Source organism: Triturus cristatus, chromosome 4_1 (assembly GCF_964204655.1).
Source record: "Triturus cristatus chromosome 4_1, aTriCri1.1, whole genome shotgun sequence".
In the NCBI taxonomy this organism is placed as follows: domain Eukaryota; kingdom Metazoa; phylum Chordata; class Amphibia; order Caudata; family Salamandridae; genus Triturus; species Triturus cristatus.
The window spans coordinates 1,340,733,729-1,340,805,817 of record NC_140585.1 but is presented as its reverse complement, the minus strand read 5'-3'; positions in this window follow the sequence as shown (position 1 = coordinate 1,340,805,817).

Sequence of the window (72,089 nt, the reverse complement as noted above, 5' to 3'; positions counted from 1 at the left end):
TCTATTGGTTAATTTCGAATTTTCCTTCTGAAAATCTACTTATTATTCCGTGCCACATACAGGTCACAAGTTCAACCTATTTTATCACCACACTTTCTAGAACCTTCTACGACACCTGCAAGTTAAAAGTTCATAACTTTTTTTTTTAACCTAACGAGTCAATGGCACGTGCACGTTAAAAGTTTACAATAGGGGTCAGTAGTTTATCAGCTTTATTCCCAACTCCAGCAGCCCCTCACCTTACGCCCCCAGCACCATCAGACCCGTAGGAGTCAGTGCTTTCCACTTTCCAAATACCAAATTATTTTCATACACACAAATTTCCCTTCGCACTCCCTATATAACACCCCCTAAGCACCATACACAAATTACAATGTTCAAAACAAAAGTTCCTCCAAGTAGCTATAACTACATGCTGTCACTACTTGCACAGATGTGGCACAGTGGCCAGAGCACATGACTTCACAGCATATGACACACAGTTTGGGCTCATGCTTTCATCCCCGAGTCCGGCAGCAGCTCAGCTTAGCAGCATGAGACTCTACACACTACCTCACATATTTTCCGTACCCCAGAACTTCCAGACCAGTACGGGTCAGTAGTTCATCCTAGTAGTTATAAACACATGCTGACAATACTTCCACAGCTGTACTGCAGCGGCCACGGCACATGACTTCACAGCATAAGACACACAATTTAGACTCACGCTCTAATCCCTGAGTCCCGCACCACCTCACCGTAGCAGCATCACACTCTAGGCAATACCTCACTTAATTTTCGTAGCCTAGCATTTTCACACCGGTAGGTATGATTAGTTCACTTCGCACCCCCTCTATAGCACACCCTAAACACCCCACAGAGGTTACAGTGCTCCTACCCTCCTATTACCCACTTTTTTCACCCTTTTTTCCCCTCACTCGCTTCAACAGAATAACAAAATGGCGGCCAACACTTCCTCCTTCCATGAGACTCTAGACAATACCTCACATATTTTCCGTACCCAGGACTTTCACACCACTACAGGTCAGTAGTTCATCCTAGTAGGTATAAACACATGCTGATACTACTTCCACAACTGTACTGCAGCGGCCAGGGCACATGACTTCACAGCATAAGACACACAGTGTGGGCTCACGCTTTAATCCTCGAGTCGCGCACAAGCTCACCTTAGAAACATCACACACTAGCCAATACCTCACTTAATTTTCGTAGCCTAGAACTTTCACACCGGTAGGTATGATTAGTTCACTTTGCACCCCCTCTATAGCATATCCTAAACACCCCACAAAGGTTACAGTGCTCCTACCCTCCTCTTTCCCACATTTTTTGCCCTTTTTCCCCCTTACTTGCTTCAACGGAATCACAAAATGGCGGCCAACACTTCCTAGTTGCAAGCGCTCGCAGCCAATCAGCAGCAAGCTCGTGCTCGTAACGCCTCAGCCAATCAGATGGCAGAATTCCCAAATATTGATATCTGTAAGTTTTGATATTTTTCAAAAACTACTGAACGGATTTACACCAAATAAACAAAAGCGTGCTTTCTAGACCAAGACCCTTCTCTCTGCCAAATTTGGGGTAATTCCGTTCATCCGTTCGACCTGTAGCCTTGTCTAAAGTTTCCTATGGAAATTAACATTGACCTCCTTTTTTCTTAGCCCCCCGTGACGAATCACCCCCAAACTTTCAACATAGGAGCAGATCTCAACAAAGAATTAGTTTTGAAAATATCACAAAGATTCATCAATCGGTGCCAAAGTTATTGCGAATAGAATGTTGCCATTTTCCTATAGTAACTAGGTCCGAACTATACCTACCTACTGGCAACCGCCAGTAGGTAAAATATATATATATATATATATATATATATATATATATATATATATATATATATGTATATCACTGAAAAAACCATAGGTTTCAGGGGTGTTATAGTTAGCTGGACTTTTCACTTGTACAAAACCATTGAAATTCCCCCGTTATAGTTAGTTCAGCTACTATAACTCGCGCGCCCGCAATGCACTGCTGATGACGTCACATATTACATCACTCATGACATGGTCAGTGACATCACTCATGTTTTTTTCAGTGAATTTCCGAGGTTTTTTAAATGCTAATTCCTAACTATAACGTGCCTGAAACCTATGGTTTTTTCTGTGAATTTCAAAGGTTTTTTAAATGCTAATTTCTAACTATGCCTACATAGATAGGACATGTGAAGAAAGAATAAAAAATGCACAGAAAGAAAAAAAAGAAGTGCAGAAGGAAGCAACAGAAGTCCTCAAAGACGAAGAAAAGTGCAGGAAGAAGGATAACGTGCAGAAAGAACAAAAAGAAGAGCAGAAAGAAGCCTTGTTGCAAAATCATCCTGTACCCTCAACTTTTTCAGACGGATTCTTGTGGTAACTGAGTCTGGCTAACCAGTCCTAGAGCCAGTGCTATGTTAAAAGACACTTAGAATACAGTGAAAACACTTACATACACTAGGGAACATTATGCGTTGGGGTCTCCCTGTGATTAGCATGACCTCCTCTGTAAGCCCCTAGTATATAATAGGGCAGGGGGATTAAAACTACCTCTTAAAACAGGCCACAGGGTGTTTTTGCACACGTTAACTCAGGCCCCGTCCCCTCCCTTCACCACTGTATAAACACGCCCTGTGTCCGTTTTTAGCTGGGAGATTAAGTTCATTTGAATCCTGGGGGTCCCTAGGGTCCAACTAGCCCACTAGGTACCTCCAGTAAGTGCCACAGAGCTGCGTTGCAGAAAGGTGTAAAAAGTGGCACGGCCTGGACCACCTCTCTGCAATGCAGCTCAGTGGCGCTTACTGGAAGCACTTGGTGGGCTAGTTAGCCCCCAGGGGCCCTCAGTATTAAAGGGAAATTATATCCCCAATTTAAAATGTGCCATAGTGCGTGTTTGCACACGTCACCTCAGGCCCCGTCCCCTCCCTTCACCACTGTGTAAACGCGCCCTGTGGCTGTTCTAAGTTGAGAGATTAAGTCCCCTTGAATCCTAAGGGTCCCTAGGGTCAAACTAGACCACTAGGTACCTCCAGTAAGCGCCACAGAGCTGCGTTGCAGAGAGGTGTAAAAAGGGGCTTGGCCTCAGAACACCTGTCTGCAGCACAGCTCCCTGGCGCATACTGGAGATGCCTGTTGGGCTAGTTGGCCCTCAGGGACCCTCAGTATTGAAGAGGAATTTATTCCCCAACTTACAACTCACCAGGGGGCGCGTTTGCAGAGTGCTGCAAGGAGGGGGCATGGCCTCCGGCACGATGCCAGTCTTTTATTTATTTTAAGTTTTTTAAGAAGGGGGGCTGTGTGGTTCCCCTTCTTCTTCTAATTTATTGCCTTGTTGACCCCAATCCCCAGGGCCGGCCACTGTTTTTTATTATTTTTAAAAAATATATATTTATAGACACACCTAGGACATGCTGGACAAACCGTACGTACCTATCACCATGACGATTTGCGTGATATTCATTAAAAGGCGACTATGCATACAATGAATCCACGTGGAATGTATTTACACCACTAGTGAAGCTCTGACATTTGTCTGATGCCCTACCGTGCCTAATCCCGGTAGACACCCTTGTCGTTTATTTATACAAACATGGGTAGCTATTGACGGGCACATTTGATACACATGCACACCAAGTCATTCAAAGGGGATTCGACAAAAATTAGACCAAAACTATGCAAGAAACCCCCCTCACGGTTAATAAAACACACATCCACTGCCGGATGTGTAATACTTTTTATTTTACTCTCTGGAAAGGGGACGAACATCACTTGAGAGTCACAGCACGCTCCTGGCAGAGCACAATGCTGTGTTACACCCACCATTGCCTGCTGAGTGCCACACACCTCTGTGTTGTATTCCACTAGCTAGTGCATATGCTATGACACTCTCTAGCCCATGTGCACTGTAACACCACCCCGTGAACATGTCATGCCACACTTGTCTTCGCACGGGTTATATTGCCCCATCTAACGTGCCTTCCTCGATGCCTATGTTATAACGCACAGTGCTATGCCATACATATTACAATCTGGGATCCATATCTTTGTCACAGTGCATATGCAACGTTACACTCCCCAGCACCTATTTTATATTACAACTTTAGAGACTAGTTAGGTTACACAACACTGCCCTGTGCATTTTACACTCCAAGGCGCATATCGCATAGCACGCGCTAGTGCCTGTGCTATCTCGCGCTCTCCAATAAATCTGTAATTGCGCACAATGTATTGCATATTATATTTCACGCCCGGTTCATCTTATATCACACTTTTTGGTGCATAGTTTATACCATACACTATATCTAGTTTTCATTTTCAATCGTGCTCTCAGGACTATGTTCTATATAACACTGTGTTCACCTACCCTTTTCACGGGCATTACATTTTGCGATAGGGGGTGGAGGGTCAGGGGGTGTTTCTGCCAAGTGAGCCCGGAGTCACAGTCACAAACGTCCTCTTCTTCCTGAATAAAAGTGAGATTATGCTGCTAACTTGTTCATATTTTAAGTAGTTCGCACAGACACACGTTTTAAAAACAATAAAGTTCCTAATATCCGCCTTCTCTGAATAGTTTGCTTGCTCACCCGTCCCCCTCCTCCCTATCCTCTGTTGTGTGAATCCATGGACTAGCCTCCTCCCTCCTGCCATGCATGGTCTGATGTGCTGCCGCTGCCCTCAATTTAGTATGATGTACCAGTCCACTCCTCCTGCCCTCCATTGCCCAATTCTATGCCCCATCATTGACCTCCTGCTTAAACTCTGTGCTTAGCTTGCTGCCCCTATTCTCCTTCCCCCTGCCCTTCGATGTCTTTGTGCATGCCCCTGCTCCATCCTTTTTGCCCACCATGTTCCATGGATCTGCCACTCCTATCTACTCTGAGTGTTCTGTTGAGCTGCCACTCCCCTCCCACCTGCCTAGCATTGTCAGATGACTGTAACCTGTCCCTGCCACCTCCACCCTGCCTGTCCACATGCCGTGCCCCTATCCTCTTCCTCCTGTCCTACATGGTCCATTGTACTGCCACATCCTTCTACCCACCCTGGTCTGTTGTGCTGCAACTGCTCCTCCTGCCTGCCCCGTGTGGTCTGTTGTGAGGCCCCTTCCCCTGAACTTTCTTGTCTGTGCACAGGTCCTGACCCTCCCTTCTATCCTCCATCGTCCTTTGTGCATGCCCCTGCACCCTCCTTCTTGCCCATCATAGCCATTGTGCTGCCACTAACCCTCCCACTTGCCATGCATGGTCTTCTGTGCTGCCATGGACCCTCCCACCTTCCCTGTGTGGTCAGTTAGCTGCCCCTGACCCCCTCCCACCTTCCCTCCATGGTCTGTGTGTATGCCTTCACAGTCTCACTGTTGCTCTTCATGGTGTGTCTTGCTTCTAGTGCCCATCCTGCCTGACCTCCATGGCTATCTTGCTGCTCCTGCCCTGCCCCCTTGCCCCCAGCCCTCTGTTTACATGTGCAGACCCCTACTCTCTCCCTCCTGGCTTGTCTGTTCCATTGTAATGCCCCTGATCCGTCCCTCCTGCCCTTTATGGTCTGTTATGCTGCAGCTTTCTCTCCTGCCTGTCCATTATGGTCAGCTAGCTACCATTGCCTCTTGTCCCTCTGTTCTCTGTTGTCCATGTGCATGGTCCTGTCCCCTCCCTCTTGCTTTCTATGGATTGTTGTGCTGCACTCCCGTCCCGCATGCTCTGTGTGGTGTATTGTGCTGCTGCAAACCCTGATGCCTGCCCTGCAGGGTCAGTTTGGTGCACCTCTCCATGTCCCTCCTGTCCTCTGTTATCCAAGTCCATGTCCCTACCCCATTTCCTTCCATGATCCAATGTACCATACTTGCGAACATTTTGAACTTGGTAAGAGGGAGATTTTGGAAAAAAACTGGGGTATTGATTTTTCCCTTTGAGTTACATTGAAAAAGAGGAGATTGTAGACAGAAGACAGATCAAATAAAGCCCATTTGAGCTTAAAAACATTGGACGTTTCCTGGCTGAATCGGGTCTGTTGGCATGTATGGTTGTACTACCATTGCCTCTTCCTTCTGCCCACAATGGTCTATTACATTGCCACAGCCTCTCTTGCAAGTCCTGTATTGTTGGTTTGTTGCCCCTGCCCCCCTTTCCACTGCCCTCCATAGTCTGTTGTGCTGCCACGGCCCTTCCTGCCTGCTCAGTGTGGTTAAATTGTTGCCTTTGCACCCTCCTACCTGCCTTCAATTTTCAGAGTCCGTGCCCCTGGCCTCTGCCTCTCAACAGTATCCTAATGAACAACTAGATTGCTAACATTCTATATTTATTACAAAAGTGTGGAACGCCTGACGTCATCTTGATGTAATCAAAACTGTAATACCTAGAGCATTTCCTTTAGAAATTACATATATGAGAGGGTCTTATTGGCATCAAAATTATGGTTAGTGCTCTAAAAGACTAAAATAAGGACATATTTTTGAGTTTTCAAATAGCGACAAAGCACTTTTAAATTATTTGTTATCTTTATGTTTTTTTATCCAGTTGACCACTTGATTAAATGTTGCACTTAGGGGAGAGGATGTGGTGTTACTTCCAGAACTGCAGACTTTGCAACTGGGGAACCAGGTTGGAGTTTCTGCTTCAGCTCGACATTCTGTGATTCTGGTCAAATCACTTAGTCTCCCCATGTCTACAACCAAAATGAATTTGTTCTTGTGTGATGTAACGAATGCTCATGTAAAGCACTCCAATACCTGACAAGTCTGCACTATATAACACTGCAAAAACACAAAATAATAAGTGTTTTGCACACTTCTGTCATTGGGCTATATTTGGGCTACATCTGGGTGATTTTGGGCTACATTTGGGCTCTTTTGTCTACGGTGGCCATCTCGGGAGATTTATTTGTTATGATGTTTCCTAATTTCCTCATGTACTGCAGTCTCCTCAGTAGGAAATGCTTTCAGTTTTTTACTTTGATTCCATCATGAAGGTATTCAGATATGTCACACATTTGCCATAAATTCTGAATGTTAGCACTCTAGTTGCTCATTAGATCACTGTAGTAAAACTACTGTTCACCATGGAAGTCTGCTCCTGGTATTAAAAGTGCATGTTTCAGTCTGCATGTCAGAATTTTTTAATGAAATAGAAGAGGATTTGAGAAGTCACTCAAAATGTGCCTTCATTTTCTTTCTTCAGCATTAATCATAATTTCTATGGCAAAATGAACCCCCTCATTGTGTTCCTTTTTAAATTAAATGTTTTAAGTGTTACCAGTTTATTCCAATCAAGATGGCTTCAGGTGTGCCATACTTTTGTCATAATGAAGACAGTAAGAGCTCTAGTTGTTTTTAAGAACACTCTGGGACATTCTGTCATTGGGCTATACTTGGGCTACATCTGGGTGATATTTGGGCTACATTTGGGCTCTTTTGTCTCCAGGGGCCATCTTGGGAGATTTATTTGTTATGAAGTTTCCTAATTTCCTCATGTACTGCAGTCTCCTCAGTAGGAAATACTTTCAGTTTTTTACTTTGATTCCATCAAGAAGGCATTCAGATGTGTCACACATTTGCCATAAATTCAGAATGTTAGCACTCTTTTTGCTCATTAGATCACTGTAGTAAAGCTACTGCTCACCAGGGAAAACTGCTGCTGGTATTGAAAGTGCATGTTTCAGTCTGCATGTCAGAATTCTTTAATGAAATAGAAGAGGATTTGAGCAGTCACTCAAAATGCACCCTAATTTTTCTTTCTGCAGCACTAATCATACTTTTTATGGAAAAATTAACCCCCTCATTTTGTTCCTTTTTAAATTAAATGTTTTAAGAGTTACCACTTTAATCCAAGCAAGATGGCTTCAGGTGTGCCATACGTTTATCATAAGTAGGACTGTTAGCGCTCTAGCTGTTCTTTGAAACACTCTGGGAAGCTGCAGTAGAACACAAAGGAATCAACTGACAGTCTCTGCCCTTGTTGGATGTACATGTTTTACTGAGAATGTCAGACTTCATTCTCACATGACTGAGAAAGATAATGTGAATTTACAGAAAATAAGCTCTCAGTTTAGCTTATAGATCACCTTCCAAACCTCTGTGGGAAAAGCATGAGAAAATATTTTTCTCTCAGTCATGATATCCCAGCAGAAGGCTTTTTCACATGGTGAAATCACCTTAGAACATACCACAATTCCTAAAATGAGTATGGTACCATCAACAAATGATTTATAATGTAACTAAATTCTTAAAACCTTCTATTAACTGCAATGCTTTTTAATGAGGTGATATCATGTATATTGGTCCCAAGATGGCTGCCAACACTTCTTGGATGAAGTGCTGACAGCCAATCAGATCTCAGGATGAGATGTGTGGTTAGGCTCCGCCCACATATGTATATGATTTTACTTTTGATTTTCTCAGGAACTACTGAACAGATTGACACCAGACCTGCAAAAGGCACTTCCCTGACCGGAGGACTACCTCTCTGCCAAATTTCAAGTAATTCTGTTCAGCCGTTCGGGCTGTACCTTCGACTAAAGGTCCTATGGAAAAATGCATAGGGAAAATGCGTTTTGGGACCCCCCTTTTTTCTTGGCCCCCGCTTGACGAATCACCCCGAGACTTTCAGGGTAGGAGCGGAGCGGAGCGCCCCATTAGTTTTGAAAATTTTGCGAGGATTCGTCAACCGGCGCCAAAGTTATTCAAAATAGTATTTTGAGATTTCCTATGGAAACTAGGTTGTAACTATAACTATCTACTGGCGACCGCCAGTAGATAATATATATATATATATATATATATATATATATATATATATATATTCACTGAAAAAACCATAGGTTTAACACATGTTATAGTTAGTGGAAATTTTACTGATAAAAAACCAATGAAATTGCCCCGTTATAGTTAGCGCAGGCAACTATAACTCACGCGACCACAATCCTCTGCTGATGCTAATACTGTATTTAGACACTTATTTGCCCATGTCTTCTTCCATACATTTTTAGCTATACATATATTACAAATATTTTTTTTTCATAAAGACACATATGTCATCAGCAGAGGATTGCGGTCGCGTGAGTTATAGTTGCCTGCGCTAACTATAACGGGGCAATTTCATTGGTTTTTTATCAGTAAAATTTCCACTAACTATAACATGTGTGAAACCTATGGTTTTTTCAGTGAATTTGCAAGGTTTTTTAAATGCTAATTCCTAACTATAACGTGTGTGAAACCTATGGTTTTTTCAGTGAATTAGTACGGTTTTTTAAATGCTAAGTTTTTTTCCCTTATAATAAGCCCTGTACATTTGGTGGCCTACGGCCACCAAAAGCACAGGGGGTGGGGTAAGTGTGGATAGTGTTTTTTTCCATTGTAATAAGCCCAGCACATTTGGTGGCCTTCGGCCACCAAAAGCACAGGGGGTGGGGTAAGTGTGGATAGTGTTTTTTTTATTTTTATTTTTTTACCGTACGCTTACCGTAAGCGTACGGTAAGCGTACCCCGCGAAATTGCCGAAAAAAAAATAAAACCGTTTTTGCACTTGGGGGATGTTTGGGGACTCCCTCAACATGACTATGTGGGAGGGAGTTGTCAAAACAGCCCCTTTACATGTTTTTGGGCTTCCGATTTTAAAAATCTCTCTCAGTGCGAGAGACAAAATGGCGGCCGCCGCTTCCTGGTTTCGGCCGATTCGAATGTTTACTAAGATCTAAGAGCCAATCAGAATCGCGCTCGCGCACGCCACCGTACGCTTACTGTAAGCGTACGGTAAGCGTACCGTAAGCTGGCTCAGATATATATATTGATTTAAAGGCTATTTTCTCAGAATCTACTGAACAGATTTACACCAAACCTACAAAAGGCACTTCCTTGACCTAGGGACTACCTCTCTGCCAAATTTTGAGTAATTCTGTTCAGCCATTCGGGCTGTAGCTCGTTCTAAAGGTCCTATGGAAAAATGCATGGGAAAAACGCGTTTTGGGACCCCCCTTTTATCTCAGCCCCCGCTTGACGAATCTCCCCGAGACTTTCAGGGTAGGAGCGGAGCGTAGCGCCCCACCTATTTTGAGAAATTCGCGAGGATTCGTCGACCGGCGCCAAAGTTATTCAAAATAGAATGTTGAGGTTTTCCTATGGAAACGTGGTCCTAACTATAACTACCTACTGGCTATCGCCAGTAGGTAATATATATATATTTATATATATCTCGAGCACTCCACTGCTGCAGTCGCTGCCACTGGCCCTTCAATTTCAGAAGAATGGAGCACGGACCACAAGTAATGTGCATCAAATTCGTTTATTCACCCCTTGATAAGATGGCCATTATGCGTTTCGGCTCCGGAGAGCCTTGATCACAAGGCACGCTTAGAAGTCAGCTGATGATATTTATACCATTTTTTTGTTTCTTTTTTCTATTCGTGTTAAAGTGACAGTGTCTCAATGGTCATTTTCTACATAATATGCCTTGGCAAAGTTACACTGCATGCTGTATATAACAATTCATTTAACATTGTAAATATCTCTATTAGCAGCCAACATGATGTTCGTATTGTGGTTTAAATACCAGAAGCTCATTTAGAACCCCTTAGAGTGTTTTCCCCTTAGCAATATCCAGGCTATCAATTAGTAGCAGCCAACTTAGAATCTGTGCAAATTCCGCAATTTTAAATAGCAGCCACCTTAGAATATTTGCAAATTTCGCAATTTTAAATATGATGTTGGATTTAACACAATTATAAGAGATGATGAGAAGGAAAATCATTCAATGTCAGTTCAAATACTTTGTTTATTTCTGATCTTGACTTATCTATTGCTGGATGGTCATTAGATAACAAATTTACAATTGACAAAAAGATAAATACATGGATAAATAAAGTTTTCCTAATAAAACCCTATTTTAAAACCATCTATTAAAAATTATCTATAACAACACCTGGTATATTAATCCAGTATAGGTTAATCTCCTATGCATATTTATGTTCGATCATCCCAGCTAATATCATATTTCGTGCTATGCAGTAAACTTCATCGTTGCTCATGACCGCATTTCCTATTGTAGGAGAACCTATCTTACCCTGGTTTAGTGCAATAAGTGCAAATAAAATTAAAGTGCTAGTGCATCCCTCTGTCCCGTGTAAAAAGTTCCATAATGAATTATTCATAGCTTTTTTAAAAAAAGGGTGATTAAAAAATTAAGATAAAATCCTTTATCTTATTCTGACTTTTATTGACCTATCGGCTTTTCTGCTGCTAGTTATCTTTCTTATCCTTTTTTCTTCTTTTGAGCTTTGAAAAATGATTCTGTCTTGATTTGTGTGTGGAGTTCTCATTTTTCACACAAAGTGATCATCATTAGAGACAAGTGTATAAATCTTCCGTTACATTAAGGCCCATAGGGCTTTTTGAGTTAAATTCAAGGATTTAGCGTGTTTCCAGTTTACGTAGGGTTCTCCCTCTATCCCCACCTCTTCTATTGAAGGGTACACTATCAATTATGTAATATTTTAGATTTTTAGGATCTGATTGATGGTACTCTTTGAAGTGGCGGGCTACCGGGTACACAGGGTCCTGGTTCACTATTGCTCTGATATGTTGCAAAATCCTCTTATGCCCCTCCAGCTTGGTACTTCCCACATACCGAAGCCCACAGGGGCATTCGAGGACATATACAACATATTCTGTTTTACATGACAGAGCTTTTGTGATCATCTGTTCTTGTTCACTGTAAGCTGTTCTGTATGATGTGGTATTGATGGCGAGTTGACAGGCCTTACAGGATTTGCATTTGTAAAACCCCTTTCTTTGTGTCAACCAGTTACCTTTAAGTCTATTCACTGGGTAATTTTGTACCAATCTATCCTTCATGTTAGGGGATCTCCTGTTGGTAATGGAGAGCTTTGTTGGTAAAAGGTGGCCTAGTACAGGATCATTCTTCACCAATGGCCAATTTTTCCGGATGATGTGGTTAATGGTTTTATTTTGTTTGCTATATCCCACTATCATCCTGAATTCCTCTTCTGCCGGTCTTTTGGACATGGCTAGGGCATCTATGGATGTGGTTTCTTGGTTTCCTGGCCCACCTAATTTTAACAGGGTATTTCTGTTTATTGCCTGACTTTTGGATATGGCGGCATCAATACATTTTTTGGTGTATCCCCGTTCTAAGAATCTTGTCCGACTATCTAATTGGGCTATCTGGAGCTCATTTTCAGTGCTACAGATTCTTTTTAGCTGAATCATTTCTCCATAGGGGATACTTTGGATAAGATGTTTTGGGTGTAGACTTGTTGCATGCAGAACTGAATTTACTGCAGTGGGTTTCCTGTGTATTATAGTCTCCATTTTGCCCCTTTGAATGTAAACCTCAACATCTAGGAATATGACGCCCTCAGCACTGATGTTTGCGGTAAATTGTAAATTGATTTCGTTTTGGTTCCGTTTTTCAATGAACATGGTGGCTTCAGCCTTTGACCCCTGCCACACCACAAACAAATCATCAATATAGCAACACCAACATTTCACATTAAAATTGAGATTGTTTTCAAATTTTCTATGGAGGACCAGTTCTTCCCACCAGCCCATGTGCAGGCAGGCATAACTGGGGGAGAAATGGGCCCCCATGGCTACTCCCCGTAACTGTTGGTAAAGAGTGCTCTTAAATAAAAAGATGTTATCATTTAGAAAGAAATCTATCATGTCCATGAGCATTCTACTGTGTTGTTCTTGTGTGGCTGGTCTTCTTCTGGGGTAATGTTGTACCACCCTCAGACCATCTTTATGGCTGATGCTCGTATAGAGCGCCGTAATGTCCATTGTCATCAGTAGAAAATCGGGTTGCCATTGAAAATTGTGCATTTTTGCCGAAAATGTACCTGTGTCCTTTAAATATGATGGTAAAGATTGGACAAAGTCTTGGAGGAAGTGATGAATGTATTGAGATGTATTTTCTTTTAAGATGTTCTTGGCGGAAATGATAGGGCGTCCAGGTGGTTTGACCGGATTTTTATGTAGTTTGGGGATGAAGTATAGCACCGGAGTGGTGGGAGTGTTATTCCTCAGAAAAAAATATTCATATTTAGAAATCAGACCCAAACCTTTCCAAGCCATAAGCTTGTTATAGTATGTCGTATGTTGCCTTTAAGGTTGCCTGGTCTCTTCTGCGATAGCATTGGCGGTCTGTCATTTGTTCCATGGCCTCCTTGACATAGTCCTCATTGACCCAAATTACCAGATGTCCGCCTCTGTCAGCATTCCTTATTATTACTTCCTTGTTGTTTGTCAACTTTTTCATCAATTGGTGATATTCTATTTCATGTTTTTTCTTTTTGGTGTTTTGTTGGTTTTAAGATTCAGTTGTTTCAGTCCCATAGTGATTTGTTTGTGGAACAGATCAATTGAATCCCTCGGCATAATGGGAATTAATGTTGAACGAGGTTTGAACATTTTGCTTGGAACGATAGCCCTGTTATAGGTCCCTGTGGCTCAATTCTGACTGGCCTCATCCTGTGTGCCTGTAACTTGTGCTAGCACCTGGAGATCTCTCAAGAGTGGCATATCTTCCTTATTGAGGTTAAAAACAGAAGGGGAGAAAGTAAGAGGAGACATTGTTTCTGTGTCATCGTTAGATTCTCGATTTGTTGAATCTTTTAGAAGATGGTATTTTTTAAGTTTGAGTTTTCTAATTCCTTTATACACATCCATCCTTGTTGCGGCATAGTCAAATGAGCTTTCTGGACAAAACGAAAGTCCGAGGGAGAGTAATTGCAACTCCGCTCTGTTAAGGACCATGGTCGATAAGTTTGTCACTGTAATATTGCTCCCTTTGACCTGCTTTGGGTTTGTTGTTACTTGTGATTCCATTGGTGTGTTTGGTATCTCCTGGTTGGTTCGCCTTTGTTTGGCACGTCTCCTTTCTCTACGTTTGGAGGTATTGTTTTTCCTTGTTGCAGTCTTGGTCGCAACGTTTGCTTTCTCTCCTCCACTAAAAAATCTAATTCTTCTTCTAATGAGATGGCAATTGGAACGCGTCTGTTGCTGGTTTCTGCCTCTGTTTCACTTTCTATGGCTGAGCTCATTTCTGAAGTTGAGGAATCTGCTTGTTTGTTCCCTCTATCGCCGCATGATAGGCTTTTAGAGGTGGCGCTGTACTTGGATATCTTCATGTTTTCGTATTTTTGGGCAAAAGTGAAGATGCGCCCACACTCGTAATCAGCTTTGTCCCGATGATATTTGTATGTCTTGCATTCTCTTATTTTTTCCTTTTCTTTTTTTAGGCGTTGTGTCATCTCTTCTCTCAGTTTTTTATCTTCGTCACATTGTCCCATTGTGCCGATTTCCTCGTTAATGGCTTCTATCTGTTCCTGTAGTTTGAGACGATCCGACTTCGCATATTTAACCAGTAAAATGATTAGTCTTTTGGATGACTCTAGATTCGTCTCAGCCCACTCTTTCATCATTCGTGGGTCCAGTGTTTCTTAGCTAGGCGCTATTAATATTCTTAAACCGGATGGGATGCTCCCAACATCAAGGTATTGTTGGAGGGATTTGCTCTCCCACCACTTGCTCTGTTCACTTTTCATAAGCTTTTCTAAAGTTCTATATTTGTCCCGGAGATTGGTGTTTCTAGCTCCTGCTGTTGCATTCTGGACTATGTGGTTTGTTTTTGGTACGCTCATATGATTGAAAATTTCTGCCGGCGCTGCCTCATGGTCTCTTAGTGCGTCGGCTGACATACTTGGGGATTTAATCGTCTATACTTTGGACTCCCGTGAGGTTAAGCCTTCGAATTAATATGCGCCCAACTGTCCTGGGGTCAATCGCACACACCTCTACCCAGCGTTATGCGCTCGCTGGTCCTACCTTGGTTTGCTGTCAGTCCACCTCGCGTCCTCCGACTCGAGTCTGAGCTGCCCGCTTTCCCTAGGTATCCATGTCTGCGCTGCTGGGGGGCAGGACGCCGTAAATCCTCCCAGATTGTCGGAATGATGTCTGTTTCCAGATGGCGTCTTCTTTGCGAGCTGCCTGCCCAAATCGAGGGGGGGGTCCGTGTGCAACCGGAGAAGACAAAAACCGGTTTAAAATATCTCGAGCACTCCACTGCCACAGTCGCTGCCACTGGCCCTTCAATTTCGGAAAAATGGAGCACGGACCACAAGTAAGGTGCATCAAATTCGTTTATTCACCCCTTGGTAAGACGGACATTACGCGTTTCGGCTCCGGAGAGCCTTGATCACATGACACGCTTGGAGGTCAGCTGATGTTATTTATACAATTGTTTTTGATCCTTTTTTCTATTTGTGTTAAAGTGACAGTGCAAAGAATTCTTAAGCCAGTCTCAATGGTCATTTTCTACACAATATGCCTTGGCAAAGTCACACTGCTTGCTGTATATAACAATTCATTTAACATTGTAAATATCTCTTTTAGCAGCCAACATGATGTCCGTATTGTGGTTTATATATATATAATCCAAATTCTTACCGATTTCAGCGAGAAACGAGCTACCCCGATTGTGGATGCAAAATAAATTATTTATTTCGGCAATCAATCAGACACGTTTCAACCTATCCAGGTCTTGGTCACATGACCATTTTGACAAACCTCCGGGTTTTTGAGTATTCAATGAGTCCCACATGATGCAACAACATAAACAAAAGACTCAATTTGTTTTGTTCTTTTTACAGAGGATGTCATAAGCCATCAAATTAAATGTGCATGTAAACAGTTATTTAACAAAATTAAATAAAATGCGCGGGTGAAATTGAGTATGCAACAGAATCAATTTATACATTTCATACATCCATTTGGGATTCAAAGCCTTTCGGGTGGCAGATGGCTAACCTTTCACATAAATGAGTATAGTACCCTTTATAATGTCCCAAAACGTCAGCAACTTCAAGGAAATGTACAAATTCCAATCTACCTCTTCAGATTGTCACCGGTATAATTCTTCTCATAGAAAAGGAATTAATGAGGATCTCCATGCTCCAGGTAGAGTACCCCTATGTCATGTATCTATTAGACTCCAATGTAAATTATTCGCTAATCATTGTTCAAATAACTCATTTCATAATTGTATGACTTTCTTAAACATAATCAAAAAATTATTCTTACATGATTCCTTTCATCCGTGGTCCTACGTTATAACATTTCTTATAATGAGAAAAAAGTCTGTTACTTGGAACAGTTCTGGCTCTCCGTGCTTTTAACTTTCTCATTCGTGACTGTCCTCAGAGAACCATTAATTCAATGCAGAAATTCTGTTAGAGACAAAAAAGGCAAATTATGTTAACTTTCTCTAGCATACCCTGTAGGTCACTCTACATTATTTCTTGTTATGGTTTTATATCTCCTCCAATAGACTCAACCTCATGTCAACATTAGTGAAACGTGCAGTGATGTGTGTCAAAAACAAACAAATAACAATTATTACTCAAGTTCCTATTTACAGTTAAAAGAACTCCATAAACTCCTGTTCTAAAGTTCATGCAGGAAACCTTTAAACTCATAAATGTACATATAACTCCTCATCATTATTCATCCCTGCAGGGAAAACATTGCCAGCCTATAAGATGAACTTTGATTCTGTTCTACGTAAAGCTTGAATACGATTGCCACCTCTGGCGTTCTTAGGAATAGTGTCCAGCCCAAAATACTTAGAAGTGGTCCAGTCACCCCATGTGCCTCATGGAAATGTTTTGCAGTACTATAACTAAAGTCTTTATTAGTTATAGCCCACCAACGCTCTAAAATTCTTCACTGGAAAACATGTGGATCCAATGTACCACAACCCACAGGGACAGGTAATGACATAAACAAAATAATCAGTTTCACAGTGGATAATTCTTTTGATTTTCCACTGTCTATTTGTTCTCAAGAGTTTGACCTCATTCACATTTTCACTATGGCTGCAGGCTTTGCATTTTCCACATTTGTTGAATCCTCCCACCCTTTTCCAACCAGTTGGTGTTCCGTTGTGCCATGTGGCTCCTGACTAGCATTTCTTTAAGAGAATTACTTTTTCTATATGTAATAGATGGAGTTTGTCCCAATTTAACCTTAAGAATGGGATCCTGTTTTAAGATATCCCATTTTTATATATCCACATATAATTGAACACCAAAAGTTATTGCACAAAGAGGTCCTGGAGCGTTTCGGTGGATGTACTGCCTTGCTCACAACATGGTGCGCAATTCAAGAAAGTCATTTTATGCTTCATCACTCACTATGGTTGTCAAGGCAACCGAGGATCATCATAGACATAAAGAATCATGGTTATATACCAAAAATTCTAAAATGAAGTAAATTAAATGTAAAGACTATAACTCAGTCATGGAGACATACAAATTCATTATAAAGCGGTATGACTTACGTGACAAAAATAGATGAAAGTGAAAATATACTACCAAGTGGCCAGATGGAATCACTTGCACAGTCGGGATACCATATATCCAAATATTAAATCAACAACAGAAAGCAATTGGCTATTGTAATGTTATTAGTCCATAGTGGAGGGGCGACATTCAAAATTATAGATAAGACAAAGACGATTACGCTTTAATGGGCAAACGTGTCAGATGTAAAGTACACTTATTGTCCTATCACAGTTAATCTTGTCACTGATCTGGCTCAAGTGGGCCTTTTTTGCCCCTAACTGGAATTTGTAACATGCATATAGATGTTGTTTGATTACAATGCCACTGTATTCAAATCTGTTCATGTAACTATCACATATAACTGTCAAGATACCATGACAATACATTCCTAAAGAACATATATTAAAATAAAACACAAAAATAAGCAAAACGAGTGTGGAACAGTGTATACTCAATTACATCTTGCCACCCAGTTTACGAGAGAGAAACAGCGGGGATCTGCAGCTAGAGATGTACGGATAACTCTTCATTGGAGTTCAACCCATGCGGAATTTTTGTGTTCAACATAAGTATGTACCTTGATTCCAATCTCCTTGGAAGGAGCTCTCTTGTTTCCTCCCTTTTGACTTTTGGGGACAGTGTCAATGACAAAGTATACTAAGTCCATAGCATTACCTTGGTGACATTGATTGATATGTCTCTGGGTAGTTCTCAATTTTAAGTGGAAAGCAGCTCCTGTATAGAGCACCCTCAACATCAGCGACACTCTAAATTTGCTCACGTTAAATGTCTGCTTTTCTATCAGAAATTGAAAATGTTAGAAAACACTAAAATATTTTATACTTGTTGAAAACTGTTAACAAAAACGACTCTTTTCAAAGCTACCCTATAGTTTCATGATCTATGTTCTTTATATTATGTTTCCTTTCTAAGAATCGCTTGTGAGAATCTTGGAAGAGCCAGAGGAGCCCACCTTAATTGGCGGCTCTCAAGAGCCACTCTTAAGAATTTGGGAGAGCTCATGAGAGCCAGGGAGGCAATCCCTTGCATGCAGTCTGAGGGGGAAGTGGTTCCTGGTTTGCTCTTGTGAGACTTACACAAGACTGTATTTTTTATAATGGACTTTGTATTAACACTGACTATATCCTGATGTAGTATAAATAATTTATATACACCAGAATACTAACAGTACATTTAGTTTATTAAAATCCAATCCATTATATAAATGTGGGGAAAATAAATTGCTTACATTTATGAAAAGCCCCACGTTTTGTTATATTAAGTACATGTATTACTAGTAGAAAAAGTTCAATCATTATATAGTTGTTATCCTTGGTAAGCCACATAACAACAATAATTATGAACTTTAACCCCTTCGCTGCTAGGCCTCCCCCCCTCACCTCCCCCATGCTAAGTGCTATTTAGGGTTGTTTGAGCTTAGACCCATGTAACATTTAGACCACATAAGGGATCTGCGCCAAATTTGCGTCCGTTTCTTCCAACATCATTGGGATTCTAAAGGTACCCAGGATTTGTGGATTCCACTGGAGAGGATGCAGAAATTATCCAAAATACAGCTACATTTTGGAAAAATGGGAAAAAGGCGACGCAAATAAAAGCGCCTGTTTTATTTTTTACCTGCAAATGGTATCAACAGCGGGATTGTGGTACTGAAATCACCATCTTCCCAGAATTCAGTCACTGACAGACTTTTGTCAGAAAACCAACATTTTTTACACAGTTTTGGCATTTTACTGGGACAAAGCCTATTTTTGCTTTTTTTTGTGCTTTGAACCTCCTTCCAGTTTATGGTAGAAATGGGTATGGAAGCAATAATTGGATCCTGGAAAGCTATACGTTTTAGAAAAGTAGAAAAAACTCTGAACTCAGCAAGGGGTCATTTGTGTAGATCCTTCAAGGTCTATTTATAGAGACTAACAGTTGAAAATATGGAAAATTGAAAATTTGTCCTAAAAAACCAGCCATTTGTGCAAATGTTTTCACCTGTAACTTCTTCTAAGTTTGACAGATTTTTTTAAGCAATATACCAGTACATCTGCTGGACCTTACTGGTTGTGGGGATATATAGGACTAGTAGGTTCACCAAGAACCCAACGAACCCAGAGCCAATAACTGAGCAGTGTCTTGCAATGGTTTTTTATTGTGTGCCAGGTGTATAGCAATTCATTTGGGAAAATATACACAGTGAAAATCGGGATGAAAGACACCTAAGTATATCTGAAATTTGAACAAAATATAGAGTTTAGAAACAGTAGCTATTTGCACATTTCCAAAATTGTGAGTTCCCATACTAGCATGAGAATTATAGGGCATTTTTCAAAGTGACTTCTTTATAAAAACATTGTCTTTCATTTGGAAGGCAGAAATGCATCAAAAGTCAATAGATAATAACAGTTGCTCTACAATTCTGTGTTACGTTGTCTCCCTATAAAAATGGTGCCTCACTTGTGTTGGTAGGCCTAGTGCCCGCGACAGGAAACGGCTCAAAACGCAACATGGCCACACCACATTTTTACAGTGAAAACTGACCATTTTTTTTTCCAAAATGCCTAGCTGTGGATTTTGAACACTAGCTCTGCCGGCACTGAGGGAAACCTAGCAAACCTATACATTTTTAAAAACTAGACACCCAGGGGAATCCAGGATAGGTGACTTGTCTGGCTCTCTCCAGTTTCTGTTGACCAGAATCCCTTGCAAACCTCAAACTTTGTCGAAAAAACACATTTTCCTCATATTTTTGTGATGGAAAGTTCCAGAATCTTCATGGAACCACAACATTCCACCGACCCGCATTCCCCAAAGTCTTCAAATAAAAATGGTAACTCACTTGTGTGAGTAGGTCTAGTGCCCGCGATAGGAAATGGCCCAAAACGCAACGTGGACACACCAAATTTGTACAGTGAAAACTGACCCTTTTTTTGCAAAGTGCCGCACTCTAGATTTTGAACCCTAGCTCAGCCGACACCTAGGGAAACCTAGCAAACCTTTACATTTTGGAAAACTAGACAACCAGGGGAATCCATGATGGGGTGACTTATCTGGCTCGCACCAGGATCTGTTACCCAGACTCCTTTGCAAACCTCAAACTTTGAAAAACAACAACATTTTCCTCACATTTCTGTGTTGGAATGTTCTAGAATCTGCTTGCATCCACAAGATGCCACCCACGCTGCATTCCCCAAAGTTTTCCGATCCAAAATGGTACCTAATTTGTTCAGGTAGGTCTAGTACCCACAACAGAAAACGGCCAAAAATGCAACATGGACACACCACACATTTACAGTGAAAACTGACCCGTTTTTTGCAATGTGCATAGCTGTGACTTTTTTACCCTAGCTCTAGCGGCAACAAGGGAAACCTAGAAAACCTACACATTTTTGAAAACTAGACACCCAGGGAAATCCAGGATGGGGTGAGTTGTCTGGCTCTCGCTAGGATCTGTTACCCAGATTCCCTTGCAAACCTCAAACGTTGTAAACAAAACAACACATTTTCCCCCCATTTCTTTGATGGAAAGTTCTGGAATTTGCGTGGCTCCACAAAACTCCACCCACCCCGCATTCCCCAAAGTCTTACAAAAAAATGGTACCTCACTTGTGTTGGTAGGGCTAGTGCCCGTGACAGGAAACGGCTCAAAACCCAACGTGGACACACCACATTTTTACAGTGAAAACAGACTCTTTTTTTGCAAAGTGCCTAGCTGTAGATTTTGAACCCTAACTCTGCCGGCACTGAGGGAAACCTAGCAAACCTACACATTTTTGAAAATTAGACACCCAGGGAAATCCAGGATGGGGTGAGTTGTCTGTCTCTCACTAGTTTCTGTTACCCAGAATCCTTTGCAAACCTCAAACTTTCTATAAAAAACAACATTTTCTCACATTTCTGTGATGGAAAGTTCTGTAATCTGCATGCATCCACAAACTTCCACCCACCCCGCATTCCCCAAGATTTTCCGATAAAAGTGGTACCTCACTTGTGTGAGTAGGTCCAGTGCCTATGACAGGAAAGGGCCCAAAACGGAACGTGGACAAACCACATTTTTTACAGTAAAAACTGATCCTTTTTTTGCAAAGTGCCTAGCTGTGGGTTTTGAACCCTAGCCCTGCCAGCACCTAGGGAAACCTAGCAAACCTATACATTTTTGAAAACTAGACAAACAGGGAAATCCAGGAAGGGGTGAGTTGTCTGGCTCTCACTAGGATCTGTTACCCAGATTCCCTTGCAAACCTTAAACTTTGTAAAAAAACACATTTTCCTCACATTTCTGTGATGGAAAGTTCTGGAATCTGCTTGCATCCACAAAATTTCACCCATCCCACATTCCCCAAAGTTTTCCGATACAAAATGGTACCTAATTTGTTTGGGTAGATCTAGTGCCCACAGCAGGAAACGGACCAAAACGCAACGTGGACACAGCACACTTTTACAGTGAAAACTGACCCATTTTTTGCAATGTGCCTAGCTGTGAATTTTTTACCCTAGCTCTGGCTGCACCCAGGGAAACCTAGCAAACCTACACATTTTTGAAAGCTAGACACCCAGGGAAATCCAGGATAGGGTGAGTTGTCTGGCTCTCACTAGGATCTGTTACCCAGATCCCCTTGCAAATCTCAAACGTTTTAAACAAAACAACACATTTTCCCCCCATTTCTGTGATGGAAAGTTCTGGAATTTGCCTGGATCCACAAAACTCCCCCCACCCGCATTTCCCAAAGTTATACAAAAAAATGGTACGTCACTTGTGTTGGTAGGCCTAGTGCCCATGACAGGAAACGGCTCAAAACCCAACATGGACACTAAGGGTGGGCGTAGTTCGCGAAGTAGCACTTCGCAAAGCTACGCAAAGTGCAGTTCGCACTACGCGAGCTTCGCGTAGCACTTCGCGAACTGCGTAGTAACATGTTCGCACTGTGCAAGATGTTGTTTTCAATGATTGCACAGTGCGGACAAGCAACCGGCACTGTGCAATCATTGAAAATGGCATCTTGCACAGTGCGAGCTGTAGTTTTCTGCTGCTCGAGGAGATTTTTACTCGAGCGGCAGCTTTCTCAACGCGAACTGGTAGTTTCTCATCGTGAGTGGTCGCGAGCATACGCGACCCCTCGCAATGAGAAACCTGACCTCCTCGCGTTGGGAATCTCGCCGGGAGGTTTATTTTCCTTTTTTGCGATCGCCAACTTGATGTTGCTGATCGCGAACAAGGAAAAAGTCTCGCCGGGATGTCATTTTGCTTGCTCGCGGTCGCCAACTTGACATTGAGGACCGCGAGCAAGCAAAAAATGACCGCAGCACTACGCAAGACTACGCTACGCGTGTTCGCACTGTGCTACGTGCAATTCGCGTAGTGCGAAGTAGCGCGAACTTCGCAAACTTCGCGAGCGTAGCGTAGTGCTTTGCCCAGGCCTAATGGACACACCACATTTTTACTGTGAAAACTGACTCTCTTTTTGCAAAGTGCCTTGCTGTAGATTTTGAACCCTAACTCTGTCGGCACTGAGGGGAAACCTCGCAAACCTACACATTTTTGAGAACTAGACACCCAGGGGAATCCAGAATGGGGTGAGTTGTCTGGCTCTCACTAGCTTCTGTTACCCAGAATCCTTTGCAAACCTCATACATTCTATAAAAAACAAAAATTTCTCTGATAGAAAGTTCTGTAATCTGCAGGTATCCACAAAATTCCACCCACTTCCCATTCCCCAAAGTTTTCCAATAAAAGTGGTACCTCACTTTTGTGAGTAGGTCTAGTGCCCCCGACAGGAAATGGCCCAAAACGGAATGTGGACACACCACATTTTTTACAATGAAAACTGACCCTTTTTTTGCAAAGTGCCTAGCTGTGGGTTTCGAACCCTAGCTCTGACGGCACCTAGGGAAACATAGCAAACCTATACATTTTTGAAAACTAGACAACAAGGTGAATCCAGGATGGGGTGACTTGTCTGGCTCGCACCAGGATCTGTTACCCAGACTCCTTTGCAAACTTCAAACTTTGAAAAAAAAACATTTTCCTCACATTTCTGTGATGGAAAGTTCTGGAATCTGCTTGCATCCACAAAATTCTATACACCCCGCATTCCCCAAAGCTTTCCAATCTAAAATGGTACCTAATTTGTTCGGGTAGGGCTACTGCCCACACAACACAATTTTACAGTGAAAACTGACCCGTTTTTTGCAATGTGCCTAGCTGTGAATTCTTTACCCTGGCTCTGGTGCACCCAGGCAAACCTAGAAAACCTACACATTTTTGAAAGCTAGACACCCAGGGGTGAGTTGTCTGGCTCTCACTAGGATCTGTTACCCAGATTCCTTTGCAAACCTCAAACGTTGTAAAGAAACCAACATATTTTCCCCCATTTCTGTGATGGAAAGTTTTGGAATTTGCGTGGATCCACAAAACTCCACCCACCCCACATTCACCAAAGTCTTACAAAAAAATGGTACCTCACTTGTGTTGGTAGGCCTAGTGCCCGTGACAGGAAACGGTTCAAAACCCAACTTGGACACACCACATTTTTACTGTGAAAACTGACCTTTTTTTTGCAAAGTGCCTAGCTGTAGATTTTGAACCCTAACTCTGCCGGCACTGAGGGGAAACCTAGCAAACCTACACATTTTTGAAAACTATATACCCAGGGGAATCCAGGATGAGGTGACCTGTCTGGCTCTCACCAGTTTCTGTTACCCAGAATCCCTCGCAAACCTCAAACTTTGTCACACATTTTCCTCACATTTCTGTGATGGAAAGTTCTTGAATCTGCATGAATTCACAAATTTCCTACCACCCAGCATTCCCCCAGCTCTCCCAATAAAAATGGTACCTCACTTGTGTGGGTGGGTCAAATACCTGTGACAGGCAAGGGGCAGGGCCAAAAATGTATTGAGGAGACAAATTACCTATCACAAAACAACCTGGTTTTGCAAGGTGGGCCATCTTGTTTTTGGGCCCAGTCTCGGCGGCCATCTTGGGAAAACCCACACATTTCTGAAAAATAGACACCCGGGGGAGTCCACCGAGGTATGGCTTGCATGGACCCCCTGACGTTTTCCTACCCAAAGTCCCCTGAAAACCGCAAATTTAGCTGACTAAATCACATTTTTTTCAAATCCTGGAAAATGGTGGTTTTTCAAACATTTTGAATTTTGCATGGCATTGTGAGTAAAAAATAAATGTGAGGTCCATGAGAGGCACACCACCCAGCACTCCCTATTTTATTAGATTTACAGAAATAGCTAAAGTTGGGAAATTTTTCACAGAGACATTATACACCTTAGCACAGAAAGACAGATGACACAAGTATGACTGCTTATCCATCTGTTCCTCAAGTACACACACATACTTGTTGGATGTGTCACAAGGGTGAGTGTAAGGTTAAAAATGTATATTTTATTAACAAGAGATTTCACAAAAAGGAAATGTACCATGACAAGGCACCAACCTCTTTACAGGCCATTCACACATCTTTCAAACTTGACACACATGTTCACACCACCAGCTGCGGCCCCGTCACATTACGACACTCCCATCAGCAGACAATGTGAAGACAAGGTACACCCTATCAGAGAGAGACAGAAAAAACAAATATTACTTCAAAATGAATTCTTCTTTAAGTACTCACACATACTGGTTGGATTTGGCATGAGAGTGAGTGAAGGTTCAGAGTGTAAAATTCTATTAACATGAGATTTCATAAAAAGAAAATGCACTGCTAATTTTAAAAAGGTTAAGAACCTGATCCAATGACTCACAGCTCATGAGCTGCAAAGCCATGGCAAGGCATCAACCTCTTTACAGGCCATTCACAAACCTTTCATACATGGAACACAAGACTATTCACACCGCCAACTGCGTGCCCAGCACAGTACAACATTCACATCAACAGACACTGCGGTTTAAGGGCCCATCACTTTCATACACCCACATGACTGACAGCAATCACACCAGCTGGTGGTTGACATAGTGTGTGCAGTGGCATTTGACTGGCAGAGTGTGTAATGACCAGCAGGAAGTCACTACTCACACACTGCCAGCCAAATGCCAGCCTACACACACTGCCTGCCAAGTACAAGCCCACCCACAGCGCCAGCCAAGAGCCATCCCACCCATCCCACCAGCCCATGCACACTACCAGCCAAGTGCCAGTCCACACACTGCCAGACAAGACTCAGTCCACAAACATCGTCATCAATTTTTTTTCAAACAAGAAAGAAAACGCAAACCAAGTCGAACTAGACACAAAACTATAACAGCGGTAACTAAAGACATCATTCTAATGCCAACCGTAAAACTGAACAACAACAATATAAAACCATACAGACCAGGCAGTACACTATTAGACTCACGGTTGCTCCCAAATACTCTTTTGAGTGTGATACAATCTGAAACATGTGGGCACACACAGTCCAGAATTTGAAGGAAAATCAGCACAGTGCTGACGACTCTCCTTCCGCATACCTCTTTACAAACAGATTCTACATCTCTTACAGGGATTGGTTTTTTGGGCATGGGAGGAATTAAATTAGGAATGTGGTGATCTTTCAAACTAAGCAAAAACCAAAGGAAATGATGGACGGAGTGTTGAATATTGCAAGCACTCACCCCCAGTCAACTGATCGGGGTTTAATCCATCACCGTTCTTTAGCCCACTCTGCCACCCCAGTTCAGACATGGCCATATGCAAATCAGTCTGACCCTGTGCCTCCTGGGAACAGTCCAGCCCGAACTGCCAAGCCATGTCTTCCCTGGACCGGAAACAAGCTTCCTAAGACCAGTTTCTGGCATTTCAGCCGTCTTCAGCCAGGCATGCTTGAATCCAGTGGCAAAGTGAGCAAGGGACTCACGTCTGAGCATACCCTGCCAACTTATGGTGAACAAAGCAAAAACCAAAGGAAATGATGGACGGAGTGTTGAATATTGCAAGCACTCACCCCCAGTCAACTGATCTGGGTTTAATCCATCACCGTTCTTTAGCCCACTCTGCCACCCCAGTTCAGACATGGCCATATGCAATTCAGTCTGACCCAGTGCCTCATGGGAACAGTCCAGCCCGAACTGCCAAGCCATGTCTTCCCTGGACCGGAAACAAGCTTCCTAGGACCGGTTTCTGGCATTTCAGCCGTCTTCAACCAGACTTGCTTGAATCCAGTGGCAAAGTGAGCAAGAGACTCACGTCTGAGCATACCCTGCCAACTTATGGCGAACAAAGCAAAAACCAAAGGAAATGATGGACGGAGTGTTGAATATTGCAAGCACTCACCCCCAGTCAACTGATCTGGGTTTAATCCATCACCGTTCTTTAGCCCACTCTGCCACCCCAGTTCAGACATGGCCATATGCAAATCAGTCTGACCCTGTGCCTCATGGGAACAGTCCTGCCCAAACTGCCAAGCCATGTCTTCCCTGGACCGGAAACAAGCTTCCTAGGACCGGTTTCTGGCATTTCAGCCGTCTTCAGCCAGGCTTGCTTGAATCCTTGAACCCCCGTTTCCTCCTTCTCCATGAATTCCTTCACTGCCACTCACCATCAATGCACCTCATCTCTCTATAGCACCTTTCTGACAAACATTTCATTTTTATAGCGCTACTCATAGTTTACTCACACTCATTTCTGTGATCTGCATGGTACATATTCTTTGTAGCAGGCACATTAACCCTCTGCACTGTGTGGGTGTCAAGAGTGCCCATGTGAGGGCACGGTGACCGATGCAACAATGTGAGAGAAGGGCAAGAGGAGTGACTGCAGGGTGAGTGAGGTGGCGTATGAATTTACGTGTGGATGCAAGTTCAGATTGGGATGAATGAATGTATGATTACTGATGGGCTTGTTTGAGTGAGTTGCATATTGAGCAGTCAGGGGGACAGGTGAGTGAAGTGTCACATGAGTGCAGGATAAATAGTGTACTCGTGTGACTGCAGGGTGAGGTATACGGTGAACAGCGCAAGTGCATTGTGAGTGCAGAGTGATCACTGAGTGCAGGGTGAGCGGGTGAATGGAGTGAGTGCATGTCGATCACTGTGAGTGCATTGTGAGCGCTGTGAGTGCAGGGTGAGCATGAAAGTGAAGGGCGAGAATGAGGAATGAGTTGTCTGAATGCAGGGTGCATTCCCAGACCCATGAAGAAACTCAGCATGTTATTGACGGCGGCATAGAGTTTAAGATCTAAGTTAAACTATTGCGGCATTAATCGGGGATCGAGGATGAAATAAATAAATAATGTGCTGATCCTGCAACAAACTTACAGTCCTATGGTTAGTGTTGCCAGCAGATTTTGATGGCCCAGTCGGTACAAAAATAAGCAGTCACCTAAAGCTGTATTTTCAGCACTTATCTGTGCATACTTCGAACAGCAAATATAAATAGAAAGCACTTTTAATTGTGTTCTAGGGCTGCCTCAATGATACTGATAATTAAAGAGAACAAAGACAGAAAAGTCACATAACAAATGCATACATACTGTTTTTATTTATAAGTCTATTTAGTGTCAAGAGGAGATCTTTACAGGCTCGTTAAACAAAACACAGCAGGTATTTTTCTTTTGGCAACCCTACTTTATATTCCTTTTCATTAAATGCATTCTCACACTCCAACAGTAAATGTAAAATACAAATGTAAGGAATAGGCTGAGTGGGGACCCAGGGGGTACTGGAACCAGGAAAAAAAAACGAAGCCTCTGTAACCAGTTTACAAAGGCATGTAAAAATGCAAATGGTCTTTAAAGACCTGTGACAAACTCGGGCGTGCCGGAGATAAGACTCCAGACACTGCCCCGAGCCCACAGCAGCTCGAGTTCCACTGCAGCAGCCCGGGCTGAGACACAGGATGGGGGAAGAGGGGGGCTGAAGCCCTTGGGCCTGGGCAGAAGTGTGACTGGGAGGGCGTGACCCCCTTTGCATCGCTCCACGGCCCCCCTGGGGGTCGCGCCCCACAGTTTGAAGACCCCTGTCCTAGAACATCAGTGCTGTTTAAACTTTGCGGCGCATTCTGCATCTGCGCATGCTTAGGCGGATCGATCAGGACCTCTTCTGGCCTGGGTGGTCAAACAGGAACAGTCGGTTGGCCCCATCATTACTCTCCGGTTTCAGGATGGGGGCATTACATTTATACAACATGAAATTCACAGTGAACTGACCACACATTTTAAACAATTATATATGTCTACCCTGAATGTCCCTGAGGTAGTCATACAGGAGTTTCTGGACAGTCTTTTTCCCCCAGTCCTTATGCCAGAGCAGCGGTTGGAACTAGACGCCCTGCTCACGCTGGAGGAAATCAGGCGTACAATGCGGGTTTTGACATCTGGCTAGGTGCCCGAACCAGATGGCCTCCCCACAAATTTTATAAATGTATGCTTACCGTTTAAGCCTGCAACTACTTCAGGTATACATTGAAGCACTAGACGACTTTCCCCTCCCGACCTCTATGACAGAAGCCACCTTGGTTACGCTTCCCAAGCCTGGCAGAGACCCAACGCCCCCCAAGAGTGGTTAGTTACCGACCTTAACGTTACTGAACGGGGACTACAAAATCCTAACAGGGGTTCTGGAGGGCAGACTGGCATCCATCATCCTGCGTTTGGTCCATCCAGACCAAAACGGATTGGTGCCAGCCCGAAAGACATCCCTTAACATTCCTGAGACCTTTCTCCAGGTGATGTGCTGTGCTGCATTGCATTGGTCAACTGCTGGCTGTGTTGTATTGGACCTAGAAAAAGCTTTCAATACTGTTGAGTGGCCATACATGTTTGAAGTGATTTGTTGCTTCGGTATTGGGCCATACATGCTGACCTTTATTAAATTATTGTATGGAGCATCAGCAGTTCAGGTCCGTCTGGGAGCTCTGTTTCCCAGGCCCATATTGATATAGAGGGGAACTAACCAAGGGTGCCCCCTTTCCACACTGATTTTTTCTTTGGCCATAGAGCAGCTGGTGATAGTGCTGTGGTAAACAGCATCGGCCTGTGGGATACACCTTGGGGATAGTCTGTACACGGTCTTGTTGTACAAGGACGATATTCTGCTTTATGTTAAGGGTCTCCAGGCAATACCGTGGATCATTGCGGAAATGCTAAAACTATTTGCCACACTATCTGGACCGAGTGTGCACTGGGGTATGTCTTGTCTATTCCCATTCACCCCTGGGTCGGATGCTCCTCATTTGGAGGTCGATGGGACGTTGGTGACATGGCAACCGGTGGCATTTCGATAATTGTTTGTCCATATTTACCATAACGATCAGGATCTCCTGGATGGCAATATACCTGGAGCAGTTACAGCTTTAAAATCCCAAATTGATGAAAATGGTAATGTTGCTGCGCTTACTTTATTACTTTGCTAATCTTCTGATCTATCTTCCAGCGTCTTTGGTCCGTACTATCAGAAAGTTCCAGACAGATCCGCAGAAATGCGCGATTCAGGTTGATTCAATTTTATGTTGCCCACGATGCAAACTGAGATCTGCTCGAAATTGCAAACGCATTGGGAGAAGGTGATCCGAGCCCTGAATATTAGTATGGATAGGGAGTTGCGTGTACAATGGGGATATTCTCTAGATGTAAAAAGCACAAAGCCTCTTCTAGATTTTTAGATCTGGGTTTGGTTGTGACTGAAAGGCTTATCACAAACCGATGGAAGGCAGAAAATCCCCCACCGCTGAAAGCCTGGTTCCATTCTATGTTAAATTAGGCCAAGGCCGAATCAGTATCATTACTAAGGGTGGACACGTTGGGGCTTCGTAAATATCCTATTTCCACAGCATGGAACACAATGCTGTGCACACTTCAAGGGTTGGTAACCTTGGGTGATCCGCCAGACATTCTCAACACTGACTAACACTATACAATTCAGGTATCATAATGTGTTTCATATTGGGATCTGGAGTATGTAATATGTTTTGTATATCTCAAGCCACCTTCTATTAATATTTGATGGTAAAATATGCATGTCTGAAAATGTATAATTGGAAATCTTTACAATTGTCTAGAACCGTTTTTTCCCCCACTCAAGTAGGGTTCCTAATTTCTCTCCTTGTCCCTCCATTTGGTTGTTTGATTGTTTAATGTTATCTATATGATCGTTTGATCTATAAGTTGGTCACAGTGTGACATGGTTGGGAGGAGACATATGAAATGTATCTCTGAATGTGAAGTTAATATGTACACGCACTCTACGTTTGCTCTGTGTATTCATAAGGAAATGTAGCCACATTGGAATGGTTTCAATTATATTTAATTATTTATTTATAAAGTTTAATATAGCGCGAGCAAGATCCCAAGGGATATCAGAGCACTTTACATTAGGATGGGAGGAGGACATACATGCAAAATCGCTAACAAGTAGTCATGACACACAAACAGGAATGATCACTGATTCAGGGACAGTTGCACCATGGACGGTAATACATTAGGCAAATGAAGGCGAGCCCAGATGGGGCCATTGTAAAGGAAAAGAAGAGTAGAAACAAAAGAAGGTAAAGTGGAAGTGAGAGCAATTTCCAAGGAGGGTAATACATTAAACAAGTAAAAGCGGGCCCTGAAGGGGTCTTTGTATAGGAAAAGAGGAGAATTAGCACAAGATGATACAAAGGTGATAACAGCAATGACTTTGAGCAGGTGGGCCAAGACCAATTAGGGTAAGAATTTGTTCATAAAGAATCTTTTGGCTTCCACTTTGAACGCCGTTGTTGAAGAGATTCTACATACTTCTGGAGGAAGAGAGTTCCATATCTTTGGGGCGGCGCCTGAGAAGGCTCTGTGACAGGTTCTCTTTTTCCTAAGGATGGTGGTTTCTAGAGGAAAGTATTGGCACTCCTTGAGTTTCTTGCCCCACAAGATAGCTCAAGTTTTGCGCAATGTACCTGGGAGTATTTAAGTGAAGAGCTTTGTGCCTCTGAACAGCAATCTTTAACTGAATACGTGCATCATACGACAACCATTTGAAAGATTTTAGGACTGGGGATATGTGCTCATTTCGCTTGGAGCCTGTAACCAGCCTGGCTGCGGAGTTCAGTGATACTCTTAGGGGAGCCAGGGTGTATTTAGGAAGGCCACAGAGGGTTGCACTGCCATAGTCAAGCCTCGGAAGGACAAGCGCTTGGACCACCTGTTTGAAATCGTTTTGAGGAAGAAAAGGTTTGATATTCCTGAGTGTCCTCAGCAGGTGATTTGCTCCCTTGCACACCTTACTGATGTGATTTTTCATATGCAGGTTCTTGTCCAAGGTGACTCTGAGTGATTTGGCTGAGTCTATGATGAGAGGAGTGCAGTTCAATGTCGTGAGTTTATTTAACCAAAGGTCAAGTTTGGGGGGGTGGTTCGGAGGGGAGATGACCATGAATTCCGTTTTGGCGGTGTTGAGAAGGAGATGCTTCCCAGTTAACCATCTTTGAGTAGACGATAGAGTCATGTTGAGAGAGATGAGATTTTCTGGGGAAGAGATTTTCACTTAGATCTGTGTTTCATCTGCATAAATATGGAAGAGAGTGTCCGTGGAGTTTAAAAAGTTAGCTAATGTTTCCAAGGACAGGTTGAAGAGGATAGGTGATAGGGCGGACCCTTGTGGAACCCCCATGAGGACTGGAGAGGGCTGGGAGAGAGAGAGGTTTGCCTTGACCCTTTGAGATCTGTGGTGGAGGAAAGACGAAAACCATTGAAGCACCTGACCAGAAAAACCCATCCTGTTTTTCAGAATGTCAAGGAGGTTGAAATGATTAACCATGTCGAATGCAGAGGAAAGGTCCAGGAGGATCAGGAGGAAGGATTCGTTTTGGTCAAGAATTTTTAAAATGTCATCCATAACGTGGGTGAGTGCCGATTCAGTGCTATGCCCCTTTCGAAAGCCAGATTGATGCTGGTCGAGGAGTTGGTAATTCTCTATGTGAGTACAGAGTGGGATTGTATGCATTTTTCCATGAGTTTCACTAGGGTGGAAATGTTGGAGATTGGACGGAAATTATTGAGATCAGCCTTGTCTGCGTTAGGTTTTTTCAGTATAGGTGATACCTGAGCTGCTTTTAGGCAGTTGGGGATCAAGCCTTGTGAAAGGGAAGCATTTACAATCTTTGTCCAAGTGAGGATGAGTACATTCTTGATTTCTTTGAAGATGGCCGGGGGCAACGGATCATTGAAGTGGTTGGATGGGTTTATATTCTGGAGGATCTTGGTGGTGTCTTTTTTAACTAAAAGGAGTGAAGGTGCTCCAAGCCGCATTGTTCTTGAGGTTCAGGTTAGAAGATTCATGCTTTTCTAGGTGGTCAGGAAGTGAAATGTCACTGGAGGAGGGCAAAAGATCCTTCTTAGAGGCGAGTTCAATGGTGATGAGTCTTGCTTTCTCAGTGAAGAAAGCAGCAAGTTCATCAGCGGAGGAAGAGCTGCCCCCAGGGTCAGAGTGATTTGGACCAACTGCTGATTGCTGTTTAACCAGTTTGAAGAGTTTCTTAGGGCGGTTTGCCGCTTGATCAAATTGGTGTCTGAAATAGTCAGCCTTTGCGCTCTTAATTTGTTTGTTGTAATAGCTCCTGGCCGCTCTAAGGAGTTTTAGGTGGTCCAAAGAGGGATTGGATCATCAGGAACATTCGAGTGCTCTCAGGTTGCGTTGTTCCGTGTTTAAATTGTCATTAAACCAGGGTTTGGATAATTTTGTTGAGGCATTTTTTTGTTTGATTGGAGCAAAGTCCTCCATGATGTTGGAGATGGTCGAGTTGTAGGAGTCGGTGAGAGACTGCACTTCAACCAAGTTGGTTAGGGAGGGCCTAACCTATGTTAGACCTAGGGTAGGGTAGTCTACGTCAGAGGGACAAATTGCTGCTATTAATGTGCTATTAATGTGCTAATATTGGCACTCTGCTGTGTTGAATACTCTGTTTTAAGATTACCTGCTGGTCTCTTTTTGGCAATGTATAAGCCTGTCATCAATATAACATATGTAAAACCTAATAAACAGATCAAACAAAAAAAGGGACTGGTAGACAAATATGAAGCCAGGGACGGCTTCCTTATCAAGCCCATCAAAAAAGTCAAACCCAAAAACTTCTTCATCTCATCCAGATTAGTGGAAGTCCACCGGGTAGCTCTAGAGTAGGGCCTAAGTCTGGCACCGTTGTCCCGCAAAAACTGCCCAGCATACAAATTAGTCTGCTCAACAATGTCAGCAAAAATACATCATCCATAAACAACTTAAAAAACTGTATAGGCAAAAGATTTTCATAATGCACTCTACACCCTGCTCAGGAAGATCCAAAAAGCATACCAACCACCTGCTGAGCAGTAATTCTACGGCTAGCCATAATACTTACTAATAAAAGTGACTTGTCAATCAAGTCTTCAACAACAAACACTTTGTAAAATAAGTAATAAACTAAATTTGGCTTTATCACATAAACCTATATACTCCAAAACTATACCACTCACTCTACTCTGCCCAGACACAGTAAGGGCCAACAACATCCCACTAAAAAAGAAAAAGAAAAGAAAATTAAGCATAAGACAATGCAAAACACATCACAGCATTTCATGCTCAGAACACTAACTAAATATGCTGCTAATTTGACACCACTTTCTGTGTAACCCTGCCCTTATTTCTACCGAGCTTGTCAGCACTAAGACCACTCGGATGAGGGAAATTGTCCCCTCCAACTGCAATCGGCGCCTCAGATGGCATAAGGTTGCTGAAAGCGAACTGTCATTGGAGGGCATTAGGAAGATCATTAATGATAACATCTCATTACTCAATGACGTTCCCGATACTCCCCCCTCTCCTACGCACTCCTCAGAGTTTAAGGATATATACCTCTCAACTGTGGACAATGTAAGTGAGTTCTTCCATGCCAAAATATCTCGGGGCTGTAAGCGCCCACCCCCTAAGTGCGAAAACCCATGGTACTCTAACGAGTGCAGAACACGGAGGCAGGACCTCTCGAAAGCCCTAAAAACCAAGGTCCAGAGCAACATCTTGTCTGCAAGAAAAATATACTATAGGTCCATTGCTTTAGCCAAACGAGCATGGGAAGAAGCTCACTGGCAAGAACTTAAATCTGCTGCCCAGCTGAAGGAAGCAACATTATTTTGGGATCTTATTAATGTTGGCACAAGGAGGGGGGCTGATCCATTACCGAACCATATCTCGGGGCGAGACTGGTTCGAGCATTTTCAGAAATTATACATGGGTGATGCAGGGTGCATCCCGCACGAGCAAGGGCATGAATTAGAGCCCCCATTGGCCCCATCTGTGAACGAGCATTTTGGCCTCAGTGAGGTTCTCACAGCTATTGCTTCAATTGCGCCCGGTAAAGCAGCTGGTCCCGACGGCCTCCCGGGTGATCTCATGAGCCACGAGAGAAACCTTTGGGCACAATTTATCTGTAGATCCCTAAACCTCATAGTAATTGGCCACCCTGTACCCGAATCATGGAAAGGGGCTGAGGTGGTGACCATCTACAAGAAGGGGGATAGAGAGGATCCTGCCGATTACAGACCGATTAGTTTGATCGATGTCATCCAAAAAATAGTTGGCAGGGTCCTCTTAACACGGATGAAGGGATGGATGGATGAGGAGGGTGTTTTGTCCCACTTCCAGGCTGGATTTAGATGTGGCGTTGGCACAATGGATCAGGTATTTAGACTCTGCCTGATCCATTGGAAAACTGTAACCATCGAGAAGGGTAGCCTGTATTTGGCCTTTATAGACTTAAAAACAGCCTTCGATCTGGTCCCCCGCTCCAAGCTCTGGCAAGTCTTGCTCGATCTAGGAATTCCTCCCTTGATCTTGTCTCTTGTTAAACGCCTGCATGAAGATAACTTCGCCAGAGTAAGGTGGGGGGGGCAGGGCCAGCTAACCGAGAAAATAGTTGTCCAGAGAGGAGTACGTCAGGGTTGCGTTTTGGCGCCGACCCTGTTCTCTCTCTATATAAATGGGGTGGCGGACCATTTGAGTGAGGACGCGGCCGATGCCCCAACCCTGTGCGGGGAAAAAATACCAACTCTATTATTTGCGGACGACACCCTCCTAGTCTCCAAGAGCCCTATGGGCCTGCAAAAACTTCTTGATCGCTTCACCTCGTTCTGTGTAGCCAGAGGCTTGGTTATCAACATAGCTAAAACCAAGCTAATGGCTTTGGCTCCATCTAAAAGTTTCAGAAACAAATTTAACTTGAATGACAGCCCGCTGGAGCTAGTAGAGGCCTTTGATTATCTTGGGGTAAGGATGAACAATAAACTAAAATGGTCCCCCCATCTGACCAAAATGGTCCTGAACCACAAACGGATTTCCGGGGCCATAGCGAGGCACCAAAGACTCTCCTATAGTCGACCTGTAGCCCCAGCCATTAAAGTATATGAGGGTAAGGCTTTGCCTGGGTGCCTATACGGGGCGGAACTCTGGGGGTTCGATAATCTCTCTGAATTAGTAAAATCAGAAAACAATTTTTTTCGTGACCTAGTCTCGCTCCCCCCATCCACCCCTCTAACTCCTCTCCGTTACGACCTTGGGAGACACCCAATTAACGAAGTGGCGAGGCTGCGCCCTCTGTTATACTGGACCCGGCTTATGAGATCTTCTGACCTATGCCATTATGCATCCGGTCTAAAAGAACTGATAAGTTTGGGCGCAGGCCATAAGGTTGGTTGGGTGTCCAACTTGAAGAAATTAGTGGTCGAAATTGGTCTGGACCAGGCTTGGGAGAGCCAGATGCCCCCGCCCAAACCTCTAGTGAAAAGGCTTTACTGGGACTGGATTTCCGCCATGACCAATAAAAATCATAATGGCATTCTGTCGGAGAGATTCTTGGATGTTAAGCCCACCCTAAGATTGGAACCCTTCCTTGACCTCATTGAGTCCCCGGGGGACAGAGTGCTCTACCTGAAATTCAGGTATGGCACACTCCCTCTCCGAGATTTCCAGAATGGTTGGAGCGGCCATTCGGGAAATAATGAGGGCTGTCCGGGCTGTGCCTGCCCTACGGAATCTACAGCACATTTTATCTTTGCTTGTAGGGCATACAGCCAAGTGAGGTCCAGGTGGCTAAAACCAGTTTGTTCTAATTTGGGCTGTTCATCCCATCGGGTGGCCTTACGCATTTTAACTTATGAGACGCTAATCCCAAGTGTTACCTGTGGTACAGCAAAGTTTTTAGGACATGCTTGGAGGATAAGGCAAAGGCTCGTCAAGGGAAAATTAGCTTAATAAACTGTTGTGAGCTTTGTCTACCGAGCTCTCTTGTTCTGGATGGGTTTTTAATTATACTGCTATGTGGTTTTTATGTATGTATTATCCATGGCTTGATCTATCTTTAGCCTCGTTTTTAGTTCTGCTCTCTTTCTACATCCATCTATGAGAACAAGAAAACTGACCATTTGCTGATATGAATTTTTCTGGTCTCTTTGATTATCAACTTGTGATGCATTTTTGTACTTTTATGATTGATATTTTATTAATCGAATAAAGTGATTTGGGTTTGGATTGGACACCACTTACAAAAAATTCATTCATGCTTGACAATAATACTAATTTGGACTGAACACACCAAAAATGTTTTTCTTACCAAATAAATGCAGCTATGCAAAACTGCAGATCAACCACTGTCGAAACAGCAAACAAGAATCAAAAGCTTTGCACTACAATAAAAAGGAGAAATAGAGCATTACAATCACATATGCAAATAATGCACTAGTCCACACACAGTCCACCAGCCAAGCAGGGGGTTAGGTGGGCCTAAAAGCATAAGGTTGATCTGTCCCCAAGGGAGTGACCCTTTCCCAAGCGGCCAGTCCCCCACACTAACATTTAAAAAACCCTGGTGTCTAGTTGATTCTGCCCCCCTTGGGGACAGATGGGCCTGAAAACATATGGACGATCTGCCCCCAAAGGAGGCAGAAACGGCCACAATAATCACCCCATAAAGGGGAGCGACCCTTGTCCAAAGGGCGCTCCTGAACATCACAAACACAATCCCTGGTGTCTACTGGGTTGTGCTTCCCTTGGGGCCAGATGGGCCTAGAATCACAAGGCTGATCTGCCCCAAGGGGGGCAGTAATGGCCAAAATAAATGATCCCCAAAGCGGAGCGACTCTTGCCTAAGGGGCCACTCCCCACAAACATATTTTTTAAAACAAATCCCTGGTGACCTAGTGGGCACACAATAAAATTATTCATTTATTTGGACTGATCTGCCCTCCCAGAGGGGCAGAAAAGGCCCAAATAAATTCTCCCCAAATAGGAGAGACCCTTGCCTAAGGGGCTGCTCCCCACAAACACATTTAAAGAAAAATCCCTGTTGGCCTAGTAAGCTCATAGCTAATTTCTTCTTTTTTTTAATCGATCTGCCACCCGAAGACGGGCTGAGCTGACAAAACAAATTGCTCCCCCATGGGGCCTCTCCCTGACACAAACGGCATTTAAAAAAAAAATCCCTGGTATCTTGTGGGCATTCCTGCTGCACGATCGCGTCCCATGCGTGACCATACAGCAGGAATGCTTAAAAGAGACATCGGAGGAACGGAAAACCCTTTCCTTTCCTCCGATGCTACTTTTTTGAAAGCCCCCCACCCTCCCTGAGGAGAAACTTACCTCCTCTATCCTAGACACGCTGGAAGCAAATGGGTTCTAGCTCGTCCGGTTTCACCTAATAACGTCAGCACACGATGAGTGCTGATTTCATTTGTTGATGTGGAAGGGGGAGGGGGGCTAGCGGAAGGGCTTCCGCTGCCTCCCCCAGTGGGGGCAGCATGAAGGGAGAGCCAGGGGGGAAGGGGGGTGCCAGTGCTTTGCCCGTGGGTGGCTGCTAGGACAGCCAGGAGTTGTCCGACGCACACGCCCACCACGAGGTCAGACGGCTCACGGCCATCTGGCGCACGCAAAGGGTTAATGCCTTTTCCATGTTTATATCTACAGAGATGTTTGTAAATATAATTTATTCTAGAACTTTGGTTATAGGAATATGAAATAGGAATATGGAGGTTTCCAGGGCAATCTCTGCTTCACTATTAGAGAAGCGTCATCACTTTCAGTCCAGCCAGATTATTTTTTTCAGGTAGACTGTGTAGTGGCCAGAGTTGATTGAATGTCCATGATGGAAGATAATAGCCACAACAGTGTATATTTTCGTATTAATTGATCTCTGACCAGCTTCAAAGTTGGTGATAGCAATATTGATTTTGCAACCATCTGCTCTCTATCTTTGTTGCATGAGAATTAGATATGTTGATGTGTGTCTTACAACTAATGTAACCATCAAAAATAAAGGGGAAACAGAGGGACAGAAAGGCTTGTCCTCCTATCGAGAAGTACCAAAAACAGTCAATCAATTTTCTATTAACTAACCCTCCACAAGGTGAAGATTTTTTTTTTTCTTATAGAACCTCCACTCACCAGCGTTGCCCCTTGGTGGCATGCTTAATCATCGGGTCCATCCCATTCCACTATAGAACGGTGCGTGCTGCGACCTACTAATTACATGTGGGCACTTATAGGTATATATTATATGATATATAAATCTGATGAAAAAATATGAGTGGGGATTGTTTCATGTGGAAAGAACACGTTAAAAATATCTGCCTAGTAGGTAATTTATTATTTATTCTGGCCTCTAGTCGGTATAGCTCAGAATGGGGAAAAGAAAGAGTTGATAACTATGTATCTGCCTTTCTCAGTGTCAACATGTTTGAAGCTGTTCCCATTGGTTTTTTCCTCAGGATTAAGGATCTAGCTTCCTGATACCACTCCTTTTAGCTGTACACACTCTGGAAATCTGTGGATATATAATGGGAGAGTAAGTCTGCCAGAAGATTTTGCCAATATGCACACTCAAACATACAACTTTACTGGTAATATTGAGCTTGTCATATGTGTCTATCAATGAATACACGTCATAGTGATACAGTAGTAGCATTCTTGAGGTGAAACAAAATTTGTGAAACAAAAATGAGCTTTGTGACGCACAACATATAACACAAAACACATAGAAAAACATACCACTTGCATAAAAGATATAGCACACATGCATCATGGGTCCTCCAGTGAAGAGGGAAGCTTGTAGTCACACTCAATAAATAGTAGAAGAGAGAATGCCCCAACATGTCAGGATCATAATATTCAGAGCTTTGAAACAATATTTTTATCGGATTGTGCTGTATTACTATTCCAAAAGGTGGCCTCTTTGCACTGACCTACATTGCCTCAAGGGCACGAATCTCACCATGGTCTGTTCCCACAGAGTATTTAAATGAACAGCTCAAGTTCAAAGCCAAGAGTGCACTATATCTTCACTGCTTTGAAAACTAGACCGCACCCGCTGTCCAAAATGGTGGCACAGAATGGGCCGCTCCCACATTATCTTAAATCCTGCTGCTCACTTTGAGTAGAGAAGCTAAATGCCAAGCGGGTGATTTGTCACCGCTACTTTGAACACAGGACACCACTCATGGTTCAAAGTGGCGCCTGTGATGTCACTGCTTCCACATTTCTTAATCAATAGACGCTTGCTAAGAGAAATCAGGCAAAGCAAACCAATTATTTATCCACAATTAAGCAATATTATTGTAAAAACTTTTCCTGCACAGAACTTTTGTAATTTTTCATGCATATAGCAAATATGCAATTTTTCTGAACAGAAAGGTGGGAGAGGAACAGTGTTACTGTGTATATATATATATTTCTTGCCATGCAACCTTGCATATACTGGGTGTTGTATAAAAATATGTGCTTGACATTGTGTAAAACAATTATTATTATTGCACTCGTGGTCAGCATAGACAAAAGGAGGTGGTTGAGCCAGAGGAGGCTTATGGAGATATTGTGAATTCATTTCATGCGTTTATACCATACCCTTTTCCTAATGGTTTGTGATTGTAGATTTGGTATTTTTCTTTAACCTATAGTCACAAAAAAGGTGTGGGGGTACACCCAAAAATTTGCCCCATGGTTTATTGTTGTTCAGACCTTCAGTGTGAGTTTTAAGCCTAAACAGCCACCGCTGTTCTTTCTCAAACAGTTTGGACTTGCAGTTCACTAAATCAGACAGATGTTCCAGGACCACCTATTGGTAGTCCTGAGCTGTGTGTCTCATCTTAATAAAATAAGTTGAAATTTTCTTTCTCACACGGCCTCACCTTAGATTGCTGTGATTTTCGCAGATCCTTGTCTTTACCAGCCACAGTCCATGCAGGTAACAGCGGTGGGGCAGAGGGGCCATGTAAGGGGGAATTTCGAGGGACGATGTCGATGGCCAATTAATTATTTATTTAATTTCCCCCGGAATCGTCCCTCAAAATCCCCCCTTACACTGCCTCACCGCCCCACCGCTATTACCTGCATGGACCGCGGCTGGTCTTTACCTTGAGGGTCATTATCCCTAAATAGTGCAAATTGCAAGGGAAAGTTATAATTTGTGAACTTTCTGAGTACCCATGTGGTTGTGTTGTTGAAGGAAACTACTTTTGTGGCTTTTGTTTAGTGGCAGACACTGCATCTGCCACATGGGTAATGTCCCATGACAGGGGAAATCGTACCCTGCTTTCTGTTTGCAGTTCCTTTTTGGGGACGTGTATGCACTAACATACCCCCTATATTTGTCCCCCACTTGTGAGAGGACATTGGATAAGGCGATTGTAATGTGTCACTGTTTAGGATGTGCAAGTGTCTATTGATGATTTTGGTCACTTGATTAGAAGCTATGTTGAAAGTAGTGATGCATATAGGTCTCTCTTTTTTGTTGAGGGTGATGTCAAGAAGGGCTACCCTGTTGTTGTTTTCTGCCTGTTTTATAGCTTGTACTACTATCCTTAGCGGATACTTCCTGGCCTTAAGTTTTGTAGCCAGTTGTTCTGCTTCCACTTTGTATTCCTGCAGATTGGAGCAGTTCCTCCTCAATATAAGTAACTGGGCAAATGGGGGTTCATCTCTAAGGTGATGGGGAAAAAACTGTCATACAGTAGTAGGCAGTTCTTGGCTGTTGGTTTTTCATGTGTTGTAGTTCTGAGTGTACCCCGGTCAGGTATAATATTGAGGTCAAGAAATATCAGTTCTTCTTTGATATTAGTATGTGTGAACTTCAAGAAGTCATTCTCTGTGTTCAGCTGGTGTAGAACGATTTTTGCTGTGGCTTTGTTGCCCTCTCAAATGTCCAATACCTCGACAATATATATTTTCCATAATTTTATGTGACTGTGATAGGGGTTCTTAGGGCAGAAGATCTTGTGTACCTCCAAATGGTTAACGTAGAGACCAGCAATGCTCAGTGCAAAGATGCACCCATGTTGGTCCCATGTTTCTGTACATACAATCTCCTTTCAAACTCAAAAAAGTTGTGAGTTAGGGCCCATTTGCAACATTCCACTTGTATAAATATCTAGGTGTTTGATAGTCCCAATCTACCTCAACAAGAACATCTTTGATTATGTTCAGAGTCTCCTTATGAGGGGGGCTTTTGTAAAGACTCTCGATGTCCAGACCCATGAGTAAGTAGATTTCTGGGTCAAATGAGTGGTCTCTTAGGAGGTGTAGAATGTCCTTGAGCTATGTTTGTATTTCGAACTAACAATTTCAGGAGAGCATCCGCAAATCTGGATAATGGTTCCAAAATACCTATACCGACAATATAGGTCACCCTGGTGGATTCTTCACCTTATGGAGGGTTAGATCATAGCAAACTGATTGGTTCTTTTTGTTTTTGTTAGAACTAATGCAAACAACGTTTCTGATGTGCAGTCTGAACAGGAGTTATTCTGTACAGCTTTCACAAATAGTTTTTTAAATGACACTGACTTGCAGTCTGACAATGTAAGGTACCCAAATCTCTCTGATTGAATGTCTGTTCTGCCTGAATAGTGACAATTGACACATTTATTGTTCCATGAATAGTTTGTTTCAAAGAAGTGATTAATTGTAATTCCCTCATTTTCTAGCACAATAAGCACTATCATTAAAAGCTCTTGAGCATCCTGTTGCATGTTCAAAGTAAACTGTGTGTCACCATTACAATGGTCAACTATATTAGGTATAAATGCAGTAGAATTACACATGTGTTTTTCAGTGTGTACTAAATTGAAAAGAGTTGTCAAAGCTTGACATAGACGTTGCTCTTTGTTTTGAAAAATGTTTTCAACCACTGGCAGTAAGGGGAATAGAAAATTAACTAATATATTAGAGTAACATGAAACTCCAGAAGTGTTAGAAAATGGAAAACCTACTACTTTATTTACGTAATTAGTTTTTAGCTTTTTTATTTCCTTGTAGATTCTTCACTTTGATTTGGAACTTTTGAACAATCTACAATTTCAGAACTTGTTTGCTTTCTATAACTTGGGTGCTGTCACAATAGGGTATAAGCTGAGGAGCATGGATCCCTCGCAACCAATTGCATTCTATCAGACATGAGAAGTCAGCATTGACTCTGCTCTCATCAAAATCAAGAAGATACAACCCTGACAGTGTCCTCAACTTTGATAAAGCAACATAGGACATTTCTTCTATAAAGACTGCATGACCTATATTTATCATAGCTGGATCCAAAGTTAATCCTGATATTTGTGGATGGTGACAGCATAGGCCAAACACAGAGGAAACAGTTGTCTTTTCATCTACAGATCTTTTACCAGGAGAAATATGGCAGTGAAAGTTCAATTTTTTTCCTTTCTCAATGTGATCGAATTTATCAGAATATATTCATACTTTGTTCTGTTGGGATATTTAACAAAGTCTATCACATTCCTCATTTCACCATTCACAAATACCTTCTGAACGTTCAGATTTAGTAGCAAAATTATTCTGCAATTTATACAGAAGTTTAGAGTCTTCTCTAAACCAGCAGTTTGTGAAACTGTTTACTGTAGTGATTCCAGTTTCCTTAAAACCATTTTCCATAGTGGTAGGTTTAAACCTTGATGTTCCATTTTGTATTTACTGGTAACAGTCTCTAGCTGCTGTTTTTCCAAATGAAGCATCCCTATGTTAAACTGTGCACACTCATCCAATGTTGGCAATAGGCACACAATGTGTTTCTGAGTTTTCATAGGTGTTGCCTTATAAAAGCTTGTGGCTTCTTGTGTGGGAATAGAGATCTAATTATGTGAGAAGCAACAGCTTTTTTTTTAGCTTGTTTGGTATTTATTCCTAACTGTATGTCTTTTAATTTGCTCCCATACTCTACATCTGCTGCCTGTCTCATCATTTGGGTCAACTCAGCATACTGAAAATGTAACAATATGTTACAGCTAGCATAAGCTTTGATGCCATGCTAACTTCATCAATAAATAGAACATTCAATTTTCGGAGAACTCTGGACACTTCATGATAAATATCATCAGATAACATTACATATTCTAGTTGGATGGCATGTTCCACAGGCAAAATAAGTAGTCTGTGCCATGAAATTCCTTTAATGTTGTGACTAGCTAGTCCTGTAGGAGCAGTCACAACACATGATAGATCTCTGTTAGATCTCTGAACAAATGCAGTCAACCCTTTAATCAGAAAACGTTTCCTGTACTAGCCTCACCACTAACATAGAGAAATGTAGGCTTGCATGTCCTACAAGTACATGCAGACATATCATATAGCAGTGCATCCTCTATAGTTTTATGTGCTCAAAATTCTTCAGCTGTCAATGCTCTCACTCCTTACTTGACCCATAGCATTTTCTACTTCATTCATAGCTACAGATGCCTCATTTTAAATAATAGGCCGGTCAAGGGGATCTTGACTGTTTTGGATGACTTGTGAGCTGTCCTTTGAAACTTCAATACCAACTGTTTCCTTGTGTTGGATTTCATAATTTCACAGTTCTGATTTGTGCAAAACACTTCATATTGAATGCTATCTTTGACTGCATTGAAAGCCTCTTCGTAGCAGTCATAGTCCCTTAGCAGTTCAGTTTCAGAATGCCAAGGTTTAAAACGTTGCAGGAGAGAAAGGTAAAATAATTATCTTTTCTCACCTGTTTGACAGCTCAATTTACAATGATTACTAAGACTTGGTTTTTCATGTGTCACTAAATATCTGTTGTAGCCAGACACCCCAAAATTTCCTTGCTTAATTTTCTCATCTACGTTGTTTCTATATGTATAGTTCTGCAATATTTCATACAAACACATATTTTCTGGATGGATACTTTGATTAGGGTAATAAGTGTCCATTATATGTGTTTTAAGGAGCTTGGTGCTTATGGGATCAAACTAAGCAATATTTCCCAATTTCAGGAAATGGCCTCAATACATGCTTTCATGTTGATGCCAGTCCTAAACTAGCCCAAGTTATTGATTTAGACTTCCTGTATAAGTTAGAAGAACTGAGTTTGACACAACCGTGATAAGATCCTGTTTCACTGTGTGAGAGAATCTATAAAACTGAAACTGAAAAGTTTTTATTTAAAGACTTCCTTGCTGCTATCTTTTCCCATACATCCTTAATTTCTGTCTTTTCTGACATTGTTATATATGAAGTCGAATATATCGAGCAATTGAGTGGTGTGCTACAAACTGAATATCCATGTTGGCATTCCAAATGGACAGAATTACTCCAGTATACTCATTGATAAGTTTGGAAGCCTCACCTTTTCTCAGTTTATATGTCTTTTTTGCTGATTTCCCGTTAACAGTGTGTCTGACTGCAGACATAAAATTATTCACTCTTTCCTTGGAGATTACAGGCCTGTGGAATCCAAAACGACACTTAAGGCCTCATTAGGAGTTTTGCGCCCCAACACCGCATTTATGGCCGCCAGTAGACCACAGCACTGGTGGTCTTCAGACCTCCGTATAATGAGTTTACCATGCTGCCTGTGGTGTGGCAGCAGACATCTTGTGGTGATGGTGATTTGTTTTCCAGATATATGGATGCCTGTGTGAAACATTCAACTCCATATGTGTTGAATGCAAACATATGCACGACACATGTGAAAAAATACCATCTACCCATTGCCAGAGTCTGGCCCATATGTGGACAGTCCAGGTAATGGGTATATGGCACACAAAGGACTCACCTGTATATCGCTGTAAACAAGCTTGTAATCCTTGGGGTGAGGATGCCCATGTGAAGGGGGGACCTGAAGAAGGGGATCCACGTAGAACTCTGAATGGAAGAACAGGAATGGGGTGAGTACTCACCCCAAATCTTTCGTTACCACCAAATTGCAGCTGGTGTCCCACTTCCACGGTCAGATGGTTGGAAAGCCAACCAATAATTCGGACGGTGGTTAAACTCCTCTGTACCACCCTATGGCAGCATCTTTTTCCTGACCCCGGCGGCCAGCAGTGTGCTGGTGGTGTAGGCATTTTAGCCACAGTCTTTCCAGTAGCAATGCTCCCATCTCATACGATAGTTCATGTACTGCCAAACTGGTAATAAGGCCCTTAGAGTAGTATTTTGCCTTTTGCTCTGTGTCTCCACAGTCAATATTTGCCACATTTATGAGACTGGAGTCGCAAGACTTGTTGCTGAAGAGTTCTGTTCTGAGACTGTTCTGGAATTTCACAAGTTACATATTGCTCAATGAATGACAACACAAAGTCATCAGTATCTTGACCAAACTTTGTTATATCTTTCACATACAATAACATAGGTATATGTGGTGCTCCTCTAGCTTGGTATGTTTTTCTCGAGAAGAGTCCACAACCTCACTTAGTGATGAATTCTTTTTGTTGCAGATAAAAAGGAGCATAGCATCATCTGTGCTTGAAGTATCTACAAACATTTACAGGATCAATGGAACACAATTCACCTGCAGACTTGAAATCAGTCCCTGGAATGATTGCATTAGCTTGCCTGAGAAAGTGTTAAAGATCATCCCAAACATACTCTGCACAACTCAAAGTAATAAATCAGGTTGATGCACCTAGATTGCGTAACATAAACTTTAGCTCACGATTACGACAAAACCAATATTCGTTGGTATCACATTGGCAACCCATAACATTCATCAAATTACTTTCAAATGTTTCATCTTTACCATCTACTTTTACATAAAATCTCTGGAAGTGATGTCATGAAACCATGTGCCTGTTTTCATAACCTGGCCCACAGCATAAATAAGCACTGGCACATCACTCTCATAAAGGTGGCAAATGTATGGTATGTTTTGCCAAATGCAGGACTCTTCAGAATTCAATTTACTGCAATATTCTGATACAGGAATCTGTTGTGGACTTTCATCAGAACAATGGCCGTCTCCTGTAAGAAACAATATTGGAAAACACCATGGGCCTTATTCACAAAGGGTCTTTGCATTATTGGCAGAGGACCCACAGTCGTAGGAGAGTCTCTGAACTCATTGCGGAATCTCCCACAACTGCAGGGCCTCCAGCATGAGTGGGTGGCCTTTTGTGACTCAAGCCCATGATTCTAAGCTCTTTTCCCATATACTTACTGATTCTCCTTTTACTTGCTTCATTTGGGAGAATTCTAAAACATCACCCATCATATCTCTGGAATGTAGAGGGTGAATGTTGTAATGTTCATATATTTATTCTGATTTACCTAAATCAACTTTTTCAAACTGAATGAACAGAAGGCACTGATGTGGAACTTTTTGTTCTAAGACGAGTAACATGTTCCTCTACATCAATATCTTAGTAAAATACATTGTCTATTTTAAGGTATTGCAAAACTCTTTTAACCCTATCAATGCTGACAAGTTGCTGCCATTGTTTTTTGTCTTTAGTAGGTACTCCATTTACTAGAACTGCTATTGGTTCTACTTTTTCTCTATCTACCCCTACAGTTTGAATGTTCTTCATATTCAAAGGCAAGTACACAACTATACATTTGCAAGCTTTTCATTTTCAGAAGGAGGTAATTCTTATTTTTAGTCTCCAATCTAACATAGACTTGGAAGGGATGTAATGTTTGTATGAGATTAGTCTCATACATATTCAGGTTTTGAAGCTGAGGAGAATTTGGAAAAACTTCTAATTTGTTATCTATTCCCCTAGCAGGTATTGTATTATCATTCAGTTTGTCAATACAATATTTGCAGACAACCTTGCTTAAGCACAAGTCAAAGCTATCTTCAGTGATCAAATAAATCCCTACCCTGCCCCCATATACTTCTTTCTTTTTTCAATTCAGGGCAGGGGACTGAGTTGCTGAGTCCTGTAATGGATGCCTGCAACATTGTTCTTCATGATACAGGCAGCCAAACAGAACCTTGCTCCCATGGGAGCCTTGCTTCTGTGGAAGCAAGATGGCCTAAGGGTAAAAAAGCCCCAGGTAAAATCAGAGGGCTCTATTTTTTTTATTGGGTTTGAGGGACTCTTGCAAGAGTCCTCTGAGCCCAACCAACCAGATATACAAATGTTTTTGTAGTTAAATGTTTTAAAAACTACTAAATGGATTTACACCAAATCACAAAATGCACACCTTCTGGACCAAGATCATTCTTTCTGCCAAATTTTGTGTAATACTTAAAGAAGTCTATGGAAAATGAATGTGGATTTTACAGTATGGCACCCCCCTGTTTAACAGATCACCCCTAAACTTTTCATGCACAAACTATTCAACAAAGAGCAAATTTTTCAAACGTTTTATGGCAATTCATCAAATGAAACTAAAGTTATTAGGAAAGCAAAAAAAACATTTTCAGTGGAAAGGCTGACCTAATTATAACTACTGACTGGTGACTGGGTTTGGCTGTCTGAGAGAAGTTGGATGCAGGGCCAGTCTGCAAGCCAGGGCCTGTGGACAACCCCACAGATTACCAAAGATTTTGGGCAACATGGGTCTGGCTGCAACCAGGTGGCTGCCTGTGAGGAGCTGGACACAGCTTGGCCCTGTGGCCAACCCCATGCCTCACATGATGAGAAGTCAGGCACTGCATGGGGTTAGCTGCCTCCAGGTGGATTGTCCACAGGGCCTGGCTGTAGGCCAGGACCTGCCTCCAACTTCTTACCTCACCACACACGGCCAAAGGCTGTGCACAGTCTGTGATTTACTGCCTGTGGCCAATCCCCTACTGTGCACAGCCAAAGGCCGTGTGCAGCAAGAGGTTGGCTGCCTGTGTGTGGGGTTGGTTGCATGGCCTAGCCACAGGTCAAACTCTGTGGTCAACGTCACAGCATGAGGTTGTCTGCCTGTGGGGGGTTTGAAGCAGGGCCTTGCCGCAGGCCAGTGCCTGTAGCCAACCCTTGCAGTGCACTGCCAAGTGCAGTTTGTGGCGGATGGTTGTGTTTATGGTAACAAAATATTACTTTATGTTGAAAAAAAACCTAGAAATTTACTGTAAAACCAATGGTTAAAGTAGCGTTAACATTACGTGAAACATTCAGTAGCAACGCGATGATTTAAACACAAGAAACCACAGAAATTCACCCGTTACAGTTATATTTAGCTCAAGTCGCTATAGCTAGTGCCCTAATATAACTATAACTCATGCCCTTGCCATGCACTATTATTTATCCCACATATTCCATCCCTCATGAAATCTTCTACGACCTCATTGAAAATATCACTGCAACATTTGCAATAAAATTATTGATGAGAAAACTGTCTATGGCAGAGGGCTCGAACTTTAGATACCATGGGGCACTTGTGATAGTTACTTGAGATAACTGTAACTGGAGTATAAAATGCTACATTGTTTCTGAACATTTCACCTAACTAGAGCTTTACTGTAACCTTTGTTTTTTCAGTGAATATATTTATAAAACACATAAACATATATATGTATGTATAAAAAAATATATAAATATATTATATATATATATATAAAATATGTATTCACAAAAAAAAGGTTACAGGGACGTTATAGTTAGGCTCACATTTCACTCATAGAAAAGCAGAGAAATTCAGCAGTTACAGTTAGCTGAGCGAACTATAACTCACGCCCCCGCAATGCTCTGCTTAAGACCTCACATATTACATCACTCATGACATGGTCAGTGATATCACTGATAACATCATTCAGTGACTGTGACTGTTTTAAAAATGTTTAGGAGTGTTAAATATATAGAAGGTGTATTGATAAATCAGTGGCTGTATGAGTGCCTGTATGAATGATTCAGGGGGGCATGACTAACTATATAAGTGCATGATTAGGTGTCTCAGTAAATATGTATGGGTGAGTGACTAGGTTTTGAGGATGTCTGTATCAGGCTGTCAGATGTGTTGCTGACTGGGTACAAGAGTGGCTATATGGGCGATTCATTTGGTGTCCAAGGACTTGTATGGTTGCAAGAGTGTCTGTGTTTTTGGGTAAGAGAGTGTATGACTGCCTACATGGATAAGTGAGTGGGTAAGTCAGTGGCTGTATAGGTTAGTGAGTGTGTAAGTGAGGGGCTGTATAGGTGACTAAGTGTATAAATGGGTGTGTTGGCAAATGAATGAATGTTGCATATAGGTGAGTGTGTGCTAGTGTCAGTGACTGTATAGGTGATTGACTATGTGTTAGTATCTTCATGAATAAGTAAGCTGGTGTCTTTACAATTGTATAGATGAGTTAATGGATATGTTGTTGACTCTATAGGAGAGTTAGTAGGCGTTTGAGGAGCTCTACGAGTGACTGACTGTGCTGTATGGGTATGTGAGTGGATATATCAGTGGCTATATTAGTGAGTGAGTAGGTGTATGAGTGGCTGTATAGGTGACTGAGTAGATGTGTGTGTAGACCTTTGAATCAGTGACTAGGTGTGTAAGTACTGGTATGGGTCTGTCAATGGTTTTGAGAATGGCAGTGTGGAAGTTGGAGTGAGAGTAAGAAAGGTTATCTGGGGTGTGAGTGGGTACATCAGAGATTCTGTGGATGGTGTCATCAGTGATGACATGAGTTATGTAATTTGAGATGTCATCAGTGATGTAATATGTGAGGTCATAAGCAGTGCATTGCTGTGGCACCAGTTATAGTTAGCTCAGCTAAGTATAACTGCTGAATTTCTGTGGTTTTGTATGAGTGAAATGTCAGCCTAACTACAACATCCCTGTAACCTTTGTTTTTTCAGTGAATACATATAATATATATATATATATATATATATATATATATATATATATATATACACACACATATATATATATATCTAAGAAAGTCTTTAAGCGTAAGATTAGCACAGTGCCATCCATACCGAGATAGAAAGGGTCAAATAATTTTACAATTTCCACAGCAAAGTCTTTAAGCATAGGATTAGCACAGTGCTATCCTTGCTGAGCTGTAAAAAGGCCGAAACGTTTTACCACTCCAGGCAGAGTATTACAGCTTTGGATTAGTAAAATAACATAGAAGCCAACCAGAAATGAACAAAGGCAACCCCTGACACGTGTTTCACTCTCATTAGAGCTCTTCAGAGAGGTATAGCTTTGTCCAGACACAAAGGAGCACCTAGTATAAGTCAAAACAAAACCTTTTCAGGCATAGAGTGACGCATACATTATGCAAAAAAAGAAGCAGAGAACTCTAGGTAGTTCTCAAGTTTAGGTGGAAAGCAGCTCCAGTATAGAGCACTCTCAACACCAGCGACACTCTAAATTTGCTAACCTCAAATGTCTGCTTTTCTATCAAAGTCTTTAAGCATAGGATTAGCACAGTGTCATCCACACTGAGATAGAAAGGGACAAACTCTTTTACCTTTTCCACAGCACAGTCTTTAGGCATAGGATTAGAACAGTGCTATCCTTGTCGAGCTGTAAAATGAGCAAAACATTTTACCACTCTGTTAGACCTGGCACCTTGGCGTGAGTTTCCCTTCCACTTTTTGATGGTGTGCCTCGATTGTTTTGCTGGTGTTGTCCGCTCAGGGCACTGCACCACGGCTAATCCGTGCCGCAGTGCAAGTGCTCCCTAGGTAAGGTGTACCTGTAATTGATGTCCATGATTGGGTTATTGGATTCACTGTCAGTCCCCAGTAAAGTGCACCAGGGGTGCCAGGGCTTGTGAATGCCAATGCTGCTGGTGGGCTTGCAGCGCTGGTTGCGCCACCCACGGAAGCGGCCTTGTAAAGTGTGTCTAGGGCCTGCCACCGCAGACCCTGTGCGCGGTCCGGGACCGTCGCGCTGACTGCGCAAGTGCCCCCACTTGCCAGTCCCTAAACCTTCCCTTACCTACATATTAGCCACCCCTCTGGGAGGCCCAAGGGCAGGGTGCATTGTAGGCATAAGGTAAGACATGCCCTGGTGTGTGTGGCATGTCTTAGTAATGAATTACAGCCCTTGTCGTTTTTCACTATTGAAGGCTACCTGCTCTCCATAGGCCAGAATGGGCTGCTGGGATCACGCCAACGCTGTGACCCCAGTGGACTCAGAGAGCATGGTAGAAGTGTCAAGTTTAGTATGCCTGAACTCAGGATGATAAAATACTTCTTGTAGTCAAGTTTATTTTAATATCCTGGGTTTGTAAATACTACTTTTAGAAAGTTAGTATTTACTGACCTGACCATCTCAGTCCGCCTCTGCTGTATGTGTGTGTGTTCTGCCCAGCAACAGTAAGGAGCAGGGTTGGGGAATCCCCAGAGACAGGTTGGCTGCCAGGTGGTGGGTTGAGAGATTACACCTGGATGGGTGGGAGGAGTACACCTTGACTCTTGAATAGACCTGTGCTCTGCCACCACAAAGCCGGCGCCACCCCCTGTGGGGCGGCTGATGTCTCTGCCCTGCTGCTGAAAGGAAAGAGCAGAGTCACCATAACAAAGTGCTCCAGAACTGGACTGAGCCAGGCCTAGGCCCCCTGGCGCTAAAGAACAAAAGAATCATGGTATAAAAGTAGGAGCCTGGCTCCTAAGAAATCAGAATCCTGTTTACCACAAAGAACCTCTGCCCGACTAGAAGGAGAAGAAGACGCTGGAGGAGCTGGCCTGCTGCTTGCCTTGCTGAGAAAGGAGAGGAAGAGACTACTGGAAAGACTTTGCTACTTTGTGCTTGAACATTCTCCAAGGGCTTGATCTGAGCTTGCCCCCTGAACTGAACCCCAGGAACAGTGGGTTCTCTGTGCTTCTTGCTCGTCCTCCAATTCGAGCCGTGTGTGCATCCCGCTGGAAAAGAGACTGCGCCCCTCCTCGCCCCTCCTAGGGCCGTGACACTCAGAAGCTCGCCTGCCTCCAACCCGTGAGAGCCCCGCTCCGTCCGGAGCCGCTCTCTGTTCCCGGGCCAGGCCGCCTGCATCCCTGTCACCGCCTGCCATTGGAGTGCGCTGAACGCGCTATCACCCCTCCTGCCGGAAGCCGTCCGACGACTGCGATCTACGCCGGGTCACCCAGCTGCACTAACCGTGCCCTGCGACCCCGCTTCGCTATCCCCGGACTTCTCAGGCCGCGCCGCCCCCGCTGTGGAGACCCTCCTGCACCGCCGTGCTAAAGGGTCGCTGGCCGCGCCTGCCTACGTGCCCACACCTGCTGATTGAGGACCCAAGAACACTTCCCAAGCTGAGAGTCGCACCGACCTGTGCCGACTCTCCTAATCACGAAAGAAGTCCAGTATCGGGCTCGGGGCCCGCAACGCCTTATTTCCCCGTTCGCAGGAACCGATCTCTGTGAGTACTGGAACTACGAGTAAAGAGACTACGAAGTATCCATTTGAAACTACGAACCAAGAACATTTGCCTGCTGTATAACCTGGTGGCCTAGCGACAACGTTATTGGTCTTGTGATAAGTCTGTTGAGATATATATACCTTATTTTTACATAAAGAATCGTATTTTTATATATATCCAAGTCTGGTGTCCGTTTCTGGGGGGATTGATGTATTTACTGTGTGTACGATTGTAAGTGCTTAACCAACAACGCCTGAGGAATCGCCTTGGCTGCTCACGCCACGCACCTAGAGGGTGAGCAAGGGTCATTCGCGAGGGGTTATCCTGCGCCCTGACGTGGAGGAGAGGGTTCCTGCTTGACACAAGGGCAACCTTGCGCCAACCAGAGATCCCCGACTCTAACACACTCCATACACAGGATCACAGCATTGGATTAGTAAAATACCTTCCAAGGCAACCTGAAATGAATAAATGCAACCCCTGACACGTGTTTCGCTCTCATTAGAGCTCTTCAGAGAGGTATAGCTTCGCCCAGATAACAAGGTAGCCCCCAGTATAAGTCAAAAGAAAACCCTTTCAGGCATAGAGTTCTGCATAAATTATGTAAAAAAGGAAGCAGAGAACTCTGGGTAGTTCTCAAATTTAGGGGGAAATATATTTGGGCATTTTTTCTATATTTATCCACATTTACTTTTGCCACAAGCAAAAGACGACGCTACAGCTAGTATTTTTCCACATTTATTTAAATGACCAATGCCAGTGTCCACCTGAACTCATCTAGAGTAGGTAGCAAGAGCACTTTTAGTGAACACGACCTAAAACACTCAGTGTTACCGAAGCTTGTCTAGAGTAGACAACAGAGAGCACATTCAGTGTCCAATACACGCCACTGCCACTATGCACTTGAGCTCATAGGAACAATGATGTTACCTAAGCTCTTCGGGTGAAGGCAGCAGCAAGTAGATTTATTGACCAATGTCCACTACCTCCAGTGTCCATCTGAGGATATCTAGAGTGTTTTCAGTGACCAAGGCACAACAATGTTAGTGCTTTCCTAAGCTTTTCTACATCAGGAAACAGGGAGCACATTTAATGACCAATACCAGTGTCCACCTGAACTCACTTAGAGCAGGAAATAAGAGCACTTTCAGTGAACAAGACCTAAAACCCTCAGTGTCTACTGAAGCCTGTCTAGAGTAGACCATAGAGAGCACATTCAGTATCCAATGCCCACCACTGCCCACCTGAGCTTATATAGAGCAATCTCAGTGACCAAGTAACAATGCTGTCAATGACTACACAAGCTCTTTGGGAGCAGGCAACAGCAAGTACAGTCACTGGCCAAAGGCCACCACTACCAGTGTCTACCTCAGCTCATCTGGAGCACTTTCAGTGACCACGGCAGAATGCTCTCAGTGACTGGCTAAACTTGCCTACAGCAGGCCGCAGAGAGCACTTTCAGTGAGTACAACCCCAGCAGAAAGGTGTGCTTCCCACCAATCCAGGCAGTAGCGAGCACATTCACTGAGTACACCCCCAGCAGAAAGGTGTGCTTCCCAACAATCCAGGCCGCAGAGAGCAATTTCAGTGAGTACAACCCCAGCAGAAAGGTGTGCTTACCACCAATCCAGGCAGTAGCGAGTACATTCATGAGTACACCCCCAGCAGAAAGGTGTGCTTCCCACCAATCCAGGCAGTAGCGAGCACATTCATGAGTACACCCCCAGCTGAAAGGTGTGCTTCCCACCAATCCAGGCAGTAGCGAGCACATTCACTGAGTACACCCCCAGCAGAAAGGTGTGCTTCCCACCAATCCAGGTAGTAGCGAGCACATTCACTGAGTACACCCCCCAGCAGAAAGGTGTGCTTCCCACCAACCCAGGGAGCAGAAGGCACATTCAGTGACTACAACCCCCCAACAAACAGATGTGCTTCCCACCATCCGGAGACAGCAGAGAACACATACAGTGAGTACAACTCCCAAGCAGTCAAAGATGCTAAACACTTACACACATGCAGCAGTAAGGGCATTCGGCCGAAGTCCGGTGCTGAAGGGGCCCCCTCAAGCTAGGAGGCCACCCCACCCCGCAGGGGCTATGGGGGCCTGTGTTACGCCCTGATTTTTCTGTTATGAATCATTAAATATCACGTTGGGAAATGGATCTTTTGTAACGCGCTCTGACACCTTTGTGTAAAGTTCACACTGTATAAAATTGCATTACATAAATAAATAGAAGCCAGGAACCCGGGAAGGGCATGCAGCAGGCATCCTCTGAAGCCATGTGGGTGCTCAAGTGCAGAATTAGCCTTCAATCACAGAGATTAGTTGGAGAATGGGGTGGTATGGCTGATTTCATTGGTGTGTGGCAGCCCGGGCTAAGACAGCTTCGCGGGCACACACACAGCCGCACCCGAGTATTTCACAGGTCTTTAAAAGACCATTTGTTTGTTAAACACCCATCCCAAAGTGAAAAGAACACCACAAGACCCCCCCACCCACATGAGGAAGGAGGACAGAGGATCCGATTTCGGACTCTGGTGCTGCCAGTTCAAACCGGAGGGGAGAGGAGCTAAAGGCTGCAGCGGGACAGACTTTGTCAGAAGCAGCTTTCTTGGGGCTTTTATCTCTCTTCTGCTTGTAGGGACACTGTGAAGCCACCATTTATCTGTCCCTGAGGGCACATACACTGGGGAAATACACGTACCTTTGTGGTTGTACGCGGCATAATTTGCTAGTATTTTGCCGTTTTTATATATAAATACAGACAAAGGAAATATAGATTTCCGTCTGTATTTATATGTAAAAATCTGTTTAAACGGAAAACCGGGAGCCCTAATTATAAAGGATACAGAAATCAAGAAAACAACACAATGTAACCAGAAGTAAAACAAAACATAATATTAAATAGTCTTCATAGTTACAATTGTGAGCACCTTTTCACAAAGTATTTGTAGGCAATCAGAAAAGTATACACAATGCCAAAATTGCCTCTAGTACAGTAAAATAGGGAATAGGTGTAAAAGTTGAAGTTTCAGTCTAATATTGTGTTTATCTGTTAGACCATCCTCAGGTTCTTCTCCTTGACAAAGGTTTGTCTTGTTTCAGAAGTGATCTAAAGTCTTGGGGTCTGGGCCCCCATATTTATACTACTATTCTATTTGTTCTCTGAAGTCAGAGGGTCCTGTACCCAGTCCAAACCAGTTCTGGGTGCATTCTGCCAGTGCACACCTTCTTCCTTTGTCAGTGTGGTCCAGGGTCATCAGACACACCACAGGAGGTGGAGCCAGCATTGTGGAAGGCAGGTGCAGCCTTATTCAGGCCCAGGTGCTACTCCTCCCACCACTCCCAATGCAGATAGGTCTATTCAGCCTAGTGCTGACTCACCCTGTCTCCTGGAGCCCCCGAGCCCCTGTCACTCACAAAACTAGACATACAATACACAAGCTAGCAGAGGCAGGCTGGATGGTTAGGCAAGAAAATACCTACTTGCTAAAAGTGGTATTTTCAAACACAAAATGTTAAAACTAACTTTATTTTATCATTCTGAGTTCAGGTATACTAAACTCAAATTTCTACCATGTTCCCTGGGTCAGTTATGATTATAAGATGTTATAATCAAACTGCCCATTCTGGCCTTTGGGGACAGGTAGACTTGCAATAGTGAAACATAAAATAGGCTGTAATTCACTATTAGGTCATGCCACACACATCAGGGCATGACCTACCTTTTACAATGCACCCTGCCCTAGGGCCTACCTTAGGGTATGTAGAAAAGGGAAGTTTTAGGGACTGGCAAGTGGGTGCACTTGCAAAGTCGACATGGCAGTCACAGAGACACACTTTACAAGCTGCTCCTGTGGGTGGCACAACCAGTGCTGCAAGCCCACCATCAGCATTTGATGTGCATGCCCTGGGCACACATGGTGCACTATACTAAGGTCTGACAGGTAAATCAAATAATCCAGTCCTTGAGTCACTAATCAATACATGAATTTATAATAGGGTGCACTTGCACTGTGGCACTGAATAGCAGTGGCACAGTGCCCAAAGCATCTAAACCAGCAAAACATATCAAAAACAGAGGAGGTAATCAGTGAAAAATGGAAGGGAGACTCACGCCAATGGTACCAGGTCTAACACGTGTCCCCTCCAGCTGAAATGTGGAGAGAACTACTCTTCCCCTTGGGAGTTCTCTTCACTAAGGTAGAAAAATCTGGACAGACCATCAGCATTGGCGTGTTCTGTACCAGGATGGCGTTCCACCGTGAAGTCCGTCCCCTGTAAGGAAATGGACTACCTGAACAACTTTGGGTTCTCACCCCTCATCTGCATCAACCATCTGAGGGGCCTGTGGTCAGTCTGAACCTGGAAGTGAGTCCCAAACAGGTATGGTCTCAACTTCTTCACTGCCCAGACCACAGCAAATGCCTCATGCTCAATTGCACTCCACCTCTGTTCCCGTGGAATTAACCTCCTACTGATGAAGGCTACAGGTTGGTCTAGGCCCTCCTTATTAATCTGTGATAGAACAGCCCCCACACCATGCTCTGAAGCGTCTGTTTGGACAATGAATTCCTTTGAGAAGCTGGGCACCTGAAGCACGGGTGCTGTGCACATTGCAGTCTTCAGGTCATCAAAAGCCTTCTGACAGGTCTCAGTCCAGTTCACTCTCTTGGGCTGCTTCCTGGAAGTCAGCTCAGTCATGGGTGAAACAATGTTGCCATACCCCTTGACAAACCTCCTGTAGTACCCTGTGAGTCCTAAAAAGTCTCTGACCTGTGTCTGGGTCTTGGGGGTTCCCATGTCAGGATGGTATCAATCTTGGGTTGTAGGGGCACCACCTGGCCGCTCCCCACCTGGTGCCCCAAGTACACCATGGAACCCTGCCCGATCTGGCACTTACGTGCCTTGATCGTGAGGCCTGCCTTTCGCAGTGCCATCAACACTTCCCAGAGGTGGCGCAGATGTTCTTCCCAACTGGCACTGAACACTGCATTGTCATCCAGGTAGCAGAACTGAAATCCTCCAGTCCAACCAACACCTGGTTGACCAACCTATGAAAGGTGGCAGGGGCATTCTTCATTCCAAAGGGCATAACCCAGAATTGGTAGTGCCCATCTGGTGTGGAGAATGCTGACCTCTCCTTGGCCCAATCAGTCAAGGCAATCTGCCAGCACCCAGACATCAAATCAAACGTGCTGAGGTACCTGGCAGCCCCTAACCGATCAATGAGCTCATCAGCTCTGGGGATGGGGTGCGCGTCAGTCCTGGTGACTGAATAGAGTCCTCGGAAGTCCACAAAGAACCAGAGTTCGGGTGTGGCACCAGGCGCTGCAGCCTTTAGGACCAAGACCACTGTGCTGGCCCAAGCGCTGTTAGAGGACTCAATCACCCCTAAGGCAAACATCTTGGAGACCTCCTCCTTGATGTGAGTTCTGACCCTGTCAGTCAGTCTGTAAGCCTTGTGCTTCACAGGAGGACTGTCTCCAGTGTCCACATCATGGACGCACCACTCAGAGACACCAGGAACCAAGGAGAACAAATCAGAGAATTGCCCCAACAGTTGGCGACAATCTTGCTGCTGTTCAGGGGTCAGTGTGGCAGAGAGGCTGACACCATCCACTGACCCAACTTGCTCTGTTGCAGACAGGAGGTCAGGAAGAGGCTCGGTCTCCTCCTCCATTCCATCATCTGTCGCTAGGAGCATGCCCACTTCGGACCTTTCTAAGTGGGGCTTCAGGCACTTAACATGCAGGACCCACAAAGGGTTCCTAGGAGACCGCAAGTTCACCATGTAGGTGACATCACTCTTGCGCTCCACCACCTCAAATGGTCCAGTCCACCTGTTCTGGAGCACAAAGGGCTCTACAGGGGCCATGACACAAACTTTCTGACCAGGCTGAAGCTCAATCAGAGTGGCATTCTGATCGTACCACCGCTTCATCTCTTCCTGGCTGGCTTCCAGTTTCGCCTGAGCGAGCTGTCTGAATTGGCGAGTCTGGTTCCTGAAGGCCAGCATGTAACTGTATACATCCTGGGGAGGTTTCCTGGGAGATTGCTCCCAGCCTTCCTTGACCAGACTCAATTGTCCTCTTACCGGGTGACCATACAGCAGTTCAAAGGGGCTGAACCCTAAGGACTTCTGTGGCACCTCACAGTAAGCAAAAAGAAGGCATGGCAAGAGGACATCCCAATTAAGCCTCATAGGTTCCTCAAGACCCATTATCATGCCTTTGAGGGTCCGGTCACATGTCTCAACCAGCCCATTACCTTGGAGGTGGTACGGATTGGTGAACGTCCCACTACGGGCCGTCACTGTCCTGAGAGGGATGGCTTCCGGGTTCCGGGTAGCATGGTCCACCAAGACCAGGATAAACCTGTTGCCCATAGCTGTCTTGGGGTCCAGTGGCCCCACAATGTCAATGCCAGATGTCCAGCTAAAGGCACATCATGAGCCAAACCCAGTAGGAAGGGCTCTGAAGCGCTGGGGTACCACCAGCACACGGGCTGTCCCAGGCTCAGCAACCTTAGGCTCGCTATACAGGAGGTCGTTCTCCCAGTAGATCCAATGTGATCCAGACTGATCACCTGCTGCCTGGTTTGTGGCCTATTGCCGCAAACCCACAAGAGAAGGGCAATTCTCCTGCTCTGCACAAAATTCCTCCCTGGAGGGTCTTCCTTCTAGCTGCCATTGGGTCAGCTCATGCAGGTCCACCAGTTCAGCAACTTGCTCCCCTGTAGGTTCCACGGCATTACCCTCAAGGTCTGCCTCCTCTTGGACTGTGGGAACTATGGGGGCTTGTTTCCCGTGCCCCCTACCTCTTCTCTTTAAGTCAGGTACATGAGCTATACTTTCAGGGTCCAGGACCTCTTGAACACCATTAGTGGCTGCCATGAACCGAGTGGTTACACATGCCCACTCAGGCAGACCCAATGTCTCCTAAATGAGGCTTCGAGCACCTGAGACCCCCCACTCAAAGGGATCTTGAGCCACCTCACACTGGCTCTGCGAGTTGTCCGTGGCAACTAAAGGGAAGAATGCATGGGGATAACCTGCTCTTGGGACACCAACCGGCAACTGTCACACTAGTCCCAGTGTCTCTTAGAGCTTCCATCCTATGGCCATTGATGGTCACCTACTGCCTGTATTTTTTAGTGTTATCAGGCAGCTGGGTGTTAGGGACCATCGCAAAGTCGCCTAAAGAGACGAGAGGTATTTCTACGGGACCCCACACACCTTGGGTACCCATCTCCTCCCCCCAGGGCTACACTTGCCATCTGATGGGATGGTGCATGGGGTGGCATATACTGACCCTTTTGGGGACACTGGGAATCATACCAACGGTGTCCCACTTGCTTACATTGAAAGCAGGTTTACCTGTCAGGGGCTCTGACATTTTCTCAGGGAGAGGCTGGGAACCCTTCCCTAGGTTCCCTTGGGAATTACTTTGGGGCCCTATCTGGAACTCCCTCTGTTTACCCTTGTCCCCCCCCACTCTTCTGCTGGGGACCCTGCCCACCTTTGGCAAAGTCTCCCATGTGACCCTAGTGGACCCAGGTGCTGACCCAGCGGTCCGCCTCCTCCGCAAGCTTCCTAGGGTTAGTTAACTTGCTATCAATAAGGTGCTGGCGTAGCTCTGGAAAACAATTAGCAAACAAGTGCTCCCATGCAAATAAATCATAGAGCGCTTCAAAAGTATCCACTTTGCTACCCTTTACCCAACCATCCATAGCTCTGCAAAAGAAAGATACATATTCTATCCAAGTGGTTGCCTCCAGCTTCTTACAATTTCTGAACCTCACTCACAAACCAGCCGCACAACCCCGCTCCCCAATCCTTTTCAGGGACGGTGGGCCAACGTTGCTATCTCATAGGCTGCAAACCACTGCCCAATATCTTCATGCTTATGGAAATCTTTGATGACATCCTTGGGGATGTATACTCTTCCTCCTGAAGGCACAGATCGTGCGCTGCCACCAGAGGGATTGATTTCTAAGCCCTTGGCTATGAGCTCTAGCTCCCTCAACATTCTCTCATGTCCCAATCTCATTCTCTCTCTCTCCAAGGACAATCTGCTATTCTCTAGGTCCCTCTGACCCTCCATCTTGAGCTTGGCCATCTCCATTCTGTGCACCCTGTTTCTCTCCCTGTCTTCTAGCTCTCTTGGGGACAGGCCTTTGAAACAGACACTACTGCCAGGTGGGGACGGTACCCCTTCCCTAGCTGTAAACACTGGCCTATCCAGCTGCCCATATGCATCCCCAGCAGGCTCCACCATCAACTCTGGGGTATTTCTTGCTTCCACCCTGGCCCTCAGCGCCTTTTGGTACTCATCGTTTTTGGAAATGCCTTGGGTAGCAACTTTAAATTTTCAGCAGACGTGCTTGAGCTGTTTCAAATTGTAGGTTTCCAACCCCTCTTCCTCAAAATCAAGATTCATAGATACAACAGATGATGGTCTGCTCATGGCAGTAAGAATTGGCAGCTCTCAGGAAAAATAACAGTCCAAGGAAAAATAAATTCCACCAAAAAAAGTATGTGGTTGCACTTGGTCTGTACTCACTAGTAGTGTACACCAATTACTGTATATGAGTCACAAATGCAAGTCCAGAATCCTCACTGCTGACCACCAATGTTAGAACTGGGGGTCTCTAGTTGGCAATGGCTTGCACCTTTGACCAAATAGGGACCCTTCCTTCTAGTCAGGGAAAGGGAATTACACTCCTGGATAACCCCTTGTTGTATTCCGCTTTAGGTGTCCGTATATAGGTTTTCGAGATACATGTCCTTATATAGGCACAATTCGCAATGCCCTTATATAGGCATAAGATCCCAGTCCTTATTTAAGCATTAGCCATGCTATTCAAATACAGACATGGTCACCTACATCCGTCCACCCCAACATCACAACGAGTTCTTAGAAACCAGACCCTTAAGCTCTTGGGAGTTCCCCTAGCACAGGATTATTGATTTCTCCAAGAACTTATTTATTATGCATGAAGCGCTATAACTTAAGGGTTCATTCCTGACGTCTTCCTCTGCCCGAACTTACATCAATGCTAACATTCCAAGGCACCTACCGGGTATAAATATACCTTCCTTTGCCCAAGCAAGTAGGAGGGGACCTCGACTTTAGAGGAGCCTGTGTCACGGCCTGACGCACTGACAAGAGATGCTGTCATCCCTGCTCGCAGAGAATCCAGCTTCCAGTGTTCTGACTCCCTTTTGTGGGGTGTTAGAGTTCGAGACCCGGAAAGAGATTCCCACCTCTCTCATTCTCAAGGTATGGAGCTGACTTGAACCTAGAGGGACTCTTGGGGTACCAGACTATAGCATACAGCACCTACTTCTTACATTGCACTACACTTAGGTTAGGTTCACTGGGGTAGAACTAGTTAGAGAAGCATCTCATGAGTACTCACATTTTTAGCTTATGTTATTTATGTATATGAATATATGTGTCATAGCTAAAAGATAATGCTAGTGCAGTATTATTTCTTTCTACTGCTTACGCTGTACATAATATATCTTGCATACTGTCTTGTGATTGTAACAGCTCATATCTCTTACACGAGAAACAAGACTGTTCAATAAATCCTTTTATTGAAACGCCCGTCTATTCTTTCTGTGTAACTCTGAAGAAACTAAGAGCTGATTGAAACTGTTATCTGTTGTTTTCACGATTTTGAGAGTGTTCCGATTCTAAAGGGAAACAAAGTTGTCATGTTTATGCGGTTGCCAGAAACGAATCCCTTCTTGTTTACAAGGAGTTTCTAGTGGCCTCTGAGTTAGCTGGTACACATTAATTAAGTTTAATATACTCGATAGGGGCATACTGACCTCAGTCCTATGCCAAATCTATAGGGTATATTAATCCAATGCGCAGAGCCTATTAGGGAAATAGGAGCTACACTACATGGCGCCCAATGTTTGGTAAGGCACTAATTTAATGCTAGATATTGAGTCACTCAATCGTGCTTTTCTCAGAGATCCTTACTCACATACACCAAAAGATGTCTGGAGTGGGTAGGGTTAAGTATCCACCAAAGCTGAATAGGAGAAAAATCCTATATATTAGCTGTTTTTTTTGTTCAACGTTGAAGGATACAGTGTTCCAAAATATTGTGCACCTTATATTTGTTTCCTTGAAACATTTTTCAAAAACAATGTCCCTGAGCGGGAATACCAACACCGAGAATGGTGTAGCTACGGCTGACCCAGTCGTAACAGCTTTTAATTTTACAGGTTTAAATGAAACCGATGAGGGTGTTATAAACATCCCTCCAAACCTAAGGAGAGCCATCACTCTAAAACGTATAAAACACGGCCTAACACCAAGAGGTGGTAGAGCAGTTTTCGTGATAGAGGCACACAAATCCCTTCAGACACAGGTATTCTATTTATGGATTGTATTCCCAGAATCAAATCCAGTAACAAAAGTATTTCACTTCTTTAAAGATGAACCACCTGAGGAATATATTCCTTTCGAGGAAAATGAAATTCCACTCACATACCAGGAGCATAATCTCTGCCAACGCTTAAGGGAATTTAACAGAACATCAACATGAACTACCCAAAATAATAGAAAAACCTTACGCAGAATTAGGAAGAGACAGTTTGGGTGGAAAACCTTTGAAGCCACCTCTGTCTGAAGGTCCTGAGAAGGACTCTAATATTCAAAATCCTACATCTTCTAAAAAGAAGAGGGAATCTAATAAACAAAATCCAAAAGAGACAGGTTCTCAATCCCGAGGTAGGTCTCCTCAAAAGGAGCCCTCTGAAAGGAGGTATAACCTCAGGAATAGGGATAGTGAAAGCACTCTTTTGGGAGAAACTTTCAAGGGGTTATGATATACTTCCAGCAGAACAGGACAGGCCACCAAAATTTGTTAGGGAGTGCCCACATGGTGAGGAAATCCTTATGCCAGCCTTCTCCAACCATATTCCAATTCACCTAAAATATACTTCTGCCAGTAAATGGGTAGTAGCCCAGGCCCCTGCATAATAGAAAAATCATGTAGGATGGGTTGAGGACTCATCTCACCACAAAATACACCTAAAACATCAACCTACTGCACAAAGGCAGTACCCAATAAAGCAAGAAGATAAAAAACAGGTCTTAGATCAACTTGAATACCAAGGGGTCATTGAAACATGCACCTCCTCAATTAACAATCCTTTGTTTCCTGTATCCAAACCAGACAATACATATTGTCTAGTTTTGGATTACAGACACTTGAACACTTGTTCCAAAACATTTGCAGTGCAAAATGCACATAGTACAGCATTAATGAATAACATTGTGCATAAAAAATATAAAACCACATTGGACATTTCAAATGGTTTCTTTTGTCAAAACATAGCACCTGAAAGCAGGTACTTAACAGCTTTCTCAATAATGGGGACCCAACGTCAATTTTGTAGACTCCCACAGGGGTTCAAAAACAGCCCAGGGTTATTCTCAGGGAGGGTAACAGAGTTACTGCAAATTTATGATAACGAGGCATTGTCATATGTCGATGACTTCTATCTGACAGACGATGACCTGCATAGGCACTTGAACAGGGTGAATACCATTATACTGGTCTTTGCCTCTGGGGGCTATAAATTCAACTTTAAAAAATCCAGAATTGCCCATCTCAATGTCCTTTTCCTAGGATATGAGCTTTCAAGTGAAGGCAAGAGCCTGGCAGCTAACTTTTTAGAAAAGTGTGCGCTGCTCCAACCTCCAAAAATACTGAACTGTTTACCATCCATCTTGGGTTTCTTAAATTTTGGAAGAACTTACATTCTAAATTACGCAGAAAGGGTTAAACCTCTCTATGAATTAATCAAACCTGATTTTTCAACAAAACATTGGACACAGGAACACACAGACATCCTGCGTTCACTCCCAGCTAACATGTTAGAAACAAATCATTTACAAACATGCGTAAATAAACGCAATTTAGTGATCCGAATAATTTCGGGTCAATGCGGATTCACCTATTTAACATTTAATGAGGGTGAAAAAGTACCAATAGCATACAAATACATTTGTATACACAAGCAGAAATGCGCTTCACTTCAACAAAAAAGATACTGACAGCAGTTCAAACCACTGTAGCAAAAGAAAGAGCTCTAGCTCAGGGGAAACGCATTATTGTCGTGACTCCAGTACCAGCCTTAGAGTCGGTTACAAAAGCGAGCATTCCAAATGCAAAAGCTTTACATCCTAGATGGATACAATGGGTTAATTCTCTTGCTGCAACAGATGTTGAATATGTTTTTGATCCTGATTTAAAAACACAAGCGTTTCTGCAATATGAACATGAATGTCCTCTGCCCATTGAAATTCTGCCTCTCGATCAGTACGAATTTATAATTTATACTGACCATTGGTTGGAAATTACCATTGTGCATGCAACCTTTAACGATTGTGCCCGCTGCACTGTAAGCTTGCTTACTCCCTGTAGCAGGTTGTGCACAACCTGCTACAGGGAGTAAGCAAGCTTACAGTGCAGCGTCACAATCGTTAAAGGTCGCATGCACGATGTTAATTTCCAACCAATGGTCACTAAAACTCAATCTCTTGGAGATTGTGCAGTTCAGCGAGCTGAACTACAAGCATTCAAACTGGCGCTTGAGAATACAGATCGCGAATTCCTCACACTTATAGTGTGCGATTCCTTTTACTGTGTCCAGTCATATAAAGAATATTTACAGAATTGGCTTCAAAACGGATTCAAAGATGCAAAAGGTGGCACAATAAAGCAGAAAACGCTTTGGGAACAAGTAGTTCAGTTGAGAAACGAACTACCAAAAGCTCAGGTGATACACACGCTGAGTCATAAACTTGATGGTAATCACGTTACAGGGAATTAATTGGCTGATGAAGCCGCAAAGGAGGCTGTTCAGACGACTTCCGTAGCTGCGATCACTCGTTCAAAAACGAGAATAGACAGTTAGATATTGTTGGCTGTCAATGCTTCAAGCAAAGGCAGTGGTGCAGCGTTACCAAAGAAATTTCCACTCAAGTACTCATATGTAATTGATGCGAACAACATTCCTTTTGTTCGAATCCTTGGAGTTGGGATAGGGTGATTCCAAACATGGAACGTAGAGCAGCTTTGATTTATGAAGCACATCTTGGGGAGGGTCTGTCACATCAGGGGATCTCTAAAACTATATTAACATGAAAAGAGATGTACTGGTGGCCTGTAATGAATACAATGATTCACATCTTCATCGATGACTGCAGAGACTGTAATAGACAGCGTAATGCAGAACGCCATCAGACACCAAACTACGAAGTAGCCTGTCCAGTTCAGACACCATTGTTAGACAGCATTAGACTATCTACGCGCAGGCGTCCTTTATGACAAATGCCATCCCACAAACACTAAGTCAAAGTTCCTATGGATGTGGCCTCAGCGCTAGGCTGACGCTCGAACTGTTATAAAAGATGTGCAAGTCTTTATTGGCACATATGCAATTGGCAAACTACATTCTGACCAGGGCCCTGCGTTTAGCTCTCGGGCTTACAAAGAAGTCATGGCCAGTTTGGGCATAGCATTGCGGTACTCCTCTCCATTCCATCCTGTGGGAAATTCTGGTGTGGAAAGGAAAAACCGGGACATAAAGCAGTGTATAACAGCTAGAGTATTAGGTTCGGGTGATAGGTGGGTCACACCTCTTTATGGGGTCCAACGCTCATTAATTATTTTGCCAAGAAGTTCTCTGGGGGGGTCACTCCATATGAGGTTCTATTTGGGATAAGAATGTGGGTTTTCTGGGGGGGTCACTCCATATGAGGTCCTATTTGGGACAAGAATGTGGGTTCCTGATCTTGAATGTAAAGGCACAGTGGTGTAAAATAAACCCTTTGATATCAAAGATCGTTTGGCTGTTTTACAGGATCTAAATGAACTAAGATTGAAACAAAGCTACGTGCTCCTGAAGCCAACTACCACTGGAGACAAATTGTCAGTCCCAGCAAGGCCTGTCTGGATCCCAAAAGTTGGGGATTCTAGTCAGAGAGAAGATTGCGGACAAGAAGGAATTTGGACCTTCTCACAGCCAACCAGTACCTGTCCTAGCCGTCCATGGAACAAGAACAGTATATCTGCCGCCCCTTGCTTGCAAAAAGGAGAAAAGATTTGTGTCAATCAACCTCATCAAACCACACTATGTGGCCGATACTAAATAGTAGGCCTCGTGGACTCCGGCCTAGTGGCAGACGCCCTCCTCTCGCTACTATCCAAGAGGTTCAGACTGAAAGACTCATAACCATCGAGAATTCAGCAGAAAGAAATGAAGGACTAAGCAACAATGCTGTGGAACTCATCCCTCTTGAAACTCAAGTAACAGTTCGTCCAGATACACCTGTCTACACAAAAGTAACACGTGATCAACTGGTTACAGCGATTTCGACAAATCCTGATGCAATTCCAACATTTGACCGAACTGCTTCTGGCTACTTCATTAACTTTGATACGTATTCTGAGGATCCAAGTGAGCCTGAAACTGCACCAGCTCTAAAAACTTTCCAACAACAAGTACAAGAATTTTTTCATTTTCTGAAAGACACTTAGCTGGTTTCACCACGGATTGAACTATGGGTTATTTCTAGAATATTTTGCTTTCTGCTTTGGCTAGCTTTGGTAATGACTCTTAGCGTGCTTATGAATGGCAGATAAATTTGTTTGGACACTGAAAGTAAAAATGTGAACTTACTTTTAAAACCACACCAATCTTCCCATCGTGAAGCAAGAGACTTGTCAGCAGTGAACATCACAGCCGTTCCTATACAGGATGGTATAGTTTGAGACAAACCTGATTTCAACATATTCAGCCTGACTGAACTTTTAAGGATTCCACATTTATTTAAAATTCATTAAGTAACTTTATTACCTCCAGTACAAATTCTGATGATTGGGACTTTGAGACTGTTAATAACATGATAACTGATCTAGAAAGGTCTGCTGCGTTCTCTAGCAATGAAAACTTAGAGGTTTCATCAGACTATGAACAGCTTTTTTGTTACAACCACTATGGTCATCATTTCTTGCATAGATCTGCAACACCTAGAAATGTATTTATGTTTAACCAATGGGATCATTGTCCTACACCACCAAAGGGTAGTTCAAAAACGTTTGCAAATAAGTTTCCATATTTTTCAGGGTACAATACATCTGATCCAGAAACATTTTTCTATAGAAATGTGAACACAATAGGACAGAAAAATATGATAACTAATACAAAACAGATTTATTCTGCAGCCTTTATTGTCCAACTGTCTAGACAAGGATTTGACTTTTGGAACGTTTTTGAATGACACTGTGCAACAAACATTTTGACTTGGATTAGCCTATATCAAAGACATGAACACACCTTCTGTACCAACACCTGCAAGTAATAGCACTACACAGGGAGCGGTCACAGTAGACAATACTACAAACCAACAGATCAGATCCTGATTGGGAAAAATGGTTGCTCTGGTCCACAGACACAAACATCTGTCAAGAAAGATTCCTGAATAGAATACAGGGCTTTACTATCCATAGGCCAGACCCACGTTATGTTCAACGACAGCATCCGGGGGTAGTAAAAACATACAGTGTAGGAAAATTGTGCCTCGACTGGCTACAAAAATCTACACTCGAGGATGTGAAACAAAACTTATCTTTACTTCAAGAAGACGCAGACCTTAGGGATTTCTTGCTAGGACCGAGAAAACCGCGTCAAAAAAGTTTCATATATGCCGGCATTTATTCTGATTATAATGAAATATGGAAGGTTTCACAGGTAGAGGCCGCAGAAAGAATACGTGAGCTTGATCGTATTAACTTAGAGAAACCTCTCACTGTGGTCGACAATGGGTTAACAACTTTGTCATATATTCACTGGACAACATTGTATCTTCTGCTATTGACATACTGGAACAAGATTTAGCCATGTTACAACAAGGCCAATCTCAGTTACGTTCTATTATGTTATTAGGCTGGACGCTGCAATCCTTGCGTGCAGGCTTTGTGCCTTGGCGTTTTATCAACACGTCATCTCTGTTTTCAGAATACAATCTCACAGATTAACAGATTGAACTGGCACAAAGGGGAGCAAAGTATTCAGTGCTGAGCATTGAAAAACTGGAAAAATTACCATTTACGATAGCAGAAAAACCAGCTACAGAATGGCTTATCCATGGCAAAATAACTGCCTGTCGCTACTTTTCATTTTCAGTATTGCTTCAAACAAAGGCAAATATGAAGGGTTGGGTAAAGAATACATAAAGACATCCTGGGATTTACTTTACGAATACAGATGTTGGAGTGGGGTCGTGAAGTGTTTCTAAGCAGTACACACTGTGAAAATGCACTGAGCGTATCTCTCATATGTCAGGAATTTATTTCACACAGGGCTTGTAATGGTTCTGTGGCAAACTTGTCCTGCCACCTGCAGGGTACATCAGCTGCTGTGATTAATCCAGCGTTTGGCCAACTTTCTAATGGGATTTACCTCATGTTGAATGATCAAAGTTGCTGTGGCATGTTGCCAGGAATCTCATAGCTGGTAACGGTTAGCTCCAAATAGACAGTCAGGGAGTCGCCTCTATGGCCTTCATTGAATGTTTCTTTTATACGTTTTGATACTTTAAGCAGAATGAAAGCCATGATTTTGCAACAGACCGTGCCTTTGACCTCAGCTAAAGAAACCTATGATCTACAAATTGCAAGGACTTCGGCTGAGATACAGGCTCTAATTCGTACAAACGGCCCTATACATTTTGTAGAAATGATGGAACGTATCTTACACATGTCTGATACGAGCGGGGTCCTACATGTATTTAAGACCATATGTTCAGGACTGTTAACACCTTTTCAGGCAGTCCTTGGAATCATTCCAAACTTCGTGCATTCTGTGTTTGGTGGTCTGCCATTAGTTCTAGCACTCCTTTCAGGAATTCTGTTTCTATTCCTACTGCTACGCTATGGCAAGCCTATCCATCAGCGTCATTCCCAGCAACTTGGAGAAAGCTCTCCTAGAACGGAAGTGCCGTGAGCGCATAGTGCAACTTTTGGGCATACCTAGTCTACGGGAACTTAATACAACATGGTTTCTGTCATTTAGACCAATCTGGCAAGATTGCATCTAGCCTGTTCTACGCTACCTGCTTTGCAGTGAAAAATGTGTGCTAGACATATGTCTAACACTCCCATCAGTCATGCCAACGGATATCAAAACTCTGCTGGACCCGATACCGGCCCATGCTCTGTGTTGTCCCCAGAGGCTACCAATCCTGATGCCGGCATTCGTTGAGATCTCACAGACGCTTCCTGCTGCTGCTGAGGTACAAGATGGATCAACAGGCACAGAGGTAACTGACGCAAACATTACTGCGGCATCCCATGCTGAAGGCGATGCTTCACATCTCTGTGCAGTTATCCTTCTAAACGATGTGTTTCAACTATCACCGACATCGGTAGACGATCTTTTGTCTACAAGAGTTGATGATTTCATATTTTCTCCAGACCCATACACTGACTTTGATTCGGCTCACAGTGTACCAGGAAAGCAATGAATCTGGTCTCCATATTTTCATAACAGAACAGAACTTGGAACTCTTCCTAAAATTGACTTTTTTCTAAATTTGAAAATACATGGCAAATCAATCTGCTTATAGTAGAACTATTCTTATAGAACAGACTTCTTTGAATACTTCCAGGGACACATTGTCACCTTATTTACCACAATTTCATTTAGTACCATGTTATGAAATGGCTTTGATTTTTTGAATACTTGTCGACCATTTCGTCATATGTATATATTTCTATTAATTCCTATTGCATTTATTTCCGATATATGCTTAGAATGAAAAACTGCTTTAAAATGTACAGTACCTTTGCATTACATGTTTAGCAACAGTTTTTTAAAACTTCTTTTAGTATGCTTTTACAATTTTTTTTAGCAAAATGTGGTACTTAGGTTAATGTTTAGCATTTTATGTTTAGCATTTAGTATTATCGTTCATTCGAAAGTGTAGTGGGTGTTGTATTCCGCTTTAGGTGTCCATATATAGGTTTTCTTGATCCGTGTCCTTATATAGGCATAAGATCCCAGTCCTTATTTAGGCATTAGCCATGCTATCCAAATACAGGCACGGTCACCTATATCCGTCTACCCCAACGTCACAACGAGTTCTTAGAAACCAGACACTTCAGCTCTAGGGAGTTCCCCTAGCACAAGATTATTGATTTCTCCAACAACTCATTTATTATCCATGAACCGCAATTCCTCAAGGGTTCATTCTTGACGTCTTCCTCAGCCTGACTTTACGTCAATGCTAACATTCCAAGGCACCTACTGGGTATAAATGTACCTTCCCTTGCCCAAGCAAGTAGGAGGAGACCTCGACTTTAGAGGAGCCCATGTCCCGGCCTGACGCACTGACAAGAGAGGCTGTCATCCCTGCTCGCAGAGAATCCAGCTTCCAGTGTTCTGACTCCTTTCGCGGGGTGTTAGAATTCGAGCCCCGAACAAAGATTCCCACCTCTCTCATTCTCAAGGTATGGAGCTGACTAGAACCTAGAGGGACTCTTGGCATACCAGACTATAGCGTACAGCACCTACTTCTTACATTGACCTACACTTAGATTAGGTACACTGGGGTAGAACTAGTTAGAGAAGCATCTCATGAGTACTCGCATTTTTAGCTTATGTTATTTATGTATATTTATATATGTGTCATAGCTAAAAGATAATGCTACCACAGTATTATTTCTTTCTACTGCTTACGCTGTACATAATATATCTTGCATACTGTCTTGTGATTGTAACAGCTCATATCTCTTACACGAGAAACAAGACTGTTCAATAAATCCTTTTATTGAAATGCCCGTCTATTCTTTCTGTGTAACTCTGAAGAAACTAAGAGCTGATTGAAACTGTTATCTGTTGTTTCCACGATTCTGAGAGTGTTCCGATTCTAAAGGGAAACAAAGTTGTCATGTTTATGCGGTTGCCAGAAACTAAACCCTTCTTGTTCACAAGGAGTTTCTAGTGACCTCTGAGTTATCTGGTACAAATTAATTAAGTTTAATATACTCGATAGGGGCATACTGCCCTCAGTCCTATGCCAAATCTATAGGGTATATTATTCCAATACGCAGACCCTATTAGGAAAATAGGAACTACACTACACCCTGCTTACCCCCTTGGTAGGTTGGCACGAGCAGACAGGCTTATTTCAGAGGCAGTGTGCTAAGCATTTGTGAACACATACA